Here is a 72089-nt window from a genome sequence, read left to right as displayed (position 1 = left end):
ACACACCACACCTCAGATCCCATTGTCTACCCCTGTGCAGGGTCACATGTTCTGGATGGACCTTCGGGGCTCAAAATGTCCACCATGGGGTCCTACTGCTCACCCATCTCCTCGGCCTGCAACCCCAGTTTTGGGCGACCCTCCACAGCCAAGCGCTGAGGTACAACCGCATTTGCTCCAACCCCTCAGACAGAGACCAACACCTACAAGATCTTCACCAAGCATTCTCAAAACTATAATACTCACACGAGAAAATAAGGAAACAGATCAACAGAGCCAGAGGTGTACCCAGAAGCCTCCTGCTGCAAGGCAAACCCAAGAAAGAAACCAATAGAACTCCACTGGTCATCACATTCAGACCTCAGCTAAAATGTCTCCAATGCATCATCAGTGATCTACAACCCATCCTGGACAACGATCCCACACTTTCACAGGCCTTGGGAGGCAGGCCAGTCCTTGCCCACAGACAACCTGCCAACCTGAAACATTTTCTCACCAGCAACGACACACCGCACCATAGTCACTCTAACTCAGGAACCAATCCATGCAACAAACCTCAACGCCAACTCAGCCCACATATCTACACCAGCAACACCAACATAGGACCTAACCAGATCAGCCACACCATCACTGGTTCATTCATCTGCATGTCCACCAATGTAATCTACGCCATTAAGTGCCAGCAATGCCCCTCTGCTATGTACATCAGCCAAACTGGACAGTCCCTATGTAAAAGGATAAATGGACACAAATCAGATATTAGGAATGGCAATATACAAAAACCTGTAGGAGAACACTTCAACCTCCCTGGACACACAATAGCAGATTTAAAGGTAGCCATCCTGCAGCAAAAAAACTTCAGGACCAGACTTCAAAGAGAAACTGCTGAGCTTCAGTTCATTTGCAAATTTGACACCATCAGCTGAGGGTTAAACAAAGACTGTGAATGGCTAGCCAACTACAAGAGCAGTTTCTCTTCCCTTGGTGTTCACACCTCAGCTGCTAGAAGAGGGCCTCAACCTCCCTGATTGAACTAACCTCGTTATCCCTACCCTGATTCATGCTTGCATATTTATACCTGCCTCTGGAAATTTCAACTATATGCATCTGACGAAGTGGGTATTTACCCACGAAAGCTTATGCTCCAATATGTCTGTTAGTCTATCAGGTGCCACAGGACTCTTTGCCACTTTTACAGATCCAGACTAACATGGCTACCCCTCTGATACTACATCTCACATGGTGCATCACCACCTCGTAATTGTTTTCCCATCTTGTTACCAGCTTTAATGTGTTACCCAGTTTTGAACTTTTTTTTTTTTTTGGTAGTTTTTTCACCCTTTTGCAAAATGTAATGAGCAACTTCATTGCCCAGTGCAATCCTCTCATTTCGTATTTTATGATTATTTGCGGGAGGCCAGAGTTGAGTATAGAAAGCCAGCAAAGAGCATGTCATTGTTCTTTCTTAGAGCGGAGTGAAAACTGCATGAATAATTGATTTTTTCCCCCTCTGTTTGCAAGCGTTGTGAGCAGATTGTGATTTTTCTCTTGTATTCATTATTCTGAGTTATTCACTGCATAACTTTAGAGAATAATGCTTCATCTCTATCCTGGTCAGAAGCTGTTTGCTTCACGTATTCAGAATTCAAGTTTTGGCTGCAGACTGGCTGGGCCTATTTTAGGCTCCTTTTCCAGAAATTTCTGACTCTACCGTAAATGCAACTCCACTGATAGTAGCAATAGTAGGGACACCAGTGCCAGGCAGCCAGCACCATGTTGACCAACCCTCCTCAGACGGGTCTAGACAGCCCGGTGGTTAAAATGTCAGCAGCGACCAACACCTTTATATACACAAGAGTTTCCACAGTTGCTACCATAACAGGAGCTGCAGTGACCTTTCAATAGGATATCACTGCATGTTTCTGCTCACTGATTGAGTGAATATAACTATTTAATCAGGTTTTCAGTGCAAATGCCTGTGATTACTAATTCAAAATTCGTTCACTAAGGTGGGTGCAATACGAGGGGAAAGTAGAAGCAAGGACAAAATACAGAAGGTGGGGAAAGTGAAAGGGACAGAGCAGAAGAAAGGAGATGCTAATGAAGAGGAGAGGTGTTAGTATGAGAGAAAAGGAAGAATAAAGGCAAACCATGATTGAGCCAAGTTTCTAATGGGCGTGCATGGAGGATATGCTAAATAGCTGATGGCTTACAGGTTATGATTGGGCCATGAGATAGGGACTGGGGAAGCAGAAAATAAAACACAGTTAAGTAGAGTTATCCTACACTTTCATTATTCTGTAGCTCCTAGAGGTCTCCCTCAGGATCCTCATTGTGTTTGTTTTTTTTTCCAAAATACAAAGATAGTTGTTCAGCACAAAGGATTGTGGGGAAGGGATGAGGCAAAACTCAACACTGGGCTTTTTAGAATTGTATGTAGATACATTTGTAACAGGCTGGAACAGTAACAAGGAGCTATTATTGTCGTTGGCATGGAGGGGGCTTATCCTAACGGGCCTGTCTGACTTGGCTGATATTTCTGTCTCAGACTGCCAGCTCTGGGGCACTGCTGTCACTTGTCATGCCCAACCCATACTGCTTTGCCTGATGTCACTCCCCAATGCCTTAGATGCTATTGATATTAGTGAAGGCATAAAAGCATGCATTTGGCTGACTGGCCACGTGGCCTCCTCCAGGATTCCGTTTTGCCTCCACAGCCACTGAACCCAGGTGGGTTACAGACATCCTCAGAGAGCTGGAGACCATATAAGAACCCAGAAAAGAATGCAAATGAAAGGCAGTGTGGCCCAGTGCCTAGAGCAGGGGTCGGCAACCTTTGGCACCCGGCCCGTCAAGGTAAAGCCGCTGGTGGGCCAGGCCAGTTTGTTTATCTGGAGCGTCCGCAGGCACGGAACCCCGCAGCTCCCACTAGCCGCACTTCACTGTTCCCAGCCAATGGGAGCTGCAGGAAGCAGCGTGGGCCGAGGGACATGCTAGGCAGTGCTTCCCGCATTTCCCATTGGCTGGGAACAGTAAACTGCGGCCAGTGGGAGCTGCGGGGTTCTGTGCCTGCGGACGCTCCAGATAAACAAACCGGCCCAGCCCGCCAGTGGCTTTACCCTAACTGACTGGGTGCCAAAGGTTGCCAACCCCTGGTCTAGAGCATTGGACTGGGAGTCAATATGAAGAATTTGGTTCTATTCCAAGCTCTGCCCGTGATCTGGGGCAAGTCACTTAACATTTCTGTGCCTTGTTTCCTTTCCCAACTTTTGCCTGTCTTATCTATTTAGAAAGTAAGCTCTTCAGGACTGGGACTGTTTCTCACTATGCGTTTGTACAGTTTCTAGCACAATCGGACAATCCCAGTTCAGGCTCCATGCTGCAGAGAAGTAGATCATGATTTGACCCCCTGAAAACCAGGCTAGATTAGGAGAATAGGGTGAGGAGAGGGAAAAGGGAAGAGCAATCAATTCTCCTTGTTTAATATAAATGACAGTTCTCCTTGTTCAGTGTTTACAAACTGAGCTCTGCCTGGTAGGGGAAGATTCCTTCAAGCTTTGGATAATCTCTTAGGCAAATTGTCAAGCTAAAAACTGGGGCTTTTAGATGGCCGATTTTGAACTGCATTATTGATTATAATGCAGATAGAAGCCCTTCTGAGGTTGATCGTCAGAAGGGCTTCTTTTTTTTAAGAAGGGCTGCCCTTTTTTTAAGCAAGCCAATTTTGGTTTTATGCTTTTAATCCCCATCTGTTGTTCAATAAATGTCAAATTGCTCTTAATGGTCTCTCCTGGCATAGGATTTTTTAATTTGCTTTTGCACTCTATGTTCATTATTGGCAATTGAGCACTTGTCGTACAAGATTTTCATTTCTTATAGTGTCTTGGTTCCTTTAGAGGGAGAGATTGGTTGGAAGTGTAACAAAAAAATCCACACATAAACATGCCTGCACACTTTTCATTCTTTAAGGCAGTAGTGGGAATTGGAAAGCCTATAAATGTTCTCTCAGCAGTACTGGTAGCTGTACTCCCCATATACAGCATAAAAGATAGTGAGATAATAGACCTCCAGAAAGCCTTTGAGAGTCATTGGGATTTTCAGACTATATTAGAATCTGAAATATGAAAAGAAATTAACTGTAAAAATCCACTGGATATAATAGTAAGGTTCCTGATACAGTGGGGAAAGCTCTGTGTCAGCTCCTAAAAGGAGGAAACTACCTGCTGGTTCTGAAAGTGCTTTGGATATGACAGTGGAGATTAAACAAATCCAAAAACACCAAATGAATCCAGAACTGAATGGTTCTACAGACTAGAGAAGGGAAGTTTAAAAGTGAGTCACAGTGGAGAAAGATGAGAAAAGGTATCTTAACCAGTTAGGCTGGTGCAACGTACACCCTCAGGTGGTGTAACTGGATGGAAAATGTGAACAGAGAAGCCCCACAAACTTGTGGTGATGTAAAATAGGCTAAATAGCTTTCATAGCCACAAATTAGTGGCCAAAAGGAAGGTAAGTGAGGTAAAAATGGCAGTGATAAGGGCACCTAAGTCAATCATAGAATATCAGGGTTGGAAGGGACCTCAGGAGGTCATCTAGTCCAACCCCCTGCTCAAAGCAGGACCAATCCCCAGTTTTTGCCCCAGTTCCCTAAATGGCCCCCTCAAGGATTGAACTCACAACCCTGGGTTTAGCAGGCCAATGCTCAAACCACTGAGCTATCCCTCATCCCAATGCTGTGATGTAGAGTAATCTCACTGCCTGCCATAAGATAAAGTCACTTCTCAGACATCCAAAAAGACATCCAGCACAACCAAAAAAAAAACCACTCAGTGAAGCAGTGCTGGCTGACTCCAAACACCTCTCCAATTAGTTCATGCCCAGCTGTGGCCTCTGCTGAGGTTTGCCCCATTGCATTCAGTATCCAAGGCATGCCCATGAACAGCTCTGGAAGGTGTGCCAACTGCAGGGCCAAGAAAATAGCTAGTCTCTAGAAAGAGGAGACTGAATGCAGAGGCTAACTCTACAAGAAGGCCTATGGAACCTGAGACTGAAGTTGGTTTATAATTATTATAATTATTTGTATTGTGGTAGCCTTTACAAACCATAGCCCCCATTGTGCTTGGCACCATATTCATAACATAAAGCGTCCCTGCCCTAAGGAGTTTTCAGTCTAACTATAAGATGAGAGACAACATGTGGATACAACAGGTCAATTTGGGAAGCAAAAGGTAATAATGAGAAGGCTCTGATCAGCATGGGACACAGCACACCAGCTGCATCACAGTTGTCGAGTGTGTTGTAGACATCACATGAGAGGAGAGATTTAAGGATAGATTTGAAAGTAGACAATGGGACAGCTTGGCAGATATTTGAGAGGCGCTTTCCATGCATCAGGCGTAGCATCGGAGAAGGTGGGATAGCACATGTTGCAAAAAAATGTGACACATGGACAATGAAGGCTAGCATGACTGGCAGAGAAGAGAGTTAACCTCTTCTAATTTGTTAGAGGAGAGTCAGGATACGTCTTAAAAGAGTGAAGACAAATAGCTTGTTTGCGCTGTGATGGAGAAGGGACAGCCAGTGGAGGGATGCAAAGAGGGAGGTGGTCATGTCAAAGAAGCAAGCTAAAATAAAAATCTTTGCGACAGCATTTTGAATGGATATAATGGCACCTGATGGCATTTGTCAAGGCCAGAAAGGAGCAGGTTGCAGTGCTCAAGCTATGCAATGATGAGGGCCTCGATGAGAGTTTTAGCGGTGTGGACTGAGAGGAAAGGCCCTATTGTGTCATTCATAGTTAATGAGAAAGAAGTCAGGGGCTAGGGGGAAATATTAAGAGCTCTGTTTTGTCTACATCGAGCTTATGCTGATGGCTTAAATAGTCAGTATCAAATAGTCAAATTATTCACTGAATGTTTTATCTGATCCATTTAGCCATTTTTTTCTACTGACAAATAATTCACAAACCAGACCTGATTTCTGCAAATGTATCCACTTCAAGCATTAAAACAACACCTCCACTAGTTCAGATACCTCAGTAGGTCTGATGTATCTTCCACTAGAGGGCAGTCTCACTCACTCTGTGTGTGTGTGTGTGTGTGTGTATCACACACCAGTACATACCATGCAGTCTTTATAATGTGCCAGCTCCCTGAAAGTCCCTCAGCTCACTAGATCAATTGCCATGGATATGTTGTGACAATCCCCTTGAGGCACATGAGTGATCTACACAACAGCATTTTTGAGCCGTAGGGGTCCCTTTCCAAGCCTACATTGAATTAAGTAAGTCACGCCATTACCAAGGCACTCTCAGGACTGGTGATGCAAAACTTTAGTAGCTATTTGCCAGCCTTAACTGCTTTTCAGATGTATTCAGAGCAGCCCTATGGAAGTCCCAAGACATGCTTTCCCAACACTTGTGCAGTAGAACTGAAGCCTCCATTGTTAGGAGTCTGTTTTAAATTTTCTTAGCAATCTCTTTTGTTGCAGGGGTTGCTTTTTAGTGAGGGCTAGAACTCTGAGTGTCAAAAGGAACACTGACTCCAAGCAACACTCGACTATTGAAAATAATTAAGTCCTGTATTTTTGTAGCTAACATGATGCCATTTCTTCCCCCTGCCTTTTTCAACCGCACAGAGGGTGCAGAGGGCTCACAAGTATGGTAGTGCTTTGTCTAAAGCCTTGAGGTAGGCTCTAAGGCTTCCTTTTGCTATTTATTTAATTCTTTCCCTCACTTCACCCCTCCACATTGTCTTTCTTTTTTCCATGGCTTCTTCCCTGTAGCATTCATTTGCTACAGGAAACAGCACAAAACATGGTACAGATCCAATTGTCATGACTCCACTGACTTCAAGGGAGCTATTACAGCTTACTGCAGATGAGGGTTGGCCTCTATATGTTTGTGTTTTAAGCAGAGATGGCTCAAGGCACCAAATTCAGATGTGAATCCAAGTTTTCAGCACCAGAGGTTGAGGGGGGTTCATCTCTGGGGTTTTGTTTTGGCCTGTTATAAAAGCAGCTGCAAAATTACAGGTCCAGGTTCAATGCCATGCACGTTCCTCCCCCAGAGTTGAGGAGTGTCCAGATCTGGGGGTTTTGGCTCTGTATCCTCTCTATTTTTAAAGGGAATTTACCACTTACAAAAAGTGCCAGAGGGCAAGACCTGGAAACCTAAGTCCTCTGCTTAGCCACAGAAATTATACAGCATGGGCAGGAACAGCAAAAGGGACACTCCACCCCATGATGTGACTCAGCTGTGACCTGGAGGGATCACCCTTAGGGGTCACATTCAAAGTGATGGCATTTATGAAAGTTCTATATCACAGTCTCTAGATCGATTCAGTCTGCACAAGAGTACACAATGATTCCTTCTTATTCTCTTCTCCACCTCTTGTTCTCCTTCAGAGAATCACCACTAATATTACAAGCCACAATAACAAATAAGGATACACAATGCCCTTATTTAATACTAGGGATGCTACAGTCCAATTCCTTATCTCTTTCCTCCCTCTTTCTTAACGCACATTTTTATTTTTGAAAACAAACTTATTTTCCAGTCTATTGTATCAACTCTGAGCTCCACAGACTGTGGTTTGTAGTGAATAACGAAACTGCAATGAATGAATAATGATACAGTAATGATGATTTATTTGCACTTCTATTGTGCCTGCCTTCCATCTGCGGATCTCAACACACTTTGCAATTATTAGTGAATTTAGAACGTAAGAACAGCCATACTGGGTCATACCAATGGTCCATCTAGCCCAGTATCCTGTTTTCTGTCAGTGGCCAATGCCAAGTTCTTCAGAAGGAATGAACAACACAGACAATCAAGTGATCCATCCCCTATTGTCCACTCCCAGCTTCTGGCAAACAGAGGCTAGGGACACTCAGAGCATGGTATAGCATTCCTGCCAGCCTGACTAATAGCCATTAATGGACTTATCCTCCAAGAACTTATCTAGTTCTTTTTTTAATGCAGTTATAGTTTTGGCCTTCACAACATCTGCTGGCAATGAGTTCCACAGGTTGACTCTGCATTGTGTGAAGAAATACTTCCTCTTGTTTGTATTAAACTTGCTGCCTATTAATTTCATTGGGTGACCCCTGGTTCTTGTGTTATGTGAAGGAATAAATAACACTTCCTTATTCACTTTCTCCACACCAGTCAAGATTTTTATAGACCTCCATCATGTCTCCCCTTAGTTGTAACTTTTCCATGCTGAAAAGTCCCAGTCCATTTAATCTCTCCTCATACAGAAGCTGCCCCATACCGCTAATCATTTTTGTTGCCCTTCTCTGTACCTTTTCCAATTCCAATATAATTTTTTGAGATGTGGTGACCCAATCTGCACACACTATTCAAGATGTGGGTGTGTCCACATCTAGACTTGCATCACCCCTGCACTATTGTCCCCACTCTACAGATGGGGAAACAGTGGCCCAACAATAACTTACCAAAAGTCATACCGAAAATTGAATAAAATCCTGGTGCCTTCTTCCCAAGTCCTGTGCTTTAACTACAACTCACTTCCCTTGCAGAAGTTTCTGACAAAGATGGAGAAAATATTGTATATGTCAATAGCAACTTTTTACTTAAATTCAACTTGCCTCCTACATCCTGACAATGTCCCATGGTTGTACAACAGTTGGCCTGTACCCTGTAAACCTGGTGACAACCTCCAGACCAAGAACCCCTAAATGCGTGGCAGAGTATGATGTGGGGAGGAAATGTCATGGAAGAATCAATTACAGATATGAAAATGTATTCTTATTTACATATTCATATTGATATTTTTCCATTTCTAGCATTGATCAATGTGGTAGCATCAATGTATGCTAAGACAGCTTTTAGGGTATGTCTACACTACAAAATTAGATCGATATTGTAGAAGTCGATTTTTAGAAATTGATCTTATATAGTCGATTGTGTATGTCCACACTAAGCGCATTAAGTTGGCGGAGTGCATCCTCATTACCCTGGCTAGCATCAACTTACGGAGCAATGCACTGTGGGTAGCTATCCCACAGTCTCCACCACCCACTGGAATTCTGGGTTAAGCTCCCAATGCCTGATGGGGCAAAAACATTGTTGCGGGTGGTTTTGGGTACGTGTCGTCAGTCACTCCTCCCTCCGTGAAAGCAATGACAGACAATCATTTTGCACCTTTTTTCTGTGCAGACGCCATACCACGACAAGAGTGCAGCCAGCTCAGCTCAGCTCACCAACACCGCCGCTGTTGTGCCCTGGGTGCTGCTGGCAGCAGACGATGCAGTAGGTCTGCTAACCATCATCATCCACCGCTTCCGCTGCAATTCTGCTCTGCTGCTATTGTCTCAATTGCGAATTTCTCCATGTTGTCTGTCCTGGGCTCCCGGGTATGTGTGTTCTTCCTTGGGAAATATGTGCGGTGCTAACTGTCACCCTCCACCGCTTCCGCTGCAACTCTGCTCTTCTGGTCTCATGAATCCACCTCTCAGGTCCTCTCGTCGTTCTCTATAAATATCTATTCTCGTGGCATCCGTTTTTAGCCACCGCTTCTGCTGCAACTCTGTTCTCCTGCAGATGCCATACCACAGCAAGCATGGAGCCCACTCAGATCACCACAGCAGTTATGAGCATTGTAAACACCTGGCGCATTATCCTGCAGTATGTGCAGAACCAGAACTCACAAAAGCAGGCAAGGAGATGATGGCAGCATGGTGACGAGAGTGATGAGGATATGGACACAGACTTCTCTCAAAGCACAGGCCCCGGCAATTTGGACATCCTGGTGGCAATGGGGCAGGCTCATGCCATGAAACACAGATTCTGGGCCCGGGAAACAAGCACAGACCTGTGGGCCACATAGTGTTGCAGGTCTGGGATGATTCCCAGTGGCTGCAAAACTTTCGCATGAGTAAGGACACTTGCATGGAACTTTGTGACTTGCTTTCCCCTGCCCTGAAGTGCAAGAATACCAGGATGAGAACAGCCCTCACAGTTCAGAAGAGAGTGGCAATAGCGCTCTGGAAGCTTGCAACGCCAGACAGTTACCGGTCAGTCGGGAATCAATTTGGAGTGGGCAAATCTACTGTGGGGGCTGCTGTGATGCAAGTAGCCAACGCAATCACTGAGCTGCTGCTATCAAGGTTAGTGAGTCTGGGAGATGCAGAGGTCATAGTGGATGGCTTTGCTGCAATGGGATTCCCTAACTGTGGTGGGGCGATAGACAGAATGCATATCCCTATCTTGGGACCAGACCACCAAGGCAGCCAGTAAATAAACCGCAAGGGGTACTTTTCAATGGTGCTGCAAGCACTGGTGGATCACAAGGGATGTTTCACTGACATCAACATGGGATGGCCGGGAAAGGTACATGACGCTCGCATCTTCAGGAGCTCTGGTCTGTTTGAACAGCTGCAGGAAGGGACTTACTTTCCAGACCATAAAAAAACTGTTGGGGTTGTTGAAATGCCTATAGTTATCCTTGGGGACCCAGCCTACCCCTTAATGCCCTGGCTCATGAAGCCATGCACAGGCACCCTGGACAGTAGTCAGGAGCTGTTCAACTATAGGCTGAGCAAGTGAAGAATGGTGGTAGAATGTACATTTGGATGTTTAAAAGCACGCTGGCACAGTTTACTGACTCAGTTAGACTTCACAAAACCAATATTCCCATTGTTATTGCTGCTTGCTGTGTGCTCCACAATATCTGTGAGAGTAAGGGGGAGATGTTTATGGTTGGGTGGGAGGTTGAGGCAAATTGCCTGGACACTGATTTCACACAACCAGACACCAGGGCGATTAGAAGAGCACAGCAGGGCGCGCTATACATCAGAGAAGCTTTGAAAACCAGTTTCATGACTGGCCAGGCTATGGTGTGACAGTTTTGTTTGTTTCTCCTTGATGAAAACCCGCCCCCTTGGTTCATTCAACTTCCCTGTAAGCCAACCGCCCTCCCGCATTCGATCACCGCTTGCAGAGGCAATAAAGCCAGTGTTGTTTCAAAATCATGCATTCTTTATTAATTCATCACACAAATAGGGGAATAACTGCCAAGGTAGCCCAGGAGAGGTGAGGGAGGAGGGAAGCACCGGGTGGGGTGTTGGATGAGGGGAGGAGGGAAGGACAAGGCCACACTGCACTTCAAAACTTATTGAATGCCAGCCTTCTGTTGCTTGGGCAGTCCTCTGGGGTGGAGTGGTTGGGTGCCCGGAGGGGCCCCCCCCCCGCATTCTTGGGCCTCTGGGTGAGGAGGCTATGGAACTTGGGGAGGAGGGCAGGCGGTTACACAGGGGCTGCAGCGGCAGTCTCTGCTCCTGCTGCCTTTCCTGCAGCTCCACCAGACACCAGAGCATATCAGTTTGATCCCCCAGTAGCTTCAGCATTGCGTCCTGCCTCCTCTCATCACCCTGCCGCCACCTCTCCTCATGCTCCTGCAACCTCTCATCTTGCTCGTCCCTCCTGTCCTAGCGTTCATTTTCTGTTTTCCTGGACTCTGACATTGTTTGCCTCCATGCATTCTGCTGAGCTCTTTCAGTGCAGGAGGACTGCATGAGCTCAGAGAACATTTAGTCATGAGTGCAGTTTTTTTCGCCTTCTTATCTGCGCTAGCTGCTGGGATGGAGATGATAGGGGGAGCGTTGAAACATTTGCAGTTGCAGGAGGAAAAAAAAGGGAGAGTAGTATTTAAAAAGACACACTTTAGAGAACAATGGGTAGACTTTTCCATGGTGAACTAAGCTGTTAACATTACATAGCACATGTGCTTTAAGTACAAGGTCGCATTTTGCCTCTTATATTGAGGGCCTGCCGGTTTGGTGTGAGAGATCACATATGCAGGGCCGGGCAACAGAATTCGGCTTGCAGGCAGCCGTGGTAAGCCACAGTTTTTCAGCTTCTTCAACCTTCATAACATGTAGGAATGGTTTCAAACAGCAACGCCCTCCTTTCCCATACCAAGCACCTGTTGGGTTGGCTATTTAAAAGGAGGGGCTGTACTGGCCGCGAATGCATCCCAAGTCTTCAGGGCAAATTAATCATGAAACATGCTTGCTTTTAAACCATGTATTATATTTACAAAGGTACACTCACCAGAGGTGCCTTCTCTGGCTTCATGATCTGGGAGCCTGCCTTGGGAGGGTTGAGAGGGTATTGGCTCCAAGGTGATAAACAGTTCCTGGCTGTCAGGGAGAACGGTTTCTCCGTTTGCCTGTTGTGCACTATCCTCATCCTCATCCTCCTCATCTTCCTCGTCCCCAAAATCCTCATGTCTGTTGTGTGAGACTCCCCCTTGTAGGTATTCACGGACGGGGTGGGGTAGTAGCAGGGGCACTCCCTAGAACGGCAAGCAGCTCATCATAGAAGCAGCATGTCTGGGACTCTGATCCAAAGCAGCCGTTTGCCTCTTTGGTTTTTTGGTAGGCTTGCCTGAGCTCCTTAATTTTCACACAGCACTGCTGTGGGTCCCTGTTGCAGCCTCTGTCCATCATGCCCTTGGAGATTTTGGCAAATATATTGGCATTTCATCTTTTGGAACGGAGTTCTGATTGCACGGATTCGTCTCCCCATACAGCAATGAGATCCAGTACCTCCCGTTCGGGCCATGATGGAGCTCTTTTGTGATTCTGGGACTGCATGGTCACCTGTGCTGATGAGCTCGCCACGCTGGCCAAACAGGAAATGAAATTCAAAAGTTCCTGGGGCTTTTCCTATGTACCTGACTAGTGCATCTGAGTTGAAAGTGCTGTCCAGAGAGGTCACTATGGAGCACTCTGGGATAGCTCCTGGAGGCCAACACCATCAAATTGCATCCACACTACCCCAAATTCGACCCGGCGGTGTCGATTTCAGCGCTAATCCCCTCATTGGAGAGGTGTACAGAAATCGATTTTAAGAGCCCTTTAAGTCGATAAAAATGGCTTCATCGTGTGGACGAGTGCAGGGTTAAATCGATCTAACGCTGCTAAATTCGACCTAAACTTGTAGTGTAGACCAGGGCTAAGTTACTTCTTGTTTTCAATACATTTTTTATTAAAAACTAGAACAAAGAGTAGGAAAAATGTTCCACCACTATGTATTTTCAATTGAAAATTCTGTTCACCAATATTCACAACCATTCTTGTGTTTGCTTTCAGGGGGTACTTGGGTGATCAGTCTTCTGTAGCATGCATACTTGTGGAAAGCGGATTTTAAATATGAAGGCGGAAATAGACACTGAAAGTGAATTTACGATAATACACCAGACCCTCGCTAGAACACAGGATTTGGGATCCATGCACGGTACCGCGTTAACGCGGGGATCGTGTTAAAATGAATTCCAATTAAAGTAATAAAATTTGGGATCCATAGCCGCAACTACGTTACATGCAAATTCACGCTATATAGACACATGTTCTAGCGACGGTCGGGTATATCTAATTTATAATATTTGTAACTCATAATGAACCAACACAGTGCAAAGTGCGAAGCTTAAATATTCACCGCAAACTAGTCATAGGCGAAAAACATATGAAGGACTACCAATGAATAAATGCAATAATTTCACAAATGGGGGGGAAGTGTGAAAATCTACAAATTATTCACTACAAATTATTCACAGCTCAGCTAAAATAAAAATACTATTTTAATGGACTTCATGTCCTATTTTATGTTCCCCACCACGCACCCCCAGGGAAGTCAACGGAAATGGTTCAGGCCCTAAGTGAACTTAGTGTTAGAAAAAGATGCTGATGGCCTTATCCTGACTGGGCTCTGTTGGCCAATGCTGTGTTGGGGCAACTCAGGCAAGCATAACCGCACCGGGGCAGAGGGAGAACACCTCAGCTGTACTGGTGAAATGCATGCTTTTTACATGGGAAGGACCAACTCCACTTTGCCCTGCCCTTTCTTGACTCCTCTAGGGAGTCTAGTGGCACTAGGCTTGAGTAACATTTACCCTCAAGCTGATGAAGGACTATGATTATGCCTAGCCCACGCCCAGGGATACAAAGAGAAAGACCCTTGTGCCCCACAAACCTGTGCAGGGACTGGAAACAATTATGCCTTCTGCTTTCAGGTTCACTTTAGTTTAATGCTTGGAAAAGATGCCAGTTTGACAGCAGGGAAACCAGACCCCTTCTATTCATACACAGGACATGAAGGTTATAATCCATAGCAGTGCAAGCTTCCTCCATAATCCCCCAGCAATGCATTTTTACCCTTGACCTGCAAGGAACACCTTTAGGGCTGAGCTTGTAATTTGTAGGGGAGCAGGAGGATCTACCAGTTCACCTTGATCTGGGCCTGGCAGCGAATCCCTGGGAACCCAACATTAGGTCTGACTGAGATTCGTTTTTGCTGGCAATGGAAGAGGGTAATTGTTAATTTTGAAAATGGAAAAATATATTCATGTTTTTGGATTTGGAGACTTCCACCCACCATTGCATCTCCCTCGTCTGGGCTGAACAATCCCCCTGCTATGACTGTGGAGGCCCTTGAGGGGTGCACCATATTTGGGAAGGAATAACCCAATTATAATGTATATTAACCTGAAAAGCTGCCTCTGTCGTGCAGGCTATGCTTTGTGAGATCCCTCTGCTCTGGAAGAATGTATTGTAATGCAGATTTCCTCAATTTCCTTCAGAATCCCTTAGATAATGCAGGACAAGACTTTTCAATGGTTCCCACTCTATGCACTGCACGTCTAAGTAAATGGGAACATGGTACACTTCAGAAATCATTGTGAAGAACTACTGTTTATCTGGGTAAGGAGAATAGTCTTGAGAGCTGATCGTGCCTACTGATCTCAATGCAGTTAAAACTCTGTGCCCTTTTTCACATTCCTAGAGCAGCAAAACTTGAGATCTGTGCAAAAACTGTCTTCCTGAACAAGAAATATGGCTGTGTATGCAACTAAAAGGATAGTTTGCATCCCTCTTTCAGGCATTTATGACTATTGTATTTGTTGCGCACTTTACGGGGCGTCAAAGATCGAAGCTGACGTGTGTTCAAGAAATGACTTCGAATGTAGATCCGTATGTACGAATGGCTAATTTTTGTCAGATTCATTGCAATTGTGCATAGAAACTAGGAAGCAAAGTAGATGACTGGGTAGTTAAACCCAACCCTGTGAGGTGCCGAGCACCCACAACTCCCATTCAGGGAAGTTAATGAGAGATGATGACTTGCAGGACCTGGCTTTGAGGTATCTCAGCAGCTGTTGGTATGTGCAATCTTCTGATCTGCGCACACATTTACTATAATTGTTCACGAAAAGATGGGGGCATGGATGCACTTGCCCTCCTTGCACATGGTCCTCTGCAATGCTTAATTTGTAATGGAAAAAGGTGCTGGGGCTTGAGCAATTTTTTTTACATGCATAAATGATGCAGCAAGCCCAGAGGTGCCGGGGCTATGAACTGCCAAGCCTAGGGGTGCCGCGGCTCAGCCCTGGCAAACTCTGGCCCAAATTAAGCACTGGTCCTCTGGCCTAGGGTTAAATATTTGGCTCTGAGTCTCATTTGGTTGCTGTTGGGGTGGGGTGGGAGGTTCATTTAACACCAGAACTGCCCCAGCGGTTGGTCTTGACCGTATCCTGGCAACTGGCTTTTGTAAAAGAGGCAGTAGCAGTGAATTTTCCGAAATGGTCTGTCTTTCCTGCATAACCTACACGTACACACACGCACATAATTGTTATCTCACTGAGAGATTTTTGTGTGCTTCGTGTCGATAGATTCTAAAGTCACACATCTTGAGTAATGAAATCTATTGTCCACTGCAATATAAAGCAGCCTATGAACCACACGGTAAACATTAGGCACAAAGCACACTGACATTATGAAGCATTCAGCTCTATTTCCTGCAGATTCCCCACTGCATAAAGCAGAGTAATATATTTTTAAGAATGAAAGGGTACGTTTTCAAAGTGCTTAGCTCAGCACTTTATTCTCCTGACTCCTATTAAAGTTAATGGGAGTTGTGCTGCTGAAACCCCATGGAATGCACATGGATTGATAGCACAATATAGCTGCAAATGAATGATGGATTGTGAAGAGTCAGGTACAAAATGGCAATATTTGCTCGATTTAGCCATAGTCTGCTTTCCAGTTCTCAGCACTTTAACCTCTTTGTTGCTGGTTTCATCTGCAATTTCTGTGCAGAGACTGTGCTCTGTGAAGTGTCAGAATATCACTGACAACACTATGACGTACCTGATAGACCAAATCTGTGTTTGTCCCACGTACCAGGTACGTTTCCCAGCACTATCTGTGTTGATGCATTTGCTCTGATCCTATCACAGACTGTTAGCATTCTCTCACCAAGACACATACAAGATTAAATCCTTGGAATGCTTTAGAGATTTAGTCCTCGAAGTCTATTCAATGCACTGTTCAGTTTTAAAATATTATTATTTTTTGCTGTGTAGAATAAGAGTATGTGACTTTAGAAATGCACAATTTCAGAACAAAAATACTCAAGATTTTTATAGCTGTAAACATGTATCATTTAATGAAGAAAAATGTGCTAAAGTGTGGCATCTATAGATAGGCATGGAAGAATTTAGTTTATCTGTAACAGTTGATAAAAATCAATTTCACCATACACACACAAACCGATGAAAAAGTATTTCCATCCACAATCATCAAAATTTACCGATAAGTAAGAAAAATGCTGCTTGAGAACTTATTGGAGTTTGATTTAAGGATATTTATTTTGCCTATGTTGACATGTGGTGATGACAATTTGTTTTAATAGTATAAGGCTAACTTTTTGATTCTCAACATCTATGGTCATTAAATAATCTGACCTCACCCCTTTCCTGTTGTCTGACACCCCTATAATTTCCCATGACTGAAAATTTAACTTAATAAAAAAATCTTTAAAAATGCTTTAAAATAAACATTGATATCCATCAAAATTATATTTAAAAAATTGAAGTCTCACAAGCCTATTTTCTCTTAACTTAGAATTGCCCAACTTGCAGATTAAGATTCCACAAACATCCTAAACTCTGCCCTATCCTCCTTATCTACCCACCAACGATCCCTTGAAATCTAACCACCATAACTCTGTGTCATTGTACCTCTTGTACAGTGATGGAGGCCACAAACCTTCTCCTCCATACTGTAAATATTGTTGCCTCTTTTCAACCTGAGCAGCTAGTCAGTTTGGGACCCTGTGGGGAACAGATATTAGTGGTACTCAAGTATTTCTTTGATACAATTTTATTTACAAAGAATGTACAAAGTCCAGCATCCAGCAAATGCAAAAGGAATCAGATAATAGGAAATGACCTCTTTGGATCACAACGTCAAGAGCACTCTTATCAGCCTGCAGTCCAACCCAAAAGCTCTTCCTTGGTTTCTTCCAGGGTCAGCCACATACATTTAGCTGCTCCTTCAGACTGCCTTTCTCTTTCCAAATGTTCTTATCTGACCTCATTTTCTGTGAGATCTCTTTTCCCACGCACACCTACCAAAAAACAGTACTCAGCCAAAAGCTCCTGGGTAGGTTCACACACCTCTTTTGTCTTAGGTGGTGTTTTTGCTTACATTTATGTTAATTGATGGGTGTGAACTCACCTTCAATCTCTTGGCTCACCCCATAACAACGTTTCACCCAGCTTATAACAATACCAATCTTCAACTGCCTCCCTTCAATCACATATGATCCACGGATCCAAACTCCCTTCCACTTCACCTGCCTACATGCTAACTGTGAGAAATATGGAAAACTCATCTCTTATCCTCCGGATGAATGTCTCAGAGATGCAAAGAAAATATTCATTAACTGCTTGTGAATCATAACATAGTTCCAATGCTGGTTGGGGACTGTATCTACTTAAAAACCAAATTATGCTACTGATCTCTCCCGATGGAAATGTAATGATTTAACACTGAATAAAATTAAAAATCAACACAAAGTGGCACTCTGTCTTTCTAGGTTTGTACACTGTGGCGATTATTATTGAATCTGAATGAACATTCGGTCAAAGAGATCAGAACTAAAAGAAATGTTTGAAGTAATTCCTGGGATTGATTCCTGGGTCTTCCAGTGACTGGCTGTCTCCTCTCTGCCCTTGGGCATGTCTCCAAATCCCTCTGTGTCGCTTTGTTCCCTCCTATTAAAGAGGGAGACAGAAGAGTAAGACAGTAGTAGATTCACTGTTTCCCATCTCCCTCTAGATATATCTACCCGGGAATTAAAAAGCCCAGGCTGGCCTGGGTCAACTGATTTGACCTTGTGGGGCTGAAAAATTGTTGTATAGAGATTTTGGGCTGGAGCTTGAGCTCTGGGACCCTGCGATGGTGGAATAGTCTACCTGCTCTGTAGACTATTACCATAGGGGAGAATCAGAAACTCTTAAATCAGAGTGCAGTTGTATCACTCAAGACTTTTTATTGAGTTCCAAAAAGTCTGAGCCTTTAATTCTGCTATATCTTCCGTGGAAGGGAGGAGGGGGGTTGTCACAGTAAGACGAATAAGCAAACAATGCTTCCATTCAAAATGTATAAAATTGCTTTACTATTGAATGTATTAAATGTCCCGCATCATGCATAAAAAGGATTTGCACCTCTACTTTTCTGCTGTAAACAGTATTTCCATATGTATACAACAAATAGAACAGTTTAAGGCTCTGGGTTCTGTTCAAAACGTGGATGGTAACAATCTGTGCTGCTTAAATATGCATTTTCAACATTCCTAGGGAGACTTGAGTCTTAAATCTCAGTCTTTAACACTGCTGTCGACTGATATGCTCTTGCACAATGATTGATCAAAATAAGAATCATGAAGAAAAAAAAAAAAGAGCCTATCAGCCCTGATTCCAAATCAGAAGCAAGGCACTACTCTGATTAACTGGAAATTGGAATTCTCCTGAAGACATAAAATGAGCTGAGAACCAAAGCACCAAAACTATGACTTAAGATTCCAAAATGCCTCTCATTTCAAGGGACTGCATGCATTTTATTCCCAGAATCACTTACATTCCACACAATCTAGTGTCCTCTTACTTCTGTTAGATTATAAAAAGTTATTTACACTAAGGGAAAGATGAATCCCCTCATCTTTTAAATGTTTTTCTGCATGAATACATTTTGGTACCCCCTCAGTTTGGTTCTTTTAGAAAAGTTAATAGATTAGATAGATAATGATATGGGTTACCAGTAAGCTTCCACTCCCTTTTTCCCACCTATTTTCAAATTCAGTACAGTAAAAAAGAAACTCAGTTCTGACACTTGTGTTTGCAAATAGCACACAAATAGTTCACTTTCTCCTTTAAATCTGGACCTCTATCACATTTCCCTCTCAAACTCCTTCACTGTTTGCTTCATGAAAACCATGAATGCGATTTGAGGCCTAAGGTCAATGGAAGTTTTGCCAATCAGTTCTGTGGGAGCAGGATTGATCCCTAAGAACCAAATGGTGGGCCCAGTTTTCCAGTGACTTCTGGCTGCTTTGCACCACTCCAGCTGCACCAAGAAGCTGTATCCCAGCTCAAATACTAGCACAGGAGATGGGGCAGGAAGAAAGGCGTGAGGTCAGGATATTGCCACATCCAGCTGATTCCCAGCTTCTGGAATGACTCCTGGGGGCCATTAGCAGCCTGCATAAGATAAAAGAGACTTAAAGCTGCCCTTACTTTCGCCAAGGCCAGCACCCTCCAGCCTCATTACTGGGATGATGGCTGCAAGTCACCTTTGACTCCTCCACATGCTGGACCTGAGCCAAGCACAACTCAGCTAGTCCAGAGAAACCAGGCCAATGGCTGTAGCTCTCCCCATAGAGTTCCTAAGAATGGTTGCCCATTCATTCTTACTCATTCAATTTGCAGCCCTGTGCATGACAAACAGCTTGCTTACTGTCTGTACTCCAGAGGGGAGGAGAGGGACTTCTTGCTACACACTCACTCTCTTTTTGACCAATCATAATGTGATTTTTTTTTTTAAAGTCTGATATCTCAAAACCTGGATAGGCAAGGAACCAATGTTAGAACCCCTTGGAAAGAGGAGATTCCCAGCTCCTCAGTGAGATTAAATATTAATTCCCAGCTTTATAAACAGAGCAGTGAAGCCAGTCTAGGCTACAGACAAAAGAGAAGGAAGGAGTGGATTACACCCAGCACATGGAATGCCACAGAAACCAGATGAGCCCTGAAGAAAAAAGTTTTTAACACAAAATCCCAGAAGCTAAAGGACAGATACCACAAGCAGCATAGGTGCAGACTCCGTGGGTGCTCCGGGGCTGGAGCACCCCCCGGGGAAAAATTGGTGGGTGCTCTGCACCCACCAGCAGCTCCCCGACCCGCACCCCCCGCCCCAGCTCACCTCCGCCTCTGCTCCGCCTCCTCCCCTGAGCACGCCACCACATCCTGCTTCTCCCCCTTCCCTCCCAGCGTTTGTACTGCGAAACAGCTGTTTCGTGTGGCAAGCGCTGGGAGGGGGGAGGAGGAGGAATGCGGCGTGCTCAGGGAAGAGACAGGGCCGGGGCGGGAATTTGGGGATGGGTCCAATGGGGCAGGGAGGGGACAGAGTTGGGATGGGGACAGGGGGGTCATGAGCACCCACCAGCGCCAACAAAAGTTGGCGCCTGTGACGAGCAATATAGCAAGGCACACCAGGAGATCAAACACCTTGTGAGAGCGGACAAACGGCATTATATTGATAATCTGGCAACACAAGCAGAGGCTGCAGCTGCTCGTGGTGAACAAGGAACCATCTACAAAATGACACAGCTAATCAGTGGTAAACGGCAGACACCAACAAACACTCTCAGGAACAAACAAGGACACCAACTAACAACCGAAAAAGGACAAGAAATGCACCGGACAGAGCAGTTCAAAGAATTGCTGAACAGGGAGCCACCTAAAGAGGAAGCAAACATCCAGGAGGCAGAAAAAGATCTTGATATCAACACAGACACCCCAGCTAAGGAAGAGATCATTCAAGCCATCAAATCCTTTAAAAAATGGGATAGCTCCTGGCAAGGATAACTTGAATGCAGAATTGTTCAAGGTAAATCCTAAATTAGCAGCATCTATCCTGGCCCCCGCTATTTACATCAGTCTGGGAAAGGGAAAAAGTGCCCGATGAGTGGACCAATGGGGTTATAGTGAAGATACCAGATAAAGGGACTCTGTGATTGTAATAACTGGCATAGTATCACACTTGTATCTGTGCCAAGCAAAGTATTGTGTAAGATCATAGTCCAGCATATATCAGAGGCAGATGGTAGCATTCTCAGAAAAGAGCAAGTTGGTTTTCGGAAAGGGCATGGATGCATAGACCAGATCTTCACTCTACAAAACATAATAGAACAGTGCTTAGAATGGCTACGGCAACTCTACATAAATTTTCAGACTTTGAGAAGGCTTTTGATAGCATTCACAGGACCAGCCTATGGCAGGCTGTGGGCATATGGAATTCCTTTCCGTATAATCAACGTCATCAAAAGCTTCTATTTCAACTTTACATGCAGTGTTGATCACAGTGAGCTCAGTTCCGAAGTCAAAACAGGAGTACATCAGGGTGTGTCATGCCTGCAATCCTCTTCAACATTGCCATCGACAGGGTAATGCGGCGTACAAGAGAAGACCTGCCAAGAGGCATTAAATGGACACTCTTCTCATCCCTTGAAGACCTGGACTCTGCAGATGATGTTGCTCTCCTTTCACATACCTAACACCATATACAAGAAAAAACAACTTGACTCAACACATTCAGCCAGCAAATTGGACTGAAAATCAACCGCAATAAGACAGATATCATGACCCTTAATATTGCCTCACCATCACAAGTACAGATAGAGGATCATGTTCTCACCAATGTAGAAACATTCACATAGTTGGGCAGCACTATCAGCCAAGACGGTAGAACAAGCCAGAACATCTGGAACTAAATCAATAAAGCCAGGAACACCTTCAGGAGCTTAAATACAGTCTGGAAATCATCAAAATACAACACCAAAACCAAATTCAAGATTTATCAGAGCTGCGTACTTTCAACACTACTTTATAGTGGAGAATGCTGGGGAATGAGGAAGTATGACATGTCCAAACTGTCTTCATTCCATACAACCTGCCTCAGAAAAAGCCTCTGTCTCTTTTGGCCCAGAACAATCTCAAACCAAGACCTATTGACACAGTGCAGCCAAGAGGCTCTGAGCACCTTCATTGCCAGGAGGCGTTGGAGATGGATCCGCCATGTGCTTCTGATGGAAACTGATTCCATCACCAGAGTAGCAATAAGATGGACACCTGAAGGCAAGTGAAAACGAGGCTGCCCGAAAACAACATGGCGAAGAGCTGTGGAAGCTGAGCTGAAAAACCGGGGGCACAGCTGGGGAACCATTGAAAGACTTGCCAGAAACAAACAGGAGTGGAGGAGCTTCATCACTGCCCTAAATGCCAGAGGCGCAATAGGAACATGATGATGGTACTAGATGATGATCCCTTACTACCAGTTGTACCACTTTAACTGTACCAGTGTAGTTACAGTGATATAGCTTCCTTGTGTGAACAAATCCTTACTTTTTGGAAAGATTGATTAGTGGATAGAGCAGATCAGCTACAGTGGAGGACCTGTAACACACATTCACCATGAGTTACACGTACATACACAAATGTGGCTTGTATGGTTCTTTAGGATCTTTCTGGAGATAAAGCTCAATATCATGGTCCGTGTAAGGATGTAAGTCATTACCAGTACAATGACAAGACTAGCTCAATCGGAACCAAAAACTGAAGGTGGAGATAAAGCCAAAAGAATGTATAATGGAGGAAACGATTTTAACTTGCTAGTGTAACTTTAATGCCCTTGTGGCCAAGAAGGAGTTTGCTTTGCAGGGAGCTCTGGCCAAGAAAAGGCAAGTGCAGTAATTCAGCAGAGAAACTCCCTTCCAACCCAGGAGTACCTGTTCCACATCCCCTGGAGTAAACACACACGCACCAGAATAGTACAAGGAATATAGGAAAGGGAAATACTTCATCACAGGTTTCAGAGTAACCGCCGTGTTAGCCTGTATTCGCAAAAAGAAAAGGAGGACTCGTGGCACCTTAGAGACTAACCAATTTATTTGAGCATAAGCTTTCGTGAGCTACAGCTCACTTCATCGGATGCATACTGTGGAAAATACAGAAGATGTTTTTATACACACAGACCATGAAAAAATGGGTGTTTATCACTACAAAATCTTATGCTCAAATAAATTGGTTAGTCTCTAAGGTGCCACAAGTACTCCTTTTCTTTTTACGTCATCACAGAGGGATGAATGGAGAAAAACAACAGGGGGGAAGATAAGGGAGCAGTAAAACAGGATTATATCCAACACAAGGCCCCAGTGGTACCACAGACTGAAAGGGGCAGACACTGAGCAATGCATCTACACTCAGACTTTTTCAGACTCCTGAAAAAAGTTCCAGTCTGGCAGTGAGTCTTTGGTACCCAGTCGTCTTCAGCACCCGTAAACTTTCCCCACAAACCCCTCCAGTGCCCTCTTCTGCCACTCTCTACAAAGCCACACAGAGCAACAACCTCCCCACTTAAGTAGCTACAGCCTCCCTCTTTATTCCCAATGCAAGATCACAAGCCCCAGTACTCACAGCCCCACAGAGCTCTGGATCAGGCTCTGGTTTGTCCTTCTCGGGTGATTCCTCCCTGGCACTGTGCTCCTCCTAGCTCCAGTCGTGGGGTGGCCCAGTCAGTCACTTTGTCCCTCCCAGGCTCTGGGCTCGTTCTCTGCTGCTTCATTACGTGAGGGCCTGCTCAGTGTAGCCCTCTTGTCTGGAGCTACACCTGCCCTGTCACTCTCCCACTCCCCAGGCCTGAAACAACATGCACTTCTGCCTCAGAACAAGGTTTTAAAGGGGCCATGCTCCCTGAACTCCAAGGGCATTACACTGGCAAATACTTAACTAAAGAGTGTTAAGTAATTAACACTAGAACTGTTTGTTAGAGTTTGAAAACAGACTAAGAACAAATAGGAACAGAATTCCTCAAGAATCTTCAGCAGAGACTGCAAGTCATGATTTTTCAATCTATTCTCAAGAGACATGCCAAATGTTGTTTTTAGGGCAGAGTCCCACCAATAGTGCAGTGTGCAAAAGACTACCCATTGACTTTGTGCTCTGTGATTGCCTCAGACTAGTGTTGTTAGTCTCTAACTTTCAGGTGCACTAATATTCAATCACAAAAAACAATGTAATATCTACAGGAGAAAGAGATCCCCATCTCTTACACCTTATAAATTTAGAGATGAATTCATGAAATTTAAATGTCATTATGTGCACATAACTATTGAAACACTGTTTCCAACAGAATGTTTACACAGTTGTCTGGAAGCATATTGTTTGCCTACTTTTCAAAGCCAATTTAAATTCAATCCACATAGCCATGCATGAAATTTCGGACAAAAACACAGATGCACAAAAAATCCCAGGCATGCTATTATTTATTGTTTGTATCCCAGAAGTACCTAGAGGCCACAATTGGTGTTTGATGCTGTTCTAACACAGAGCAAAAAGGCAGTTCCTCTCTAGAAGAACATACAACAAAATGTAAGCTAAGACGCAACAAGTAATTGTAACAACAATTGAAAAGAATGAGGGATAAACAGTAAGGGTAAAAGTAACAAGATCATGAGTTTGCAGAGACCAGCTATGTGCACGAATAGATGGTCCTGAGTTGGTTCATGTCTTTAATTATTTTAAATACGATAAATATCAGAAGTTCCTACTGGAAACATCTGCTTAGCTGTAATCAGCTGGCAACTAACCATAGGCATCTGGAAGAAGTCGGTCTTAAGGAGCTATTTGGAGGAGCACAGTGTAATGGATTTATGGATTAGTTTAGGGGGAGTGCACATGCATAAGAGTCAGAGTGGAAGTAAATGGGAAAGTGCTTGGATGACAGGTGAACTAATAAATAGGGGCTAATAGCATTGTCAAAACAGAAGAGGAAGGGTTGATAAAAGAGTAGACAAGTGGGGAAGGGTTAGGTTGTGAAAGACCATAAAGGAGGAACAAAAAACTTCCATATGACATGTTCTATTGGACTCGAGAAGGGGACTGACATTGTCACTGTGACAGGTCAAAAAGGTAACTTTGCAACATCATTTTGCCTAGATAGGAGAGTGAGGTGAATGACAGGAAGGTCAGAGAAGATGCAGATAAGCACCAGGGAGAGTTTTAGTCATGTAGACTGAGGGAATAGGCCCAAGAGTGGAAGTGCTAGGGAGGAAGAAGTGGCAAGCCTTGGATACAGCTTGGATGCATGGCTCTAAAGAGGGTGAAGAGTCAAAGATGATTCTCATGATGAGTCTGAGTGACAGGAAGGATGGTAGTAGTGTCAGTGGTGACTGAGAATGCAATGGAGATCTTGAGGGGAATGAAAGGAGCTCAATTTTAACCAAGTTACAATGAAATAGATAGCAAAATAGCCACAAGGAGATGACAGAGAGACAGGCCAAGATGCAAAACTGTGGAGAGGAATCAGGTCAGGAATGGATCTCCAAACAACCGAATTTGTGAATTTACGTTCCGGTTTCGGTTCATTGTAGTCTCACTCCCATTGAAGAAAAAGGAAGTTTTGTCATTTGCTTCAATGGAAGGCGTTTGTTTTCCCGTTGCTTTGCTGTTCAATTTGGCAAGCCCGTGCAGGGACTGGCGACACTGTACTCCTCTTTGTAAACTGGAGAGTACCATATCAGAAACTCATTTACAGTATGAGGCCATTTGGGGCCTACCCCACACTAGGCACCTACATGATTGAAGAGGCACTCTCTCTTTGGACAGTACAGAAAGGCATGGAGCTGTCCAGCTGATGTGACACTCAAAAATTGCAAGTGGGAAACGCACAGAATCAGCTAGACCTGCCCTTTGCTTTAGTCTTTCTGATATTAGATACAGAATGAGCTGACATTGCACAGCCTATTTGGTAAATAGGAAGCTCCTACAAAAGAAAGTTGACGGGTTTGGCCCTGCTGGCTACTAGCAAGCTTGTTGCTAATCACAAGATTTCTCACAGTGACAATAACAAGACACTGTAACAGCTTAGAACTGAGTAATGTTCCAGGTTTAAACAGTCATTGGTGCAGGACTAGAACTTGGGTCTGTAAACTAGATACTGTAATCCCTCTGCTATAGTCATTCTGACTACTCTTTGGCCCACTGACTATTTAAGTATTTCATACAAAGCGAAGCAGCTTCAGCAGGTGAGATTGAGAAAGCCCCTCCCCTGACCCACTTCAGAGTTCCCTGTAGCCCAGTACTTAGCATACTCACTTGGGCAGTGAAAGACCTGGGGGTTCAAGTGCTTACTCTGACACAAGAAGAGTGGGGATTTGAACCCTGATCTCCCATATCCAAGCTGAATGCTTTAAATACTGTGTATAAAAAGGGCATCACGACCTCCAATTTCCCCCCTTCACACAGGGCTGACCTGAGTTAAACACCTAATTCCAGGAGAGGGTTCACAGCTGTGAATCCCAAGTAGCATTAAGTGGACTTGAGGCCAACCCTCTACTCAGCATTTGCTACTGGCTATCTTAAGCAGCATCCCACTCAGCTTCTGTGAATCTCATTGTTAGGTGCCTAAATCTCCGCATACATTTATGGGGAGCCTGTGTACCTGAGTCAGGGCTGAAGATTCCAGTAAGTGGCAGGGGACCTAAAGTTAGGTGTTGCAACACTGAACCTAAGTCCTCTTTGTGGATCTAGCCCCAAATTGCTCCTTAAAATGTGATGCCATATAGAGATACCTTTTATGCCTTTGAATAGGGCAACCCTTGGGAATTATTGTTTCTCCACCCCAAAAAATGTGAAGCAAGAAATATTCTGTTCTCTATTAGCTTTTTTATTTTTAAACAAACCCTCGGTTGGGATATTGTGAATTCCTTATAGGCCCATGCTCATAGATCAGATTACTGTGCCGGTGATGGCTGGCTTTCAAATTTATTTCACACATTTTTGGGAAACAGATGCAGATACCTGGTAAATAGCAACACCTGACTTAAAGATGGGTCATCAGCCTCAGACCTCTCAAGTAACATCTCAGTTTGGTGGAGAATGTTAATCTAACCGATGAACATATTTCAATGGGTGGAAATAAAGTCCCTCATCTAGTTACTGACATATTGATTCACACCTTTGTGTTGTTCCAGGAGTATTTAAACACTCTAAACCCAAAGGAGTGTGATGATCTCTGTTTCCAATATTGTTTGATCAAGCTGGCTTTTTGCTACATCCCAAAAGTTTCCCAGCTGTCGCACAATGACTGAAATAACTGTAGGGTTTAGATTTTTTAGAACACTTTATTAAACAAAAATTAATCACTCCCATCTACTGATCCAGATTATAAGAAAACAAAAATAGGATTAATAAAATAAAACCAGCAAACATTCACTGCATTTTCACGATTGAACATGTCAGTATTTCTGACATGATTACAGTACAAATATTGATAAAAAATATTTTGTGGCATTTTAAAAATAAAGATCATATGACTGATTTTGTCCTAACTTCAGTATTCTGTAACTGACAGATCATGTGCCAGATTCACCCCCCAATATAAAATAATTGAAGCCAATTGAGTTATACTGGAAATGAATTTTGGCTCCTTGTTTTCAGAGTGTTTTTGAAAAATGCTAATGGAGGTCATAGTAAATTGCAGACTGCCAAATGGCTAAATGGAAGTATGCAGGGTGGCATAGTTTCTGTTCTACTGCAGCATATGGCCTACACCAAGGAACTGCCAGAGACTATTCAAGTCAATGGAACTCTTTCTGTTGCTTTTAGTGGGCTACGGCTCAGGCGCCCAGGACTCAGTGCTAAGAAAATGCAACCATCCAAAAATGGGTATGATTTTTATTCCCTGGAGTGCAACTTTAGGAAAGTAGTGCATTGGAGCCCTGCCATCTAAAATATATTGATGGGTTGCAAGGAAGGCGCCATGGCAACCGTTTCCATAGCTTCATCTTAACCAATGGTCTGCTCTTTAAAGATCAAGTCTTAATTCTCCTCTAATTTTAATCTTTTAGTAATTATTTGAGGCCAGTGTTTAATATATTATGGCCTTCCATACTTTGAGCAATGATGACAAAACAGCAGTTCAGTTTCCATGTTTTATTCAAATACAGACATTCCTCCAAATGCACATCAGTGTGTGAACCTATTGCTATGCATGTTCTGTCCATCAGTAAGTCATCTATTTATCTTTATAGCAGAGGCATTTCTAGTACACCTGTCACCATGGTAGCTAAACACCAATTAAAAAACTAAGAACCCAGTTTTGCAATTAGTTATTACCAGGCATAGAGGTTATAGTGTAAGTAATCCCTTCAATGGGAAAGCTCATGGTAATAAACCCTATCAAATAAATTGGTTAGTCTCTAAGGTGCCACAAGTCCTCCTTTTCTTTTTGCAAATACAGACTAACACGGCTGTTACTCTGAAACCTATGCCCAGTAGCTATTCTTGGTAGGATTAGATCCTAATCTAACATTAACATTTTCCACAGGGATATAAAATGGGACTTTCTATGATCTCTAGCTGTTAAGTTTATTCATATCAGTGTAACACAGGTTGAAAAATCAGATTGTATTTAACAAGGTAGCCATTATTGTAAACATACAAGATATGGTCTGAGGGGTTATAGTTGATACTCTGAACTGTTTCTAACATTTTGTCCATAATGATGTTAATTTTACCTTCCTGTTTGGTGTTGGTGTCATACGTGTAAAATATTTCCTCTTCCCTAGTGTTGAGAGGTCGTGTGGCATATAGTACACCACATATGATGAAAGTGTTGGAAACAGATGGCTTGTACTGCCTTGTTTTCCAAGTATGGAGCACATCCAGTGTGGTCTCATTGAGTTTGCTAATCACAATGTTACCTGTGCTTTCTTCAGTTGAATAAATTACCCATAATCCACTTTCATCCACAGCAAAGTCCATATCTTGCCACCTAACACCAGCATAAGAGAAACGGTTACCATAAGCAGCATTGGGCAGAGTTTTCCTCACAGTTAATGTGTTTGTGTTTAAATCAAGCTTGCCCATATCTCTTGAATTATATATATTATAGTACATGAAATTATTGTAAACTGCAGTGCCACTGCCTTCCCCGTAGGTAATTCTTTTATCTCTAGCATTTTTGAATAGCAGCAAATCATCATAGGAATCGTGAAGTCTGTAATATTCCAAGACTCTCCCTTCTGTGTTCAAAGGTGCAACCCAGTACAGGTCCTTCTCTGGGGTCTGAAGAGAGTAATCCCGACCCCAGGCACCGTATTTGAAGGAAAATCCTCTCCAGTTCAGCTGTACAATATAGGGCTGGCTGATATTCACAATTCCACCATGACCACAGCTACCTGTAAGCAAAAAGAAAATGCAGGCTTTTCAAATGGCATGATTAGAGGAGAAGATTACAGTGTGTGCTTTATAAGAATCAGCTTTGTTGCAAGAACAGAAATACATACATATCTTTGTCAAAGATTTGCTTTGCACCGTGGAAATAGCGCATGGATGTCATTACTGTAGCTGTTCCAGTCTGACTGAGATACAGAGGTCAAAGCCCCATACCACTAGAATGGGGGTCATACTGAAAAAATAGCCAACAATCCAGCAACAAATTATAGGGACCTCTGTTTTCAGTCAGTACTCACTTGCAGTAAATAAGTGATCAGCTTAGATAAGTGATCAGTTTTCTGTTTCCACCTATTCTATGCTTTCCAACCCGATGGGCTGGGAAATCACATAGAAAATACAATTTCAGAAGCATTTTAGGTCCTTTTCTCCTTTAGTAGAGCATAGTTCTGGGAATATAGGAAACAAGAAAATGGGACATCTTGTCTCACTATACAACAATGAATTTTAGAAGTTGGAGGGAGAAATAGCAGCACTAGTTCTAGAGGCTCATTTCAGATTAGCATGCTGCTGTCAAAATCACCACTTAAAAACAATACATCACAGTGCCTTCCACCTGAGGCTCTCAAAGCAATTCAGACATTAATGAGCACAGCCTTACAACAGCTCTGTGAGCTGGTGTTAAATATCCCCAGTTTACATGTGAGGTAACAGTCCTGGTGTTTTTTACGATGACCCAGGAGCTTCAGGAGCTTGAAATAGCCAGTGTTTTTCATTTCATCAGCCAAAATGTTTGTTTTTTTTATAGCTACACAATGCTTGTTCAAGATGTATTGCTATGCTGAGTAGAATTTGCACTATTTACCTAGAACAAACAGCCCAGTGGAATGAGCATTCAGTGGAATGAACAATGTCTGGAATGAAGAGAACTTGAATGAACGCTATCAAAGCTATTCCTTTGCTCAAAGCCACTCTTTTGCTCAAAGCGACTGTTGGTGACACTTTGTTCAATGTTTCACAATGAACGCAGACCACGACATTATTGGAACATAAGAACATAAGAACAGCCATATGGGGTCAGACCAAAAGTCCATCTAGCCCAGTATCCTGTCTTCCGACAGTGACCAATGCCAGGTGCCCCAGAGGGAATGAACAGAACAGGTAATCATCAACTGATCCCTCCACTATAGCCCATTCCCAGCTTCTGGCAAACAGAGGCTAGGGACACCATCCCTGCCCATCCTGGCTAATAGCCATGAATTTATCTAGTTCTTTTTTGAACGCTGTTATAGTCTTGGCCTTCACAACACCCTCTGGCAAGGAGTTCCACAGAATGACTGTTCGTTGTGTGACAAATACTTCCTTTTGTTTGTTTGAAACCTGCTGCCTTAAAATTAATTTCGTTTGGTAACCCCTAGTTCTTGTGTTATGAGAAGGTGTAAATAACATTTCCTTATTTACTTTCTCCACAACAGTCATGATTTTATAGTTCTCTATTATATTCCCCCCTTAGTCATCTTGTTTCCAAGTTGAAAAGTCCTCGTCTTATTAATCTCTCCTCATATGGCAGACGCTCCATACCCCTAATCATTTTTGTTGCTCTTTTCTGAACCTTTTCCAATTCCAATATATCTTTTTTGAGATGTGGCGACCACATCTGCATGCAGTATTCAAGATGTGGGCATACCATAGATGCATATAGAGGCAATATGATATTTTCTGTCTTATTATCTATACCTTTCTTAATGATTGCCAGCATTCTGTTCACTTTTTTGACTGCCGCTTCACATTGAGTGGTTGTTTTCAGAGAACTCTCCACAACAACTCCAAGATCTCTTTCTTGAATGGTAACTGCTAATTTAGACCCCAACATTTTATATGTATAGTTGGGTTTATGTTTTCCAATGTGTATTACTTTGCATTTATCAACACTGAATTTCATCTGCCATTTTGTTGCCCAGTCATCCAGTTTTGAGAGATCCTTCTGTAGCTCTTCGCAGTCTGCCTGGGACTTAACTATCCTGAGTAGTTTTATATCATCTGCAAATTTTGCCACCTCACTGTTTACCCTTTTTACCAGCTCATTTATCAATATGTTCAATAGAACTGGGCCCAGTACAGACCCCTGGGGGACACCACAATTTACCTCTCCCCATTCTGAAAACTGACCATTTATTCCTACCCCTTGTTTCCTATCTTTTAACCAGTTACCAATACATGAGAGAACCTTCCCTCTTATCCCATGACTGCTTACTTTGCTCAAGAGGCTTTGAGGAGGGACCTTGTCAAAGGCTTTCTGAAAATCTAAATATACTATATCCACTGGATCCCCCTTATCCACATGCTTGTTGACCCCTGTCATAAATATAAAGGGAAGAGTAAACCCCTTTAAAATCCCTCCTGGCCAGAGGAAAAATCCTCTCACCTGTAAAGGGTTAAGAAGCTAAAGGTAACCTCGCTGGCATCTGACCAAAATGACCAATGAGGAGACAAGATACTTTCAAAAGCTGGGAGGAGGGAGAAAAACAAAGGGTCTGTGTCTGTCTGTGTGATGCTTTTGCTGGGGACAGAACAGGAATGGAGTCTTAGAACTTAGTAAGTAATCTAGCTAGGTATGTGTTAGATTATGATTTCTTTAAATGCCTGAGAAAATAGCTGTGCTGAATAGAATGAATATTTCTGTCTGTGTGTCTTTTTTGTAACTTAAGGTTTTGCCTAGAGGGATTCTCTATGTTTTGAATCTAATTACCCTGTAAGGTATTCACCATCCTGATTTTACAGAGGTGATTCTTTTTTACTTCTATTAAAAGTCTTCTTCTAAGGAAACTGAATGCTTTTTCATTGCCCTAAGATCCAAGGGTTTGGGTCTGTGGTCATCTATGCAAATTGGTGAGGATTTTTACCAAACCTTCCCCAGGAAGTGGGGTGCCAGGGTTGGGAGGATTTTGGGGGGAAAGACATGTCCAAACTATGTTTTCTCAGGAACCCAGATAAAGTTTGGTGGTGGCAGTGGAAGTCCAGGGGCAAAGGGTAAAATAGTTTGTACCTTGGGGAAGTTTTAACCTAAGCTGGTAAAAGTAAGCTTTGGAGGTTTTCATGCAGGTCCCCACAGCTGTACCCTAGACTTCAGAGTGGGGAAGGAACCTTGACAACCCCCTCAAAGAATTCTTGTAGATTGGTGAGGCATGATTTCCCTTTACAAAAACCATGTTGACTATTCCCCAACAAATTATGTTAATCTGTGTCTGACAATTTTGTTCTTTACTATAGTTTCAACCAGTTTGCCTGGTACTGAAGTCAGGCTTACTGGTCTGTAATTGCCAGGGTCACCTCTGGCACCCTTTTTTAAAATTGCGTCACATTAGCTATCCTCCAGCCATTTGGTACAGAAGCTGATTTAAAAATTGAAAAAATCCTCCACTCCAAAATATGCATGTCTCTCTGAGTCAGAAGCTGGCAGTGGTGACACCAGCACACTTTAAAATAAAAGTATCCTTTTGTCTGACTCTTTGCAGCCCTAAAAGATGTCAGCATGTACATGTGCCAGGTTTCTTTTTCCTTTAAAAATATGGTCATCTGAGACACAGATGCCAAGTGACTTATATAAGGTCACACAACAAGTGAGTGGCAATGCCAGGAATGGAACAAACATTTCCTAACTCGGGTGCTTTCACCGCTAGATAATGCTCCCTTCCTCTTAGAGGTGAAGGAAATTTTATCTGCCAAGTTTCATGTTTCTATTAATTGATCAATTCACGGCAACAGCTAATGACATCATAAACACCTAGATCAGGGCAGAGGCTGCACGTGCTCTGGTGGAGGGGGTGTTTTTAACACAAGTCACTTATATTTTATCTTTTCAGTGAATATCATTTGATGGCTGTTTGCAAGCCTGTGTGAAAAGAGTTGCTGGTCTTAGTCTATTCCAAATAGAGAAGAGGCCACAGCACAAATAACACCATCACCCCCTTATTAGCACTGAGAACAGAGATAACAAAGACAGAACTATGCTCTCATACCTAAAGCTGGTCCCCTTTAAGGAGGTTTGAAGAGCACCTGTGGAGCAGAATAGGGAACACTGACAGGCTCAGACGAGCAGGTTCCTTTGGCCAGAAACATCTTCTGAACAGTCCACAGTATACAAAGCAATGTGCAGAGGAGGGAGAACCCCTTGTGGTCAGTCTGAAGATGCTCTCCCTGGGAAATGATTGGAACACACCTGCCACTTGGAGAAAACTGGTGCTTGTGTAACCCACACACCTCCTGGGTATGGTGTTCCATCTCATCTAGTGGCACCCGAGACCACGTAGAGAGAGAGTTAAATGAGTCTGCTCTACAACCTTAGCTAACAAGCAGTTGGCATTTAGATCATACGGTAGAGGCTCATGCACTGAGCTCCAGAGATCCCCGGTTCGATCCTGCCTCCTGATGATTGGGGTCTGTCCACGTTACAAGTTGGGGCTTGTCCAGGATTTCAACTGGAAAGACTCTGAAGCTTGGGACGTGCTTCCTCAGCTAGGGGAAGTATGTAACCCACACACCTTCTGGGTGTGGTGTTCTGTCCCATCCAGTGGCACTGAGACCACTTAGAGCGAGAAATAAAATTAGTCTGCTCTACAGCCTGAGCTAACAGCCTGTTGGCTTTTAGCGTATGCTGTAGAGGTTCATGCACTAAGCTCCAGAGGTCCCAGGTTCGATCCTGTCCACCAATGACCGGGGTCTGTCGGCTTTACACTTGCAAATGCAAAACATTTCTTGTTCAGAAATAGAGGGATCAAAGTCATCCCTGGCAGGGATGATTTATCAGCATCTAGCTAGAAGGATGCACCACCATAGAGGCAGGACTGTATCTTTGTGGCCTTTCAGTTTAACTATTGGTAACATCTGCAGAATCCAATGTTAATGTGCATTTAACTGTAATTGTAACATTTGTGGCAGTCTATGAAATATGGTTTTTCAGTGAAACTCACCATGTCTCACTTGCTTTTGACTTTCCACCTTTCCTAAGCTCCACTGTCTCCTTTCTTCTGTTGTACATCTTTTCTCACACCTCCCTACCCCAGCCTGATCCCTGGTGCCAAAGCATGTGGGGATCAGGAATTCACTCACTGCCCTCACTGCTGGGGGTGGGAAGCAGATTTCATTTCTTCCCGGGGCTTCTGTGGAGCCCTGCTGATGGAAGCTACAGAGAGGCTGTGCTGAATTGCTGCCTCCCCTGGCCACCTGGGTCATGCCCCTTGTTGGCTAGAGATTACAGCCATTCTGTGCCACTGTAACTTCCCCCGATCAATCTTCTGCTCTGAGGACACACTGCTAGAAGATGATGTAGCCCAGGGTTTTGCTCCCTTGTTGAAAAACACTACCAAATAACGCTCCAATTACAGCAAATCAGCATTCTAGGCTCAGATTCGGCAAAGAAGTTAAACACGTGCTTAAGTGCTTTACTGACTGGGAATGGACCGCTGAGACCGGAGACCTCATTTCCAGATATAGCACACAATGCAGGCACGTATAGCCAGGCAGGCTGTAGCTCTACAAACGACAATTAGCATGGCTAATAACATGGCCTCAGTACTTGGCACACATACTGATGTTTGGAGGTGCTCATACCTCAGCTAACGCAGTGCAAGAAAGATAACGCGGACGATGATGCACAGTGGCTTGCAGCCTGCCAACGCCATAAATCAATTTGAGCCATTTGCCTTATATCTCTATTGTGTATCGCTGCCTCCGGCATTATGGTTTGTTCTTAACTGTTGACATATTGAATCTATTACTGAACTTAACTCACAGCAATCTTATTTTTAAATGGTTATTAAGTGCCTCTATAAATCTGTGATTTGTTCCAAATAATATTGCTGGTACTGAGGTACTACTAAACTCATATATATGCAACCTCAAATAAGTTTTCATGTCATTAAACTGAACCCAATCCAGCTTTATTTTAATAATTCATATGCAGTTTCATAAATAAAAAAACGTGTTCAGCAGAGAGACCTTTTCTTACAAAAGAAATAATAAATTATTATTTCTTCCCTTAAAGACATCTCTCTGCTGAACACTTGTTTGTTTCTTATTTATGAAACCATGCATGAATTATTAAAATAAGGTTAGAAGCATGTTCAGTTTAATGACATGAGAAATTGTGTGAGGTTCCATACAGTGGATATTTGATTTTTGAAAATTCTCCCAGAAACAGTTTAAAAAACCAGCTCTGTGGTAGTCAGGGTGGGTTATCTGTCTTCTGCACAGGTTCAGAGGAACTCATTGTTGTTTGTTTAATCTTAACCTGCCTTCCTGTTTGGATCTTATGGAAAAAGATACACAAAAGAAACAAAGTGTCATGTCATTTTGTAAATATTGGGCGGCACTTGAAATAAATCCATATGAATTATTCAGACTTTAGCATTTTTAACTCCTTTTTTACTGTGTTAGGCCTCTGATCATTGAAGTCCCAGGGCTAAAGCTCTGTCTTGTCTCTTTTTCAGAGGTGGGCTGCATGTTCATGTGGGGAAATAAGGTAGAGGGAGCTAAGAAAACACATACGCTTTATTCCCCCACACAGGCTACCCAGACTTTGGGTCAGGATGCCCAGGGGGCAGTGGTGCTGCATGTTTACTTGCTAACCCACTTCTGAGGGGCAGAGGAGTGAGCATGGAGAGGCGGGAAGCCATGGCCCCATAGCCCCAGTGTGCCAGTCACCACAGCTAAGCTGGCAGGTTGGGGGTTGTGACAGCAGTGAATTGATATCCTTGTGCCCATAGTTCCCTCTAAGCTGCACAGCCAGGCAGCCGCCCAGCAGTCTGTCAAGTTCCGCGCACTTCAGGTGCCCCCTTCCCCCCACTGCAGCGCTGCTCCTACCCTCTGCCTTGGAGCCCCTGGCCAGCTGCTCCCGGGAGCCTCTTGCTTGCTGTGCAGAGCAGTGGGAGGGATAGGAGGAGGATGTCAGGGTGTCCCCGTCCCCACCACCCCTGTATCCAGAGGTGAAAGTAAGCTGGTACGCGCCAGTACGGCATACCAGCAAGAGCCGGTGCACCGTACTGGGGCAGCCCGGCTTCCCCAGGGGGCAATTTAAAGGGCCTTGGGCTCCCAGCAGTGGCTGGAGCCCCAGGCCCTTTAAATTGCCTCCAGAGCCCCACTGCCGGAGCCCTGGGGTAGCGGCAGCGGTGCTCCGGCAGCTATTTAAAGGGCCCAGGGCTCCCCTGCTTCTACTGCCCTGGCCTTTTAAATAGCTGCTGGAGCCCTGCCCCTGCTACTCCAGGACTCTGGGGGCTATTTAAAGGATTGGGGCAGCAGAGGCAGCTGGAGCTCCGACCCTTTAAATAGCCCCTGGAGCCCCGCCACTTCCCCAGGGCTCCGGCGGCTAATTAAAGGACCGGAGCAGTAGAAGAGGGGAGCTCCGGGCCCTTTAAATAGCCCCCAGAGCCCCGGGCTGCTGCTGCTACCCTGGTTGGGGGGGAAGGGGAAGGGGAGGAGGAGGAGAAGGAGGGGTGAGGAGAAGGAGGGGCAGGGCACTTACCTATCAGGGTGGGCTGGGGCTGGCTCTGACCCTCTCAGCCCTGCCCCTTCCACCCTAGGCCCCGCCCCTTCTGGAGGCCAGAGCTGGCCCCAGCGTACCGGTAAGTCACTCGACTTACTTTCATCCCTGCCTGTATCCCATCTCTGCAGAGCGGGGTGGGGGTGACACGACAGAGCTCAGAAGTGGGACAGAGCTTGCTGGCAACTGCTGCTGTGTCTGAACAAGCACAGACTGTTCAGACTGGTGAGTGCCGATCTACTTAAAGGGGCAGTACGTGTGTGTGTGTGTCTCTCTCTCTCTCTCTCTCACAAACACACACACACCTCCCAACACATACTTGTGGTGTTCTTGTTGTTGCTTCTGAATACCTCCTACAATGCACATATAGGCTCTGTAATTTTATTCTTTCAAAGTGCTGTTATTTGAGTTTTTTTACTGATTTCATAATTTTTATTCCTCTCTTACGCTTACATTTAATTCTTTGAGTAGTGAGTTCTAAAATGGCTGGAGTAATTATCCCTATGGTAACTTTTTAAAAATATTCTTATATGTAGGTTTTTTGTTTCTACTGGGAGCATACATCCACACATTACCTCAATAATTTGGTGCACATAACAAAATTCATTCCACACATGGATGGAAAAAATTAGAGGGAACATTGCCTGTGCCCCCTGAAGAACAAGGCAGAACAGGAAAGTGTGGCTCCTTGAACCACAATTTTTCCTGTGTTGCTCCTGGGGCAGCCCGGCAATGCGCCACCTCTTCCAAAGGCTTGGGACACCATCCAGCCCAGAAATAGTACGCTCCCTGAGGAAGGGAACATATTACATTTTAGTCCTACTTCTCTAATCTGGCCCATGCAGGCAGATCCTTACACCCACATTGATTCCCATTGATATCAGAGGCACAGAGATCCACCCACCTGGATCAGATTGCTGGAGTGGACCTGTGTTTGTACAAACACCATGGAAATGTCCAGCTCTAAATTAACATATCCATAACAAAAGCATTAACATTTCAAGTGATAATTGGTGCCACTACATTACCCCAAAAGACAACCAAGCTATAGGCATTTATTTTCTTACACCCCAGCCTTATTTAGATGGCGGGGTGCATGAAATCAGTGTAACCCTCAGACCGAGATGCCTGAGCTTCCACGGAGGCTGATTCCATGTCCCCACCCTGGTGAGAGCTGTTTGCCAATAACCTGCAGTCTGGTATATTAGTCCATGAAGGCACAATGCGGGGGAAAACCAGCTTTGCCTTTTCATTTGCCTGTTAGAGTCTCATTTGGCTCATGACTGTCTGCTGACTACCAGATCATTTTAGTCCAGTGTGACAATGAGCCTGTTGCTGAGCCCTCACTGAACATTTATCTCTGTACTCCTGCCTGATGCAATCAGTTGAAATCAACACACAAGAGAGACAGGCATTCATGGCACATCTTCACTGGCAACGTTAAAGGGCTGCTGCGGCCAGCTCTGGGAGAGCTCTAAAAATCCACCTCCACACGGGGAATAGCAACCAGGGCTGGAAGCGCGGCTCCCAGCCCTGGCGCACCGTTTCCACTGGCACGTTACAGCGCTGAAACCTGCAGCACTCAAGGGGATGTTTTTTCACACCCCTGAGCGAGAAAGTTCCAGCGCTGTAAAGTGCCCGTGGAGACAAGTCCTTAGTTTGTCAAAGGGATGGGAAAAGGTTGGATAAGTTTCTGCTAATTTGGGGCAGTAAATAGTGACAGAGGTGCTGGAAACTGCTGCAGGCATGGTAAAAGTAATGAGTTTTTATTATCAGCACATTTACTGAATCCTATCGTGGACTGGGCCATGCACTAGAAAATTGCAGTCAGAGAGCAGGCTAGATGGAGAACAGTACTTTCTTTCTGACAGGTTGCTTGAGAATAGGCCTGCTCTCTCTACACAGCGTGCCAGTGAGCAGCACCTTGGGATGCAGTGTTTGAGGGGCTGTATTCCAAAGTACTGCAAGAACAAGTAACTTTAATTAAACTCGCCTTAGACAAGTTAAGGATTTTTCAGAGTCTCCCAAGTCCGCTTTACCCAACCAAAATATGAAGGGGGGGGGAACAGATCTGAAAACAGGACAAAGGGTCAGTGTAATACAAATATTATAAATATAGTATGAGCCAAAAGCAGAGGAAGTTGTTTGACAGGAATCAAGGTTGTGGAGGAAATGTCTGGAAATCTGTGTGTAACTGCTTAAAGGCATGTTAGGGAGTTTTGACAGTCTAGTGTGAGCAACCGTTTGCATCCTCCAAAGGGACCCATCCAGGAAATCCAACAAAGTCACTTATTTGCCCCCTGTTCCCAAACAACAACCTCTCCCTCTCACATTCTCTCTGTTAAGGAAATGGACTATACCAGGGGTGGGCAAACTTTTTGGGCTGAGGGCCACATCTGGGTGGGGAAATAGTATGCAGGGCCTGGGCAGGGGGTTGGGGTGCAGGAGGGAGTGCGAGGTGTGGGAGGGGGTGCGGTGTGCATGAACGGGCTCAGGGCAAGGGATTGTGGCAGAGGAGGGGTGCAGAGTGTATGAGGAGGCTCAGGGAAGGGGGTTGATGCAGGAGGAGTGTGGGGTGCGGCAGGGGGCTCAGGGCAGGGAGTTGGGGTACACGGGGGTGCAGGGTGCAGCAGGGGGCTCAGGGAAGGGAGTTGGAGTGTAGGAGGGGTGCGAGGTGCAGGCAGGGGGCTTAGGGCAGAGAGTTGGGGGGCGGGTTGCAGGAGGGGTTCAGGCTCCGGCCCGGTGCCGCTTACCTAAAGCAGCAGCGCACACCGGGGCCAGAGTAGGCTGCCTGCATGCCTGCCCTGGCCCCACGCCACACCGCTCTGGGAAGCGGCTGTCACCACGTCCCTGTGTGGCCCCTGGGGTGGGGGAGCACAGGGCTCCACGCGCTGCCCTTGCTGAGCCTCCAGGTATGTCCCCCGAAGCTCCCATTGGCCGCAGTTCCCCGTTCCCGGCCAATGGGAGCTGCAGGGGGCGGTGCCTGGAGGCAAGGGCAATGCACAGAGCCCTCTCCCTGCCCCCCCTGCCCCGGGGCCCCAGGGACATGGTGCCAGCCAGTTCTGCGGCACCACGGGGGCAATCCCACAGGCCGGATCCAAAGCCCTGAGGGGCCAGATCCAGGCCGTAGGTTGCCCACCCCTGGACTATACTGTGTGCAATCGCTGTAGAAAGTTTTGAACAATAGGGCATGAAATGAAAGATTGCACCCACTGTAAAGAGAGTGCAATTCATCTGCTCACCTTCCTCCCCACCATGCAAACAATGTCAGGCTAAGCAGGCTTTGTGTGGTCAATTATACAGCAGGTTAGGGATCTGAATCTTTGTCTCTATCTAGATATTTACACAGTAGTAGCTGAGCAGCTCCACTTCCTAACAGACAGGCGAATTCCCAGGCTCTCCACAGTTGCTATTCCAGTCTTGGGCTGAAGTACGAACCATGGCACTGATATACTCCCCTTCAGCATGGTTTACTATCATTTGATCTCCGTAATGGCACACCCAGAAATCACAATCACTCTCTGCTCCCAAACTCCCAGCAAACCTTGTTTTGAGCTATTTGAAGTTGATGGCAACTTACCTCTACCATGCACAAGACATGCAGAGTCCCTCTCTATGGTCTCTCCACAGCTTCACACACCCCTCAAACAAGAGAACCACTGAGGTTCCACTGCAGTAGGAGCCTTCTGAAGCCTCTGTGCCAATGGGGGAATTGCACCCAGAAACCATCAAAAAAGTCATCAGCTAAGTCCCTAACTGGTATAAACTGTCATAGTCCAACCAAAGTCAATGGAGCTATGGCAACTTATGTCAGCTGAGGATCTGGCCTTCCATGCCATTCCTGGTGCTAAGAAAGCTGCGGTGCCCTGCAGGCATGTCACATTCAAGTCAACCAGAAAGAGATCCACCAACCCTGAAATAAGCCCCTCCTCCATCCCCCCGCATCATCTGACCTAACCAAGAAGGTGCTGTTCATTTTTCCTATCAGAGACAAACTGTGCTGGCTGCCTGCAATGCTGGCAAACCCTGAAGAGGCCGCAGAGGGAAAACACTTACTTCCACCAGTTCCTCTTTCCTGCTAATGGGAAGCTTGAAATAACTGACCTGAAGATGGTAGGAGGCAAGTGCTGGCAGGTAATATATGTGCACTATCTGTATAGTGGAAAGTGCTCTGCTTTGTTCAAAGGTTTCTCCAAACTTTTTGTTATTCATCTGGTTCACCTCTGATTTGCTAGCCAAATTGTTAGGTACAGGTGAAAAAACAGTCTTCTTCCCCAATTGTATTATGAACATTTCAATATCTTCTGCTTTAGAATAATTTGGCAAAAAGAAGTCATAAAAATGCATACAAGGGAGTTACAGTGCTTAAAAAATCCTCTTGCCTACTCATTGGTGACTGGGAAGCTTTCCCTTAAGGAAAGCTATCAATTGCTACAGAATTTAAACTTTCTTTAAAAAAAAAACCGAGTGAAATCCTGGCTCCATTAAAGACAATGGCAAAACTCCCACTGAGTTCAATGGAACTAGGATTTCACCCTAAGATTCTAGACTTTATGGCTCAAAATAAATTTCTGCATATTAATGAAAAATGTAAACTATGCAATATTGTCTTCTTGAGTCTGCATACAAACTCCTCCAGTGCATCAGCTGCTTCTCAAATTTCCCAAGCAGCAGTAGAGTAACATTGACAAGACACAGATCACTTTCACAGAAGTTATCCGTGATCAGAGCTAGTCAGAAAAAATATCTCTCTCAAATCTGGTTAACTGGACAACAAAATGGCAGATGAAATTCAATGTTGATAAATGCAAAGTAATGCACATTTAAAACATAAACCCAACTATACAGATAAAATGATGGGGTCTAAATTAGCTGTTACCACTCAAGAAAGAGATCTTGGAGTGATTGTGGATAGTTCTCTGAAAACATCCACTCAATGTGCAGCGGCCGTCAAAAAAACGAATAGAATGTTGGCAATCATTAAGAAAGGGATAGATAATAAGACAGAAAATATCATATTTCCTCTATATAAATCTATGGTACTCCCACATCTTGAATACTGTGTGCAGATGTGGTCACCCCATCTCAACAAAAGATATACTGGAATTGGAAAAGGTTTAGAAAAAAGCAACAAAAATGATTAGGGGTAAAGAGCGTCTGCCATATGAGGAGAGTTTAATAAGACTGGGACTTTTCATCTTGGAAAAAAAGACAACTAAGGAGGGATATGATAGAGAACTATAAAATCATGACTGGTGTGGAGAAAGTAAATAAGGAAATTATATTTATTTCTTCTCATAATTTCATTTGGTGACCCCTAGTTCTTGTGTTAATAGGCAGCAGATTTCAAACAAACAAAAAGAAGTATTTTTCATACAACGAACAGTCAATCTGTGGAACTCCTTGCCAGAGGGTGTTGTGAAGGCCAAGACTATAACAGGGTTCAAAATAGAACTAGATAAATTCACGGAGGATAGGTCCATCAATGGCTATTAGCCAGGATGGGCAGGGATGGTATCCCTAGCCTCTGTTTGCCAGAAGCTGGGAATGGACAATAGTGGAGGGATCACTTGATGATTACCTGTTCTGTTCATTCCCTCTGGGACACTTTGCACTGGCCACTGTTGGAAGACAGGATACTGGATGGACCTTTGGTCTGACCCAATATGGCCGTTCTTATGTTCTTATATTTTACCACAAAAAGAGAGTTTGGAAGAAGGGGAAAACATTGCATTTGTACTGTTTTCCAACTTTTTCCACTTTAAAAACAGTATAAGAGTATGTGAAAGTGTTTGTTTCCTGCTCTCATCTTTCATACCAGTCTGTTGCTGAAAGGTTAGTACATGTTTGGCAAATTTTCCAGGACCTGTGCTTTATTGTCATTTCATTTAACTCAGTCTTCTTCCTACTTCTCCCATCCCTTCTCATGTGATCTATACATGAAATGCTTACCTGGTGGGAAATAGGGGGGCGGAGTGGTTTGATTTCTTTCTTTTTCACATTCCTTCAATCGATTCTGCAGAGTCACAATTTCTCGACGGATTGCAAGGATATTGGTTTTGTCCAGTGATTCCAGATCATTTACCATGAGAGTCAAATTCCTAATCTGGAGAAATAAAAATTCAGCATGACTTTAAATTACAGTCAACTTTATTTCACAAACATTTTAGGCTGGATTTATCATTTCACAACAGGTGCTGCAGAACAAGTTTTAGGAAATGTTCCCAAGAATATGTTTAAGCATAAACATCAGGTTTAGCATAAACATCATGTGGATGTGTGTAACCACAAGAAAATGTTTGTGATTTTAGCACCTAATCATATTCCATAATGCTAAAGATCACCCAAACATGTCCAATAAGGCTTACTCGATTATTAATTGTTACCTATACATTATTTCAACCTTGCAAATGTGTCTTGAAATTTTACCTGCCCAGATGAATAATCTACTCACATGCTCATTTAATGTTGAAGAGGACAGTGAAGAAACTAATGATATTTTACTTACCATCAAAAGCAATTATTCACTCCAGGTGAGTGAGTGATAACTTTGAAAATTTGATTTATTGAATATTGGGAAGGTGTGAGTCTTTTCCAGTTCTTGATTTTATATTGATTGGGTTACTACCCTAATAAGTAAAATTTTTAAATTATATTTGTAGAGCACAGGAGCTTTCAGGCATCGGTGCCCATAAATTAATATTATAATAATTTAGACAGCATATTTATTTAATATAGCAGCATCCAAGAACTTTAGCTTTCAGTCACACAAATGATAAAAATTGCCATTTTCTGTCATATATGAAGAAACATGCTTCAGGCCAAGATTTGCTTTAATTAACACCGATTTAAATCCAGAGTGACTGCACTGACAATAGTAGAGACATTCCAAATGTCACTGGTGTAACACAGAACGGAATGTTTCTGAATGGCAGAATAACCCTCATACTCTACCTCCACGTATAGTTGTTCAACAATCACATTGCTTCCAACAAGTGTGGATTTCAGCTGAGTGACCAGTCTCTCCATTTCATTGATTTCCAGTTTCAGTAACTGAAAGTCCAGCTTAGTATAAGAAACAGTGGTCGACTCCATATGTTCCACCTTGATGGTGAGGTTTCGGATTTTCTGTTCATATATTTCAATTGCTTTGGTATATTGGCTAACCTAAAAAAAAATAAGCACGTTTTCAAGTTCAGTTTAGCAAATATAACAGGCATGTTTGACATCTTTATTACACGCATTTAAATTATAAATTTGTCAAAAAGTGCCTTCATTTACACCTATGCATTACTGAGGGCAGAATTTCATTCATAATCTTCACTTTTTGATTCCTTACTGTAACACGAGCAACCCCACTGTGAGCAACCCCTTTTGACCAGAGGTCACCCTGCAGCACCTGCGTCCGGGGCCCCTTATGCAGACTCCATACTCTTTTTCTGGGGTCAAAATACCCCTTGTTGGGACCTAGGTTGATTCACAAAACAAACTCAAAATAAATCTCAAGAGTCCCAAATTAAAGTCCAACAAGCAAACGTTTCGCTTCCTGTTCCCAAGCCTCCCTGCTTGGAGAGCTTTGGCTGTCTTTCCCCTGCTCTCTCGCAGAGTCTCCCCTGCCTTAGCAGGCTACTGCCAGTACTTCCTAGCTGAAATCTTAGGCTACATTTGTACTGCCCTGTGGTTCAGACTGCAGGGCGCACCAAAGTGCTGCTCTGTAACTTCCCTGTGTGGATGCCTGGGGTGCAAACTAAAAGGTTCCTTCTTCCCATTAATGTAGTCCTGTTTGAAGAGGATTCCATGAAGGCAAACTAGGAAACTTATGGGTTGCACCCACAACATCCACACAAGTGAGTTGCAATGTGCACCAAGATGCTGCACTGTTATTCACACACCCGTGATCCAAACTGCTGGACAGTGTAGATCAGGAGTGCCCAACCTATGGCCTGTGGGCCATACACAGCCCACCAGAGTATTTCATAAAGCCTGAGGCCTGCTTCAACACAATATACTAGTGGCCGATTCATTAGCGTTTGGTCATCACGCTTACATCATTTTAGTTTACACAAGTGTGTAAATAGACAATACTGTACATAGAAACAACCTATCTACAGACACACAACACAAGTTAAACTTCAAATATAAATCAATACATGTGACTTTAAATCTTATTAAAATATGTAGAATCTGTTTAGCCCACATAAGGTTTATGTGGCACTCCTGTGTAATAAGGTTGGGTACCACTGGTATAGACAAACCATAGTCACAAATCCCAGGACTCTGCTGGAGCCTCCTCACTCCCAGCAGTCTTTGGTCTCCCTGAGTTTTCCCCATTTCAGCTTCCAGCTACTTTTTATAGGGGAATCTCCTGATCCCTCTTTCAGCAATCGGGGTTGGCTGCCCCAGCAACACCAGGTTTTCAATGGTGCCAAGGTGCTGGGCCCACACTCAGAAGGCGCCCCAGCCCAGCCTTCTCCATTTGCACTGTGCCCTGAGGCCCCACCAGCCCGCTGGCTCTTCTCTGCCCCCTGGCCAGACCCCAGTGCAGCTCCGGCTCTGGCCACTCTCAGCCAGTGTAGGGGGGAAGAGGCAGTGTGGGGTGCTTGGCTGGGCCCCTCTAGGCAAGAGGGTCCTGAGAGTCTGTCCGTGGCAGGGGCAGGCCCTTGCCTGGGTGATCATGCTGCTCCCAAGGGGCGAGAGTAATTCCCTGCCCCAGGAATGGGACCAGCCCCAGCCATGCTGCTGGCTCAGCCCAGCAGACACAGTCACCTCCCAGCAGCAGTGAGTTCAGCCAGGGGGGCAGGGCACGAGGGGAGTGGATCTCTGGGGGGGCCAGTGCAGGGTGCTGGGCTGTGAGGGGGCAGGGGTGCTGGGCAGTGGGGGAAGTTTATGCGTTTTGGGGTGCTAAGCAGTGGGGGGTCTGTGGGGGGCTCTGGGTGGTGGAGGAGGTCTGTGTGTGTTCGGGTGCTGAGCAGTGGAGGGTCTTTGGGGTGCTGTGTAGTTGTGGTGATAGGGCTGTGGGGAAAGGCACTGGGCAGTGGCAGGAGGGGGAGATCTGTGTGTGTTAGGGTGCTAGGGAGTGGGAGTTTTGTGTGGGTGCTGAACAGTTGTGGTCGGGCTGGGGGGTGCTGGACAGTTGTGGGGGGGTTGTTGGGGGGGCACTGGGCAGGGTGGTGGTGTGCAGGGCACTGTGCATTGGTGGTGGGGGATATGTGGAGGGGCACCACAAATGGCATAGCAGATCCAGGGGACATTGGGCATAGGGAGTAGGGGGAAGTTGGGCAGGGAGCTGTGGGGCACAGCCCAGGTCCACCCCCAAAGGGAAGTGGCATGCTGGCAGCACAGGGCCAGACAAGCCATTGTGCGTCTGGCTACTGCCGGTTTGTAAACTGTGTCCTTGCAGTGGGCTGGGCGGAGTGGGGCCACCCCCGCTGTGCCATGCCCCATTGCCCCTGGCCAGCCCCTCGCTCTGGGGACCAACCTCCCCACGCCATGCTCCACTGTCCCCAAGGGGTCCCATAAATATGTTTGGCACCAGGCCCACAAAAAGTTAATCCGGCCCTGAGCCCCAGGCCCTCCGGCCTGTACAGGGCAAGCCACCCACTTACACTCACTAATGTTCCCTCTAGGAGCTAACTTTATCCAGGATTATATAGAATTTCAGGGGCCAGAGTCCACCAAGGAATCTGCAGTGACTATTTCTAATAAGTGATGTACGTGAAGAATGTTGGGGTATGTCTCCGAGCCTGTCGACAGACGGGGGGCTCTTACTGCCAGGCTAAAAGCAGCAGTGCTAAAAAATAAACCCCTCCCTAGGCCTCAGAGCCTGCACTCCAGCCTGAGCCACACCACTTATACAGCTATTTTTAGCACGCAGTGCAAACCTGAGTCTGTTGCCTGGGGCTCAGATTCACGGCTGCGGCCTGCCCTTGCTGTGTAGATGTACTCTCTGGGGCTGGAAAAGGTAACGAGAGATCCAGCAATTTCCCAAAGATGACTTTCTGTTGACTTCAGTGGGCACTGGTCAGGCCACCACTCTGCAAATAGTACCCAACCTTTTCTGCATTAGAACTAACTGAGTCCCCTGAAGAAGGGGATATTTTAGCAGAGTGAACTATTACAAATCCGATCCATCCATCCTGAAACTGATTTACATGAAGGCCAGTTGAGATGAAATAGTTATTTTAGCCTTTAGGTCGAATAACTGTTGCCCAGCTGCCTCTTCAGACATGGAACCACTAAACAGATGGCTGGAGAAATATACGTTTGCACATGTATCTACTAATGTAAAGGTCACGGTGCAAACATTGTGAAGAAGAATGTCAAGAACACTATGTGGATTTGGCGCTTACAAATGGAACATCTTGGAAAAGATATAATCTTCTTCCCACATGATTTAAAACTGTACCCATTTTTCCTTAATGGCATTCCAAAAGATAAGAAGTATCTCTCAACAGGAATAAATAGAATTATATTATTGTGTCAAATTAGCAACTCTGAAATTACGGACTCAGAACGCATTTCCATTATAAGCCCTAATTTTCAGGTGCTTATCACTTCCCTAAATATTACCTTCTGGATTGAAATTGCTCATGCATATTCTCAGACTTAAAATTAATTTGTTGGATTAAAAATCAATTTGGCAACTTTTGCATTATCTTAACATGAATTAAGAGTGTTTTGCACCGGTCACAATTTTTTTCAGATCTATTTTAATCAAGAGGACAGCTCCAAAATGGACTTTAAAAAATTTGACATGGGTACAGTTTTTCATTAAGACTAGAGCTTTGCTATTCTACTGTCCTGGTGATATTGCCTACAGCAGTGGTTCCCAAACTTGTTCCGCCGCTTGTGCAGGGAAAGCCCCTGGCGGGCCGGGCCGGTTTGTTTACCTGCCGTGTTCATAGGTTCGGCTGATCGCAGCTCCCAGTGGCCACGGTTCGCTGCTCCAGGCCAATGGGAGCTGCTGGAAGCAGCGGCCAGTACGTCCCTCGGTGAAAAATTGTTCTCCTTAACCACTAACAACCTTTTAGGTACCTGAAAACTGTTTTCACCTCCCCCCTCAGTCTACTCCTCTCCTGACTAAACAAACCCAATCTTTTCAATCTTTCTTCATAGGTCATGTTCTCTAGACCTTTAATCATTTTTGTTACTCTCCTCTGGACTTCCTCCAATTTGTCCACAACTTTTCAGTGTCGTGCCCAGAACTGGACACCATAGTCCAGTTGAGGCCTTATCAGTGCTGAGTAGAATGGAAGAATTACTTCTCGTATCTTGCTTACAACACTTCTGCTAATACATCCCAGCAAGATGTTCAGGTTTTTTGCAACAATATTACATTGTTCACTCATATTTCATTTTTGATGCCACATAACCCCAGATCCTTTTCTGCAATACGTGTTCCTATGCAGTCATATCCATTTTGTATTTGTGCAATTGATTATTCCTTCCTAAAGGCAGTACTTTGCATATGTCTTTATTGAATTTCATCCTGTTTATTTCAGACTATTTCTCCAGTTTGTCAAGATCATTTTGAATTCTAATCCTGTCCTCCACAGCACTTGCAATCCCTCCCAGCTTGGTATTGTCAACAAATTTTAAAAGTGTACTCTCTATGCCATTATCTAAATCGTTTATGAAGATATTGAATAAAACCAGACCCAGGACAGATTCCTGCAGGACCCCATTCAATATGCCCTTCCAGCTCAAATGTGAACTATTGATAAATACTCTCTGTATATACTTTTCCAACCAGTTGTGCACCAACCTTATAGTAGGTTCATCTAGGCTATATTTCTCTAGTTTTCTTATGAGCAGGTCATGTGAGAGAGTATCAAAAGCCTTACTAAAATCAAGATATATCACAGCTGCTGTGTCCACACTATCCACAAGGGTTGTTACCTTGTCAAAGAAGGATATTCGGTTGAAATAATTTTTTCTTCACAAATTCAGATTGACTGCTACTTTTCACTTTTTCTAGGTGCTTGCAAATTGTTTAATTATTTGCTCCATTATCTTTCCGGATACCAAAGTTAAGATGACTGGTCTATAATTCCCTGGGTTGTCCTCATGCCCTTTTTATAGACAGGTGCTATATTTGCCCCTTTCCAGGCCTCTGGGATCTCTGCCATCCTCCATGCGTTCTCAAAGATCATTGCTAATAGCTCAGCAATATTTTCAATATTTTCCTGAAGTATTCTATGGTGTATTTCATCAGGCCCTGCCAGCTTGAAGACATTTAATTTGTCTAAGTAATTCTTTACTTGTCCTTTCCTTATTTTAGCCTCAGATCCTACCCCATTTGCACTGATGTTCACTATATTAGTCATCCAATCAGTGCTAATTTTTTTGGTGAAAATATTAACAAAAAAGGCAATTAACACTTCAGATATTGCTGTGTTTTCTGTTATTGTCTTTCCCTGCTCATTGAGTAATGGGCCTCTCCTGTCCTTGGTCATCTTCTTGCTTCTCATATATTGGTAAAATGTTTTCTTCTTACTTTTTAGGTCTCAAGCTAGCTCAGTGGTTTGAGCATTGGCCTGCTAAACCCAGGGTTGTGAGTTCAATCCTTGAGGGGGCCATTTAGGGATCTGGGGCAAAAATTGGGGATTGGCCCTGCTTTGAGCAGGGGGTTGGACTAGATGACCTCCTGAGGTCCCTTCCAACCCTGATATTCTATTATTCTAATCTTGGGGTTTTTTGCCTTGGCCTTTCTAATTTTGTCCCTTCGTGCTTCTGTTGGGTTTTTTTAATATTCATCCTCTGTAATTTCACCTAGTTTCCACTTTTGTATGACTCTTTTTTGAGTTTCAGGTCTTTGAATATCTCCTGGTTACACCAGCTGAGTCCCTTATTTACACTAACTGAGGATCTGGCTCTCATAGTTTTAGTCCTGTGTAAATTCAAGCTTAGGAATGATTAAAGGTGTTGTACTTGGCAATCAAAACAAATAGTGTCTGTTTAAATTTATCTCCATATATGGAGCTAATTGACTGGACGTTCACCATAGGTATGTCTAAATTTCCCTACCTCCACCCTCACATGAGCCAGTCCATAGAGCAAGATCCATGTTCATAGAGTCATAGAATCATAGAATATCAGGGTTGGAAGGGACCTCAGGAGGTCATCTAGTCCAACTCCTGCTCAAAGCAGGACTGATCTCTGACTAAATCATCCCAGCCAGGGCTTTGTCAAGCCTGACCTTAAAAACTTCTAGGGAAGGAGATTCCACCACCTCCCTAGGTAACGCATTCCAGTGTTTCACCACCCTCATGTTGTTTGAATAGAGGATTTAGATGGATTTTGACTACCTTGCTACTCACAAAAATCCAGTGAGAGCTGGGAGATTTCCCCAGTAATCTCTGTGGGGAAGATGTTTAAAAGTTGGTGTCTAAACTGTGCCTGTAAAATTTGCACATGACCCCACCGCATGCACAAAAATGCATTTGTGTTTACAAACCAGTGAGCACAAAGTGGCAACCATGTGGAGAAAATGCATACTGATGTGTGCAATTGCCTATATCACAGGCACAAACATTCAGAAATGTGGGTATCTATCCCGATGCTAATAATATTAAAATATTCAAAGAAAACAAATGTTTTAAAAGAAAAGCTAGTCACCAAAAATATGCCAAATCTGCAATCCACTGAACTCAGTGGACTACCAGCCTAAGTAAGGGCTACTCTCATAAGTAAGAGCTTCAGGCCTGAGCCCAGGAGTTTTGGTTTTCTCAGATGTATTGATCTGTTTTTTTTTCAATTTGGGCAAAATGCAGAGGGCCAGCACAAGGCAGAGGCACTACGTAAGCCCTATTTGGAGTGTGTTACACAGCCCTGTCTTCCTTCTGACTCAGACTGTTTTTTCCCAGTTGCCCAGCTGGGCCATCTAGGAGAATGCCTCCCATGATGGCTGCTCTATTGCTTGGCAGTTAGACCCATTTTGCCTTAATAGCTTGTGACTGTATCTACCTGTGGGGGATTGTGTTGAAACCATCTGCTCCCTCTAAAACAGGCCAACATACCATCTCAGAAATCTAGTACATAAACCACATTTTGGGGTACAGATCAATATTCACCTCGCATGCATCTCGCATTCATCACAGAGCTTTGCAGTGGGGTTTGAGCAGTGCATAGGCCTTGTGGTGGACCTCTGCAGGGGGTGAATTTCACCATTAAAGAAATATAAAATTCATCTATTTTAGGCATGCGTAAGAATAATTCCTATCTAGTTTTTCCTGCTTTGCAAGCATTGTCACACTAAGGGCCTGAAAAGGGCAGGGAGAAAATCTGTAATGTTCATTTATTGTGTCAGTTACCCAAAACTGGTATTTATCAACACAGGTTACTCAGCATGCAAGCAGACACTCCTCCAGCATGCAGGTGGAGGGTGGGAGTGGAGGAATGAGGAAGCAGAAGGAAGACATAAAATGAAAAAGAATGGAGAGGGAGGGAAAGGGGGATAGAAATGACATCAGCAAGCAATTCACGTGCAAGTGCATTGGCCGCAGGCAAGTCTGATCTCCGTGATCACATGGTGAGCATGCCACCCGCATGTCATATAACCCAGCTCAGATCAAGAGGAATATTTCCAACAGAATAATCTGTTTTGAATGTATTTTTCATCTCTGTTGGGCAGGTGTGTTTGCTCTTCCTGTTTTTATTGCCCGAGCATGTTCTGGGCATTGTAGTCAAAGCACTGAAAGGCAAATTCTCCCATGGGGTTCATGTTGCTATTCTTCCCTTTTAATGAGGTGCACAAAGAGAGCCATACTCCTCTTCACTGTTGCGAACAAAAGTTGATTCCCGCATTAGTCTAACAGGTTAATTTTTTCATCATGATAATTATGCTAGCAAAGTTTCAAATTACAGATGAGAAAATTAGTCCAACATTTTCAGGCTACAGTTTTTTACTGCTTTGGAATATCGGAGTATCTCTTTGTCTGTGAAATTCACTGCCTGCTGATTTTATAAAAGGGCCTCCTTTGCTTGTTGAAGTAGCAGCCTACAATCAGACAAAAGCTTAGGGATTCAATCAGGTTGTATATCTAGGACTTCTAATGCATGTATAGCACCTCTTAAAGGGCTGGATCCTGCAAGTCTTACTCAGGAAAAACTCCCCTTAGCTTCAAATGGAGTTTTGACTAAGCAAGTAAGGCAAGATTGAACCCAACCACAATGGGATGGTGAAATGTAGTTATGGCATTTGGGACACATCCTCAGCTGGTGTAAATTAGCAAGTTGTAAACTAACTTCCGTGGTGCTTCATCCATTTAAATTATTTGAGGATCTGTTTGTTATTCCAACCCTCTTTGTAAAGTGGTTCTCAGATTCAAAACCCAAATCCAAGTGTTTATGATTTGCCTAGTTGTTTCAACTTTCACAGTAGTTCAGTGGTCGCTTCCACTCCATAATGTGTAAAGATGAGTCTGGGTTGCAAAATTGGATGGGGATCTGAACATCCCCATAGTTTGGGGGTGCTTGGAACCCAGAGTTTTGGTTCAGACCCCTCTAACGCTAGGATGAGTTGGGAGATCTTTTGGTTTTATTGTTTCATTTTGTCCATACGTATTTTCAGGAAACAAGCAGTACATTGGGTTACACACTGAGGAGTAACTGTACAACTAGAAAGGTGAAAAACTCATTTTAAAGAGAGCCTGAGAAATATGTTTACATAAGACAAGTACAAATATGCACATAGATTCAAGCATCTTCTGCCCCTCTCCAGACATTTCAATTTTACTTGAGCTCAGAGATGAACAGGTCAATGCCTGGTATCTTTTTCGTTCTATAGTCAAGCAACATAATAATTATCTATGAAATTGTAACACCCCCATAGTTAAACAAAAATACAGTTTGTTTGTTTTCATTTCTGACCTGATATCTCTTTGCCTGGATCACATTGGAGGATCTGTCACACTATATCTAACTCGATGCATTGCAACACTGTTTGGCTGATCAGACACAACATGATAAAGTGCAGTGAAACTCAGACTAGGTCAAGATTTTTTTTGGTATCTACCACTGGAGTTGAAAAGTGAGGGCCAACTCCTGAACTGGTATACACTGCCAGAGCTCCATTGACTTCGAGAAAACAACATCAGCTGAGGTCACTAGAGTCCAGCCATTTTTTTAATAGAGAACAGCTACAGGGTTTCAAAAAATCAGCCAATTCCTGCCATCCATACTTGGTCCTTACTCAGGCAAACTCCCAATGCAGAGTTTCACTTCAACAGGAGATTGGCTTCAGTTGAGTCTTATTTCAATCCTCTCGGATTCGGGAGGGCCTTGCAAAATTAGTCCAAGTTTCAGGATGAGAATTATAGACCTGATCCTGTCCTGTTGCAAGCTATTGAAATTTTGCCACTGACCACAATGGGAGCACTTTGGGGCCCTTAAATACCTAGTGTTTTCATGGATCATTAATGTCAAGTTCCATTTTCCTCTTAAAGCTATCAGGTAACTCTTGTGCTGAGAGGCACTGAGATTTGTCAAATTGCCCTTCATATCTCCACTGACAACTGAATGTATGTCATCGTTTGCGCTAGTTATTTCAAAGCAAATTATTTTAACTGAAAAGACTTTCTATAGGATTATGCCCCCCATTGTTGTGTTTTTATGCATAACTTCTTATCTATTCTTGATTATACTAGAAGAGAGTTATGAATATTTATGGTTAGAATTTATAATTTACTGCTGTGTCTTTTCTACTGATTAATTCAAGGACACTTCATTTTTTAAGATGTCTGGCTCCTGGAAAAGTCAAACACTTTCTCATGGACACCTAATGTAAACCCTGAATATTCATCTACCAGCAAAAATCAAATGCAGGTTCTCCTTCTCTCAAGAAACCACTGTAGTCCCCTAGTTTTGCCTGATTTTTGCAAGAAAAATGAGATCTGAATCCTTGTAACAAACAAGCAAAGTAGTGTAAGGATAAGGAGTTTGTCTTTAACTAGAATGCATAATTCAGTAGTCATTGCCAGAGCATCAGATGTTGACAGAGAAAATAACAGATTTTTTTTCAACTGTTAAGGGAATGGAGGAGGTGAGGGGGTGGATTTTTGCCCATGCTTCACCCTGGGCTGAGCTGACATTTGCTCTCTTTTCTCTCATTCCCTCCCTTAAGCTGGTTACATACAAGTAATAACACAGGAGGGAGCAGGAATCATGGCTTCCTCTGTGACTGTATATAGCAATTACAAGCCAACAAGATTGTTCCATGGTTAATAAAGAGTAGCATAGCCCTTCCTCCACCCTTCCAAGAACACCATGTCCCTTGGGTAGGGCGAATTGGGGCGACCGCTCCAGGCCCCATGCTTTGGGGGGCCCCACAGGCCAGTGCGATTGGCCAGCGCAGTCGGTCCTGGAAGAGATGAATCCATCACTTCCGTCCCGGACCCCGCACCTCCCTAGGGACTGCCTATATAGGCCCAGGAATGAGGCCTGAGGATATTTGAAACTTATGTTATTATAAGGCCCTGCTTGCATGCTACAATATTGAACATTTTATGTTTAGTCACCCTTTTCCTTGCAATTTTTACAAGCCCCTTGCTGCCATTGCTTGGAAGGCAGGCCCTGCAAAGTTCTGACTGCTAGAGTGTTTCACATTCACTAACAATAGGACTGGTAAATTTTTTTTTTAAAGAAAAACCAAAAATCCTTACTTTAGTAAGTTCTATTTCAAATTTCTCAGAAAGCACTTGGGCTGTGATTTCCAGCATCTCGACCTTCTGCACAGGAAACGTGGTGTCTGGCAGGTACACTGAGCATTGGCACACTCCATTTTCATTCAAAGAGCCGGTTACATTGGCAAATGGCTGTAAGAACAAGTTTGTTTCAGAAAGCAAATAAAAAATTGTCAATATGCTACTAGGAAACAACAGCAAAGGACTGACAACCGTCCCCAGGCAGGGAAAAGTTGAGCTATAATAATACTGACCTTGAAAGCATTTATTCATTACAACTTTCTTCCAATAAACTCAAAGTATTTTCCTATATTAATTCATTAAGCTTCACCCCACCTCTATAGAGGTAGTTAAATTCTATTATAACCATTTTAACACTGGCAAAACTGAGGTACAGGAAAGTTAAGTGATTTTTCTAAGATCAGACAGTCAATGGCAGAGCAGGAAATAATAATATTAAATCTTATTGGCAGTCTTTCCATTGTTTTTAATGGTCTTTGCATCAGATCCAGTTAGTGCTTTTAGTCCATTAATTTCAAAGCACTTTACAAAGTTTGTTTGGATTTTACTGATGGAAGAATCCATAGAAATTTATCTATTTTCATGGAAAATTTTGATTTTGACTAAACCCTATTTTCCCCATTGGGAATATGATTCATTTGATATTTTTCAGCTAGCCCTGGTAAACAGGTTGTATACTCAACCACATTCACATGAGAGCTGCTATGCCAGCTACTGAAGGGTACTGAGTGGAGTAAGGGACATTTATCACTGCTCCATCAGTGCACAGAGGTATAAACAAGTTTTTAAATTGGGGCAGTTAGAGTTAAAAAATAATAAAATATTGGCTGTTGAATATCGCTTTTATGAGTAGTTTTGTACCATGACTAAATTTGTCCACTTCCAATAAAGTGAGATAAACAGGCTTCTGTTCCACATTCAGTGCTTCCTTTATTGATTAACACAATCCCTAAATTTGGGCTCCTAAATCCCTTTTAAAAATGAAATTGAGACACCTAAATTGGTTAGACATTGCAACACTGAGTGCAGGAACGCTTAAATAGCTTTTAAAAATCTGGGCCTCAGTCATTATTAAAAATGGGCCTTGGGCTCGTAACTCCCTTAGGTGCTTTTGGAATTGTCACCCTCAGACTCCTCACTTTACTGGATTTGAATTCTGCTCAGCAGGAATGGTGAAAAAAGTAGCAGAGAGGAAAACATCCAATTAACAGTCAAATACGGTTATTGTACTTACCTTTGATAAGGCCCCCATCTGTGCTAGCCTGTAGGGAGGGGGCATTATTTTATCCCTCAGACAGATTACAAACTGCCCTTTATCTATGTTTATTTAATAAATTAAATAACTCTTTTAAAAGTGGATTTAAACTATCAAAAACCCACCAGACGTCAATGGATGAATTCAACTACTTTTTAAAAAATTATTATTTGTATTGTAGGAGTGCCTAGTTACCCCCTCTGAGGTTTGGCCTCATTATGCTAGAAGATGTACATATACATACTAAAAGACAGCCCCTGCCTTAAAGAGGTTAAAGTCTAAATAGACAAGATAGCTAAAGGGTGGGAGGAAGAAATATTGTTATCCCTGTTTTACCAATGAGGAACCCCGTTGAAGGCAATGGGAATTTTGCTGTTGACTTCAACGGGAGCCAGCATTTGACCCAGAAAGTTTAAGTAACTTGGCCAAGATCACATATGACATGTGGCAGGGGCAAGAATTCTGTCTTTTATGGCACCCATTTCCCTACTATCTGAGCACCTCAGAATCTTTAATGTATTTGTCTTACAACACCTCTGTGAGGTAGGGAAGTGCTATTATCCCCATTGTACAGACGGGGAACTGAGGCACAGAGAAGTTAATGACTTGCCCGAGATCACACAAGAAGTCTGTGGCAGAGCAGTGATCTGAATCCAGCTCTCCAAAGCCCCAACCACTGGACCATTCCAAATTCCCTGAGCCCCGGGCTAGTGCCTTAACCATAAGACTATCCTTCCTCCAAAAAAATAAATGGCATCAATAGGTTGAATCACTGAACTCCTATAAGAACTAAGAATTAAAGGTTGATGAAGTTTAGCAGGAATTTAGAGGGACAGGTTTCAGTAGAACTATTCAGCATGAACAATGGTTGCAGATTTCAAGGCCTTTGCACATTAACATCACATCAAGTTCATAGCTTCCTCAGACTTAATATGATGTTGACAGAATTGTTTCATTTCTTCCATTGACATTATAGTATGCTGGGTTCATGATACTGATGAAACCATAAGCAGTATTATTATTAATTATTATTATTATTATTTATTAAGATCTTCCTGGGTCCCTGAGTCCTTTGATCACAGTGCAATGTCAATAGAATTATTAATTTTGGTCATAACATCTTTCCAAGTCCTACCTAAAAATATGCTGAAGTTTGGCTCTTTTTGGTTGGTTGGTTGGTTGGTGTGTGTATTTTTAAAAGCTAAATAGGCTTCATTTAGTATTTAACAGAGAGCAAACTGTCCTAGCCTGTAGCAAGGACTTGACTGCAAAAGTTCGGTTTGTAAAATTAAATCATGTATTACATAAAGGTATCTGAGTCTAAAAGAAATATTATTCAGCCTGGTCCAAATATTTGTAGCTTAATAAAGTAAATGAGAGCTGCTGGGTGCTGAGCATTTCTGAAAACCAGGCCATTTATTTGGGTGATGTAGCGGAGTGGACACTCTGCTCGGGCCCAGAGGGGTTTAAGATAGCCCTGGGAGAGGGCTGGGGCAGGGGAAGAGCTGGGCTGATTGGCAGAGTAGCCACAGCTGGGGGCCATGCTCCAAACAGACCCAGCGGGCCAGGAGCAGAAGAGCACTCTCTCTAGCTCTGAGAAGGAGGGATCTGGCTGCAGAGACCTGAATAGAGGACCCAGTTTGGAGCAGGGCTGGGGAAAGGCCAAGGGAGCCTGGGAGCTCTGGCCTAGGAAAGCCCCAGGCTGCAGGCCTGGGAAGGCCTATTAGGCACGGGGTTTGCAGGGGCAGCCACGGGTAGGCAGAAGCAGCAGTCCAAACCCAACCTTGCCGGTGATGAGTGGCTCATACTGCAGTCTGCGCCAGGGTACGGGGGCTAGTTGGTGACTGGCAGGAGCCTACGACTGAGGCGAGGTAGGGATAGTGGGTGGGGGGTTCCCCTGGGAGGGGGAGACCTAGAACTGTGGGGCACTGCCAGGGGGCAGCACCCAGTGAAAGGGGCACCGGGGTCCTGGGAGGGACACAGGAGTCAGCAGTAAGGCGAGACACCGGCCTGAAGAGGGCGCTCCGGAGGCTGGAACGCTAATTCCCTGAGATGACCAGCAGGAGGTGCTGCCGGTGAGTCTGCGCCTGGTTACAGTGACTATATATGGATTTAGGAACCTAAATTTAGGGAATTAATTTTGAAAATCCTGAGCTCAAGTTTCAGCTTAAGCAATTTGGCACAGAGGACACAGAGTCCTGTGACAGCCAGGATTAGACCTCTAAACAACCTGATTTGCGCTTAATTTACTAGACCACACATCTCTCTTATCTTAATGATGATGTTTACTATAGCTTTCCAAGAACAGTAAATAATGGTATACCTCTGTCATAAACTGAGGTTTGTTGAGTGTGGCCTGAGGTTCGGTCAGATATTCCACCAAGGTAGGAAGAGGTGTAGTCTGGAAAGGAAACAAAAACACCTGTTACAATGCAACACACTACGTGTCCCATCCCTATTTAAACCATGACCCCCCTCTCCCGACAGACAATCAGCATTCCAGATTCATCAGTATTCTGAAACACTTTGATTTTGTTAAGGGAGCCATCTCCAGCAGCTCTAACGTTGATTGGGATTTCTGACTGACTGCTGAGACAGTTAATGTTTCTTCTGATACAACGCTGTTTTGTGGAATCCTTCCTTTGAAAAAAGCTTCATGTGATCAATGAAAGGCCTCGAATGCTCAGTCTGTGCAAAACAATGTGCATTATTTATGCTAAAGTAATATATACCCTCTCACTGCCATCTTATGGAATAAGGTGTCAGGTCCTACCCCTCCGTAGCACTGGCAAGATTGGATGTCACTCTTGAACCTTAACATGCATCCCTGGGAGTCTACAGTAATCAAGGGCCTGTGTACTGCACAAAATACTATACCGCAGGGACGCAGCCAACCACCGTACGCAGCTGAGCTCCACCGAATGGGAACCGTGGCAATCTCCAATGCTTACAAAACCATTTGATAAACTATGCATCAAATTATGTGATTAAACTAGAGGAGTGTGGGGCAGGAAGGGGCTTGCACAAGGAGGCAGCTGCTAGCCAGCCGTACAAGAGCAATGTGCCATTCCTGCAGGAGCTCCGCATGGCAGGTGTCCTCCCCAGCTGCACAACTTCAAAGCCACGCTGAAGCAGAACTCCATTCTGACAGAGCTCTGGAGCTCCAGTTTTAGCCAGCTTCCCCTGAAGGCCTCCCACTACTTCATCCAAGAACCTGTTCAGCTCCTCATGCTGCTGCATCCCCATCACCTGCTCCCTCATTCCCCAAACCAGTCAGACAGTCCCACTCCTAAGGAGCCCCTAAAACAGCCAGCTGGACAGCTGTGGAACTGGAAGATGACAGGAAAAGGGCTACTTGTTTAAACTGATTCAGAGAAAACAGGATTTTTTTGTGCCAGCTTGTCAAAAAGATAATGTACCCAACCATTTGTCTGGCCCCCTGATAGTGTTGTACAGGGGGGCTGATGGTGATTAATAGCAGAGTTACAAGGAGCATCATAAATTTTACAAATGTCTGCATGAATTATGGTTTACCCAAGAGTGAGCATAATGAGGAGAAATCTCTGACATACTAAATTCCCCCGTCCTCAGCTTATCATTATGTATTTACACTTCAGCCTTGATTCTTACTGCCAGGAATTGCCACTGCTTATTCATGCTGCAGTGAAAAAACATTCCCTCCCCTTAGATGCTGAGTTCCCTACGTGAGTCCACAGCACTTTCAAGGCCTACTAGACTGCATTAATAGTATCACCTAGAACTCATATAGTGCATTATGTTTTCAAAGTGCTGGACAAATGAACCTGAGACACGGAGATCTAGATCCAGATCTTCAACACTCCAAAAGGCTGAGGGGTGTTTGCATGTGTGGTTTTGGATTGAGTTTGTCTCAAGTACAAACCATATTTAATTAAATATGACCTGCATTTTGCATTTAAACTCTATTCAGATTCTCGATGGGAGTTGCATTTGCCTAACTGAAGGCAGAATTTTGGCTTTTTAAAACAGTGTAATCTGTTTTCGGATTTATAATTAAATCCCAGCACATTTGTTAAAGGCAGTATTTTACACTTGCTACCTGCAGAGAGCCCACAGAACAAGTGGAGATCTGAAAACTTTCCTCAAATAATTTTAAAAGATGTTCCTAGCAACCTGAGTAGTAAGAGGAAAAAAGAATACATTAGAGCCTGTGAAAATTATAATACGCATCTTACCACATTATGGAGTGCAATGGCATTTTGTAGAAAGACCAGCAGCACAGCCAAGTTTGCACACTTCATCTTCTCAGCAAACAGGTATGATGGAGAAAGGACAGACAGAGCCCTTTTATAGTGTGCTCTGGGAATTCCCCCAGCAGGAGTTTTGTGCTTAGAAAGAGGAACTTGTTTAATATTTATTGACACTTCTCATAAAGGTGAGTGAATCTCAGCACAGAAAGTGACTGAACTACTATTATACAAAGATAACTTTTTCATTGCCTGCTGTAAAAAATTAACCACCCTGCCCTTTTGTACCGCAAAGCCCTTCCTCATTCCCAGTATCTAATCTTGTTCTCTGAGAGCCACAAAGGAATAAGTACACAATGGACAGAACAATTAATTTGATAGGACTGCAGTGATTAAAATGCATTCTTGGTGGTTTTGGGGGGGGGGGGGAATAGCTGCTTTCTTTTACTGGACTTTTATCCGTATTTTTATTGTAAATCCTTTCAGGAGCACATAGACAACCTGGACCACATCATCTTCCTAACCCTGCTTCTAAACTCAGATGGGGTGAAAGCACCTCAAGTTAGGTCATTTCACATACAATGTCAAAGGAGCATCCTTCCCTTTCTCTAAGCCCCTGGATGCCTTTTAACATGAGCACATAGGGCTCCACAAATTTGGGCTAAAGGCCAACTATTGGAGAGGGGAGGGGGATGAGCTAAAGAACAGCCCCAGCAAACCTGAAAGATAATGCTAAGACAGTCCGCGTTAATGCCCATCCTATAGCTTTGGTACCATGGCTCCTGAAGCAGAGGAGATCAGGGAACAGCACACTGTGGAATGGCCCTTTGCATGGGAGCACGAAGATCTACATGGTTTGCCAGCAGATTTCAAGACATTCAGGCAATCGATGAGCTGGTCTCATGGCATTTAGGCACTTCCACTTCCAGTGCTCACTGGAGCCAGGCGTAGAGGCAAGCAAGGATGAAAATGGCTATCCAGACATTTCTGAACTGGCAGGAAGGCTAGGTGTGAGTTTGGGTGGAAGTTCAGGTCAGTTCTCCTACCTTTAATTAGTGTCTGCAGTTGTATTTTTAAACAATACATACTTATTGTGGAGAATGGAGCTTGGTTCTGTTTTCTGAGTACTGCTTCTTTAAGTGTAAGAAAATAAGGGAGGGGGAGGATTCTGAGACCTTACACAGAGGGTACGCAACGCCTGAGTGCCGCAGAGCTGCGTTCCACACGAGCTCCCCCAGCATGCAGGTGAGGCAGAGGTGGCACAGGCTGAAGGAAGCCACTATGGCAGCTGTAGGCCCTTTGGGGATTTCCCTTACACAGGAGAAATCCCATCTGGCCAGTTCTATCAGGTTTCTCACCTGTTTGTGCTGGTGGCGCAAAGCAAAGGGGCCCCATATCGGAACATAATATTCTACCCCACCTATTTCCGGACTTACAAAACAAGTTAGAAACTTTATGTCCCTCCAGATATGAGGTTATTCCAATTCCTCTGAGTAATAACAGCACTTCACATGTACCACATCTTCCTTCTGAAGAATGTAAAGAGCTTTTCAGCAGTGGATTAATATTATCATCTCCAATTTACAGAGGGGACAACTAAGACTTAGACCAGTTCTACACTAGAAACTTTTGCAGGTATTATAATGTTGATTAGGGATGTGATTTTTTTTTTTAACAATACATCTATACTGGTAAAAGTCCTAGTGTAGGTGCATAAAAGTCCTTTTGTACCAGCATAAGTCTTTATTTTGTTTGGGGAACTGGTATAAGCTACACCAGCAAAAGCACATTTTTGCTGGTAGATGCTGAATGTACACTAGAAGGGTTTAGTATAACTAGACCTGTATAGCTATATCAACAAACCTTTTTCTGCCGTAGCATAGACTGAGAGAGGAAGCCAGTGTGACAAAGTCAGGAATAGAATCCAAGTCTCCAAAGTTCCAGCCTCTGCATCATAGGTATGATCCTAGGCCCACTGAAGTTAATGGAAAGACTCCCACTGATATCAATGAGCTTTGGATCTGGCCCTATCACCACTTGACTGCACTTTTCACTAGGGCAGAAGTGTTGTGTAGATAGTCCCAAAACATGCTATATTCTGTGGACAGCACAAATTGTTTCTCATCAATTCTTGGGACATATAGTTCTCAGTATGTCAGATTTCTATGTTTACCTTCTATTGTTGACTTTGAATAAGCACACAGATTTATTTTGTATAAATTTGCAATAGAGCAAATTTAGAGCTACACTGTTAACTTCGTGTGCAAAATATTACGCAGTCTAAACATCCGACGAGTGACAGCAGTTAGAACACAAACAAACTGGCAGTGTGGGAATTGGGAGGACAAGGTAACTAAAATATTTGCTTCTCTGGTTCATTTCTAATCACAAACAGGCCACCCAAGGTGTTCCAAATGTTCTGCTTAATATGCGGGATTCTGTTTTAATTGAGAAAATTATGGGCCCTATTGTCCCATCTGTCTTTGTGGGTGGAAGGGATGAAAACTTGGTGGATCTCTTGCTGAGAAGAGCAGAACAGTGTAGTGCTTCCTCTGTGGCCTGGTAGCGTCCCTTCTCCCAACCTCCGTGGTAGTCCCTCCACAATAAGTGGATCCATGCTCTTTCAGGGGTAGGCATAAGGGAGCAGGGCTGGGGGAAGGGTGGGAAAATCATGCTGTCTATGCATCATCCCCCACACCAGCACTAAGGAGAATCCTCACCTAGGTGAATATTGACCTATGGCCTGATCCAAACCCTCATCCAAACACTCTCGTTGACTTCAGCAGACCTTGAATCAGGCTCCTAGTGAGTATGAACTTGTGCGTGCACCCTCTTTAGACTGTGGAATGGCCCCAAGGGAATCTGCATCTAGAGGAGGTAGAAGCTCCCTGTGAATGGGATGGGGCAAAGGGATAGGAGGGGGAGTGAGGAGCGGTGCTGAGGCTCATCAGGGGGAAGGGAGAGGCAGGCGGCTCCACGCTGGAAAGGAGGGTTTCAGATGTTCCCACCTGCTCCTGGGCCCATTCCAGCCCCTCTGGGTCCCTGGTGCCTGGCCCCACAGCAGCCACTCCAGCCACTCTGTGTCCTGCTCTCACCTCTGTCCCTCTCCCCCCACAGACATGTAAGTTTACCTGGGGGCAGAGCCCCCATAATGTTTCCATTGCAGGGACACCAGCCTGCCCCCTCCCACCGCCACCGCCAGTTCCACCACCCCTGCTGCCACCAGCAGGTGGAGGAAAACCCTGACAAAAAAGCATATTTTTATTTGAAGGTGCAAGACATTACAGCTCATATATATAACCCCACTTAAATTAAATGAATTACAATAAACAGCTTTGTTGCCAGCTTCCCTTGGACCAGAAGGCTGTGATATACACTGTAGTTACCAAAAAGAAGACCAAAGCCCCTATAAGATAGCCATAAATACATACCACAAACTACCAAGCAGCCCTGAGTTTAAAATTGACAGCCCAGCAGGAGAAGTCTCAAAGTTATGAGCTCAAGGAAACAAAGTAATTAAAAGCAGAGTGACTTAAATGGGACTTAAGCACATGCTTAAATTTAGTACAAGCTTAAGTGATTTCCTGTAGGAGGCCTGTACAGGTCTGACAAAGGGAAGATGATAAAGGAGGAGGAAAGGGGTGGAAAACACATTGAGAAGGATCGGTTGAAGGAAAGATGACCTGTGCCAATTGGATTCATTATACTTCATTATTTTTAATACGTAAAATCTTAATCTTTCTGTGTAAGGATAAGTAATGTCCCCGAAGCTTCACCTGGCATCTAGAATTTGAGTGAGTCAAGTCACACTGGTGAGTCACAAAGGTAGTAACAGACCCAACCCATCCACGGCATGTAACATCCTTCTGCTGGACCCTCTCGAGAGCTGTGGGAAGGTATTCATTAAAGTCGCAATTTCAGCCCCCTTCCCTATCTAGCCACTCCTGCCAATTAAGTGTTATTGGCGGATCCTGAGAATTTCCTGGCTTAAGGTAAAGGCGGTTGAAACATATTTTGTCAGTCTCAGGATTCAGGGCCCCATTTTATTTAGCAGGTCTCTTGGACCTTTCTATCCCCTTTGCAGGATATGGCTTGCTTTCTGCATGAGGATAATGATTTTATTCAGGGGAATTCTCTCAGAGTTATCATGTTCTGTTTTAACCCTTAAAGAGACAGTTCCTCAAGGTCTAACTGCCCCAGAATAGTATGGTCATCATTACGACTGCTTTCTACGGTAAGACATGTTCTATAGTTCAGTATTCTTACTCTGCTCAAAGTCTACCGAAAAATTAAGGCCTATAAAATCATTTATATCCATATATATATATATATATATATATATCATATATAAATTGTGTATGAATAATTCCTGTTATGTCTTATTAATCTCTTCAGCTATGTTTGAGAGTGACATTTTTACCCAGGGTCAGTATTATAAGTTCCTGGACCACTGCCCTCTTTTGGGTGTGTTCATACTGCTTCAATTTGTTGGCATCAAGAGACAATTCCCTTCAACTAGAGACCAGAGAGTCAACCTTCTGGACTTCTTTTGAGTTTATGTATTGCTCAGCCTCTGGGGATTCTGACATTTCAATTAATTTCATAGGGCTTGGTTTTCGGATTCTAGATTCTGGGTAGCATTTCCCAGGTCTTTCATTATAATTTATGATCTGTGAATAAGTCAATGGCCATGCTAACTATTTTCTCAGAGCTAATTTCTTTCCTAGTTTTTCTGGCAAAACAGAGACCTTTCTGTTATTACCATTATTGTGTCTCTACCTCAGAAATTTGTCTTTAGAAGATCTTTCAGATGCCAAATCAGAAAGAACAATAAAGGTATAAAACACACATTAGTTAAGTAATTTTAATTAAGCAGTTACCTTTCTCACAGTTCTTGTGCCTCTGTTCCTTAGCTAAAGCACAGACTGGAGGAGGATTGTAAATGTACAGGTTTCATTAGCAACAATAGTTTGAGAGAATTACAGAAAACAAAATAAAGAAGGTTATTTGGTAGGGTCTTTTTACAAAATTAAAAAGAATGAATTTGACAAGGAAAGTTAAAATTTGTCAATAGGCAATAGACCAAATCAGTTACTCAAAGTCTGACAGTCTTGTTACATAAAGAAACTATCCTATTCTGTATAAATCTGGGCTGGCAATTTTTGTCCCAAAAATTAGGGATTCCCTTAGATTCCCAGACCCTTGTTGATTTACCAATTAAGTTTATTTGCCAATTATATTATGGGAACATCCATAACAGTTCAACTAGTGTAATGCTAAAGTTAAAGCTTAGGAATTTAGTCAGTTAACTAATTACTAAAAATGTCAATTCTGTTCAAAATCATCCTTCCAAAGGTAATACACATAGCTAAGACCTTCACACTCTCTCACACACAATATTACTGTGCATTAAATCCCCAAATATAGTATACAAGCAATGATTTAAACAGTGGTAAGAGGGGGAATTTTCAAAAATACCGATGAGTTAGATGCCAAACTCCCAGTGACTTAGGTGCTTTTGAAAATCCAGCCAAAGTCTCTAGCTTAAAGATCAGTTCAAGCTCCACCTTCTCTAAGATGGAATGCTGTCACTTTTTTGTGACCACAAAGTATGTCACTCTTAGGCTGTTTGCTTTAAACTAGGGCTGTCAATTAATTGCCATTAACTCACGCGATTAACTCAAAAAAATTAATCGCAGCTAAAAAAAATCACAATTAATTGCACTTTTAATTGCACTGTTAAACAATAGAATAGTAATTGAAATTTATTAAATATTTTGGATGTTTTTCTACATTTTCAAATATATTGATTTCAGTTACAACATAGAATACAAAGTGTACAGTGCTCACTTTATATTTTTATTACAAATATTTGCACTGTGAAAATGATAAATAGTATTTTTCAATTCACCTCAAACAAGTAGTGAAATCTCTTTGTCGTAAGAGTGCAACTTTCAAATGTAGGGGTTTTTGTTACGTAACTGCACTCAAAAAACAAAACAATGTAAAACTTTAGAGCCTACAAGTCCACTCAGTCCTACTTCTTGTTCAGAAAATCACTCAGACAAACAAGTTTGTTTACATTTATGGAACATAATGCTACCTGCTTCTTATTTACAATGTCACCTGAAAGGAAGTATTTGCATGGCACTTTTGTAGCTGGCATTGCAAGGTATTTATGTGCCAGATATACGAAACATTCAAATGCCCCTTCATGCTTCAGCCACCATTCCAGAGAACATGCTTCCATGTGATGACACTCATTAAAAAAAAATGTGTTAATTAAATTTGTGACTGAACTCTTTGAGGGAGAATTGTATGTCTCCTGCTCTGTTTTATCCGCATTCTGCCATATATTTCATGTTATAGTAATCTCGAATGATGGCCCAACATTTTCTTCATTTTAAGAACACTTTCACTGCAGATTTGACAAAACGCAAAGAAGGTACCAGTGTGAGATTTTTAAAGATAACTACAGCACTCAAGCCAAGGTTTAAGAATCTGAAGTACCTTCCAAAATCTGAGAGGGACGAGGTGTAGAGCATGCTTTCAGAAGTCTTAAAAGAGCAACACTCTGATGCGGAAACTACAGAACCCAAACAACCAAAAAAGAAAATCAACCTTCTGGCTGGTGGCATCTGACTCAGATGATGAAAATGAATATGCATTGGTCCACACTGGTTTGGGTCATTATCAAGAAGAACCCGTCATTGGCATGGACGCATGTCCTCTGGAATGGTAGTTTAAGCATGAAGGGACATATGAATCTTTAGCACATCTGGCACGTAAATATCTTGCGATGCTGGCTACAACGGTGCCATGCAAACACCTGTTGTCACTTTCAAGTGACACTGTAAACAAGAAGAGGGCAGCATTATCTCCTGAAAATGTAAACAAACTTGTTTGTCTGAGTGATTTTATGAACAAGAAGTCAGACTGAGGGGATTTGTAGTACATTTTTATTTTTGAGTGCATTTATTTTTTCATAGATAATCCTACATTTGTAAGTTGCACTTTTACGATAAAGAGATTGCACTACAGTATTTGTATTAGGTGAATTGAAAAATACTATTTCTTTTGTTTTTTACCATGCAAATATTTGTAATAAAAGATAATATAAAATTAGCACTGTACACTTTGTATTCTGTGTGGTAATTGAAATCAATATATTTAAAAATGTAGAAAATATCCAAAAATATTTAAATAAATGGTATTCTATTATTCTTTAATTGCGATTATTTTTAATCACGTGATTAATCGTGAATAATTTTTTAATTGCTTTACAGTCCTACTTTAAACCCTCAGAATCTTTCTGTGTTTGAGAGCTGTCCTTTACTGTAAGTACAGTTTCCTGCTACAGATTGTTGGCTAAGTTAGTGTGATGGGTTCTTCAAGCCTCAGCGCTCTCATTGCCAAATATTGAAAAATGGAGAGACATAATATTTATATTATTAATACATTCCACAACAGCCAACATTTTTACACTGAATAGGGATGGTCCTAAGCACATACTAATGGATTTTCCAAAACTAGGATCCCAGTGACCTCATTAGAAACCTAAAAATAAGGGCCTTCAGAGGCTCACATGGAGACCAGGAGAAGGGGAGCATGGGGTGTTGTAGCAGAAATAAGGGAGAGACAAGACAGAACTGGGAGCGGGGGAATCAAATCAGTATCTTAGATGTCTGTATACTAATGTGAGAAGTATGAGGAATAAGCAGGAAGAACTCAAAATGCTAATAAACACAATTATGATATAGTTGGCATCACAGAGACTTGGTGGGATAATACGCATGACTGGAATATTGGTATAGAAGGGTACAGCTTGCTCAGGAAGGACAGGCAGGGGAAAAAGGGAGGAGGTGTTGCCTTATATATTAAAAATTGTATACACTTGGATTGAGGTTGAGATAGAAATAAGAGACAGACTTGTTGAAAGTTTCTGGGTAAGGTTAAAAGGGGGAAAAAAACAAGGGTGATGTCATGGTAGGGGTCTACTACAGACCACCAAATGAGGGAAAAGAGGTGGACAAGGCTTTTTTTTAAACAACTAACAATATCATCCAAAGCACAGGACTTGGTGGTGATGGGAGACTTCAACTTCCCAGACACCTGTTGGGGAAATAACACAGCAGGGCACAGATTATCCAACGAGTTCTTGGAATGTATTGGAGACCATTTTTATTTCAGAAGGTGGAGAAAGCTACTGGGGGGAGGCTGTTCTAGATTTGATTTTGACAAATAAGGAGGAACTGGTTGAGAATTTGAAAGTAGAAGGCAGCTTGAGTAAAAGTGATCCTGAAATTGTAGAGCTCATGATTCTAAGGAATGATAGGAGGGAGAATAGCAAAATAAAGACAATGGATTTCAAGAAGGCAGACTTTAGCAAACTCAGGGATTTTGTAGGTAAAATCCCATGGGAAGCAAGTCTAAGGGGAAAAACAACTGAAGACAGCTCACAGTTTTTCAAAGAGACATTATTAAGGGCACAAGAGCAAACTATCCCACTGCATAGGAAAGATAGAAAGTATGACAAGAGAGCACCCTGGCTTAACCAGGAGATCTTCAATGATCTAAAACTCAAAAAAGAATCCTACAAAAAGTGGAAACTCGGTCAAATTACAAAGGATAAATATAAACAAATAACACAAGTATGTAGGGATAAAATTAGAAAAGCCCAGGCACAAAATGAGATCAAACTAGCTAGGGACATAAACGGTAACAAGAAAACATTCTACAAATACATTAGAAGCAAGAGGAAGACCACGGACAGAACAGGCCCATTACTCAATGGGGGGGGAAGACAATAACAGAAAATGTGGAAATAGCAGAGGTGCTTAATGACTTCTTTGTTTTGGTTTTCACCAAGAAGGTTGGTGGCGATTGGATGTCTAACATAGTGAATGCCAGTGAAAATGAGGTAGGATCACAGGCTAAAATAGGGAAAGAACAAGTCAAAAATTACTTAAACAAGTTAGATATCTTCAGATCACCAGGGCCTGGTTAAATGCATCCTAGAATACTCAAGGAGCTGACTGAGGCGATATCTGAGCCATTAGCAATTATCTTTGAAAAGTCATGGAAGATTGGAAAAGGGCAAATATAGTGCTCATCTATAAAAAGGGAAATAAGGACAACCTGGGGAATTACAGACCAGTCAGCTTAACTTCTGTACTCAGAAAGATAATGGAGCAAATAATTAAGAAATCAATTTGCAAACACCTAGAAGATAATGAGGTGTTAAGCAACAGTCAGCATGGATTTGTCAAGAACAAATCATGTCAAACCAACCTGATAGCTTTCTTTCACAGGGTAACAAGCCTTGTGAATAGGGGAGAAGTAGTAGATGTGGTATATCTTGACTTTAGTAAGGCTTTTGATACTGTCTCTCATGACCTTCTTATAAACAAACTAGGGAAATACAACCTAGATGGAGCTACTATACGGTGGATGCATAACATACAGTGGTTGGAAAATTGTTCCCAGAGAGTAGCTATCAGTGGTTCACAGTCATGCTAGAAGGACATAATGAGTGGGGTCCCATGGGGATCAGTTCTGGGTCCAGTTCTGTTCCATATCTTCATCAATGATTTAGATCAGTGATCGGCAACCTTTAGCATGTGGCCCGTCAGGGAAATCAGCTGGCAGGCCAGGACGGTTTGTTTACCTGCCGGGTCCACAGGTTTGGCCGATCGCAGCTCTCACTGGCCGTGGTTCGCCGTTCCAGGTCAATGGGGGCTGCGGGAAGTGGTGTGGGCCGAGAGATGTGCTGGCTGCCACTTCCCACAGCCCCCATTGGCCTGAAACGGTGAACCGCAGCCAGAGGGAGCTGTGATCGGCCGAACCTGCAGACACTGCAGGTAAACAAACCGTCCCGGCCTGCCAGCTGATTTCCCTGACGGGCCACGTGCCAAAGGTTGCCGATCCCTGATTTAGATAATGGCATAGAGAATACACTTATAATGTTGGTTGACGATACCAATCTGGGAGGAGTTGCAAGTCCTTTGGAGGATAGGATTAAAATTCAAAATGATCTGGACAAACTGGAGAAATGGTCTGAAGTAAATAGGATGAAATTCAATAAGGACAAATGCAAAGTACTTCACTTAGGAAGGAACAATCAGTTGCATACATACAAAATGGGAAATGACTGCCTAGGAAGGAGTACTGTGGAAAGGGATCTGAGGGTCATAGTGGATCACAAGCTAAATATGAGTCAGTGTAATGCTGTTGCAAAAAAAAAAAAGCAAATATTTTGGGATGTATTAGCAGGAGTATTGTAAGCAAGACAGGAGAAGTAATTCTTCCACTCTACTCCGTGCTGATTAGCCTCAACTGGAGTATTGTGTCCAATTCTGGGTACCATATTTCAGGAAAGATGTGGACAAATTGGAGAAAGTCCAGAGAAGAGCAACAATAATTATTAAAGGTCTAGAAAACATGACCTATGAGGGAAGATTTTAAAAATTGGGTTTGTTTAGTCTAGAGAAGAGAAGACTGAGAGGAGACATGATAACAGTTTTCAAGTACATAAAAGATTGTTACATGGAGGCGAGAGAAAAATTGCTTTTCTTAACCTCTGAGGATAGGACGAGAAGCAATGGGCTAAAATTGCAGCAAGGGCGGTTTAGGTTGAACATTAGGAAAAACTTCCTAACTGTCAGAGTGATTAAGCACTGGAACAATTTGCCTAGGGAACATAAGAACGGCCCTACTGGGTCAGACCAAACGTCCATTTAGCCCAGTATCCTGTCTTCCAACAGTGACCAGTGCCAGGTGTCCCAAAGGGAATGAACAGAACAGGTAATCAAGTGATTCATCCCCTGTTGCTTATTCCTAGCTTCTGGCAAACAGAGGCTAGGGATACCATTCCTGCCCATCCTGGCTAATAGCCATTGATGAACCTATCCTCCATGAATTTATCTAGTTCCTTTTTTGAACCCTGTTATGGTCTTGGCCTTCACAACATCTTCTGGCATGGAGTTCCACAGGTTAAAGCGCTTTAATGTCGCTGCCCGTTTTTCCCCCTGGCCACCGACAGTGGGGGGCAGGGAAAGAAGTAGCTGCCCTGGGACAGTGATTTAAAAGGGCGTGGGGCTCCAGCTACCACTGCTGCTACCGTGGCAGCAGCGGCCGGAGCCCCGGGCCCTTTAAAATGCTGCTGGAGCCCCAGGAGGCACAGGCCAGGGAGAGCAGATGGACTTGCTGGGGGACACTGACCCCCTCCCGCCCCTTCTGGGGAGGGCCACAGCGGCCCTGTACTGGTAAGAGCTGCATTTTACTTCCACCCCTGCCTGCGAGGCAGACACCCTGAGCCCCAGCATACCCCAGAGGCAGAAGCCCCGAGGCTCCAGGAAGTACTGTGTGAGAATTTAAGACCTGAGAATGTAGGTCCCATAATTCCTAAGCCTTGGCTCTACCTACTAGACAATGTCAAATGACACATGTAATCTATTTGATCTGAGATTTCCAAATTGTTTGTGAAGTGTTCACAGTCCAGCTGCAGCTCAGGTTTATGACTTGACTTTTTTTTAAATACATATCCCAAACCAGGATGTAATATTTAATTGTGCTAACCTGACAGAATAGTTCAGCGAGAGAATACGTTGCATTGTACTTAACATTTTGCAAGCCTAATGTAAAAGAGGTTCTGCTGTTTTGCCTGCAGAAGAGATAAGCCTCAGAAACTTATAAATTCAGCCATCCAATGCATTTTGTCCAGTACGCTGTATACTGTTATTTAACAAAGCTTGTGAAATACGCCCTCAAAAAATATGTATTTTTGACCCAAAGCCAAAAAAAGAATGAGCAAACATTATTCCTAAGTCATATGGACTAAAAATTATATCAAGGTTTTGGCAAGGACATTTTCTTATCCAACATGATTTCAAAATGTTTCTTTTGAAGCTAATCAGGTCAGCTTCTTTTCATGTAGAATCTGCATATAACAAGGATCCATGTATTGCAAAATAAGAAATTTCCAGTAGGCAGGATATCCTCGTTAAGACATTAGTCAAGAATTCACACCAGAGTTATTACAGTATTTCA

General features: G+C 43.5%; 1 protein-coding gene across 1 annotated transcript; it reads right to left on the bottom strand.

The window, feature by feature from the left end:
- Window positions 1-28064: 28064 nt before the first annotated feature.
- On the bottom strand, window positions 28065-60138 carry OLFM4 (olfactomedin 4). The gene is made up of 6 exons (XM_073346078.2): window positions 60030-60138; window positions 58139-58216; window positions 54519-54671; window positions 43813-44025; window positions 42811-42964; window positions 28065-29326 (listed from the first exon to the last, which is right to left on the bottom strand). The coding sequence occupies exons 1-6, from the start codon at window positions 60093-60095 to the stop codon at window positions 28524-28526; spliced, it is 1467 nt and encodes a 488-aa protein (XP_073202179.2). The 5' UTR covers window positions 60096-60138; the 3' UTR covers window positions 28065-28523.
- Between the last annotated feature and the right edge of the window lie 11951 nt (window positions 60139-72089).

Source organism: Lepidochelys kempii, chromosome 1, assembly GCF_965140285.1.
Source record: "Lepidochelys kempii isolate rLepKem1 chromosome 1, rLepKem1.hap1, whole genome shotgun sequence".
Classification (NCBI taxonomy): domain Eukaryota; kingdom Metazoa; phylum Chordata; order Testudines; family Cheloniidae; genus Lepidochelys; species Lepidochelys kempii.
The sequence above is the reverse complement of the archived record's forward strand: the minus strand, read 5'-3'. Positions and strand labels throughout refer to the sequence as shown.

Bases quoted from the DNA above. Each gene is read 5' to 3' on its own strand.
- OLFM4 (XM_073346078.2), bottom strand. From the start codon at position 60,095: ATGAAGTGTGCAAACTTGGCTGTGCTGCTGGTCTTTCTACAAAATGCC. The intron at 42,965-43,812 runs GTAGAGTATGAG...TTATTTCTCCAG, and splicing joins TTGAACAACTATACGTGGAG to ATTAGGAATTTGACTCTCAT. The intron at 29,327-42,810 runs GTAAGCATTTCA...TTTTGCTTACAG, and splicing joins GCCCCCCTATTTCCCACCAG to GTAGCTGTGGTCATGGTGGA.